Raw genomic sequence first — 72,089 nt, forward strand, 5'->3', positions numbered from 1 at the left:
AAAAAATATCAAAGGAATTAACAGTTGATGTCACCCCACAGAGATCTCCCATGATTGTCCCAGTATAGGAGAATATTTATTATTCCCTTATTGCTTCCTTATATGTACTGCTCACGTCACAGTCTAGCACAGTCCCATAATCTCATTGCACTGTCGAACTACCTAACATGCTGTCCTGGTTTCGGCTGGGATAGAGTTAATTTTCTTCCTAGCAGCAGGCATAGTGCTGTGTTTTGGATTTAGTAGGAGAAGAATGTTGATAACATGCTGATGTTTTTAGTTGTTGCTGAGTACTGCTTATGCTAGTCAAGGACTTTTTCAGCTTCCCATGCTCTGCCAGGCGCACAAGAAACTGGGAGGGGGCACAGCCAGAATAGTTGATCCAAACTGACCAAAGGGCTATTCCATACCATATGACGTCATGCTCAGTATAGAAACTGGGGGGGGTTGGCCGGGGAGCAGCGACCGCTGCTCGGGAACTGTCTGGGTATCGGTCGTCGGGTGGTGAGCAATTGCATTGTGCATCACTTGCTTTGTATATTATTATTACTATTATTATTATATTGTTATTATTATTATTTTACTTTATTTTATTTCAATTATTAAACTGTTCTTATCTCAACCCAGGAGTGTTTCTCACTCTTACTCCTCCGATTCTCTCCCCCATCCCATCAGGGTAGGGGGAGTCAGCGAGCGGCTGCATGGTACTGAGTTGCTGGCTGGGACTAAACCACGACACATGCAGAGGCACATTTCTTCTCTTAGCAGCTTTCAATTACAGCAACAACAGGTTCAATCTAAGCTAAAACTTTAGAGTATTAATCACATCAAATCACATCAAATGACAAAATTACTTAACAAGTAACTAGAGATTATAACTTTATGTAGCTTGTACTCTTGGCTGAAGGTAAGCTGGAAACTTTACATGTTTCCTGTTAGGAACAGATCTAGGATGTTAACAAAGTATTTCTTGCCATAAATACAGCCACGATATGTTTTCTCTATCTACTCAAACTGCTGCATGAACATGCCCATCCTGTATCACGATAAGAGTTTTTTTCTTAAAGAACATCAGTATTATCTCACTTGAACAGACATGAAAGTAGGTAACATAATCTAGATAGTCATATATTTTAGATAAAGCGTCTGGCAAACTTTGTCACACCAGTGCTTTATCACATATAAATTATCATACAAACACACACAAACCTCTTGAAAATTGACTGATAGCCAGTTAATTATTAAACATATGGGGATAATTGGAATAATACAATTGGAAATGCTATACTTGGTGATTTGGTGGATTTTACTATTGAAATCCAGAATTGTCTACATTGTTCCTGTCAAGTGTTGCATTCTGCCTTTTGTATTTATATGGCCTTAATTGAGGGCTAGCTAAATGCACACTTTGCTCTCTACTAAAGAGTAAATTTCCTGGTATTTCCTCCAGTAGTCAGCTCCTGCTGTGGGCTCACTCAGAGACACTTGCACCCCTGGCTCCCACGCCACCTCTGCTCACCACCTAGGCCAGTATGATCTTCACTAGTGCTCACACATTCGCTTGCACACCTGCACTCGCTCCAGCGGCTAGCAGCACGGATGCATGGTCCCCTGTAACGCATGGTCCCTGCTCTGGTTGCTGGCACTCAGACATCCATGCACACACATGCATACAGAGTAGAGAGTCCCTCACCCAGGAAATTGCTTAGAAATGGAGTTTAGTGAGAAGACAGGACAGACTATGATGAGCAGGCACAGGGCATGGTGAGACAAGCGTGCTGAGCAGCAGCATGTTTACATGTCACCACCCCTTTTATCCCCTTGTCCCTCTATCTCCCACACCTGTTCCTCCCCAAACCACCTTGATCCCTCACTTTCCCCACCTTTGGTTCCTCCACTAAACATCCTTCAATAAGTCGTAAACAATCCTCAAATGCTTTTCCCTGTATCCCATAAGTTGTGTAGCCATAGGCAGTAACCCCCCTCAGCCTGAAGGTGCCCCAGAGAGCCTATACTTTGACTCACAGTGATGGGTGTCATCCATCCCCGGCCCATGGGGCTGATGGTCCTCCTAAGACAACCCTGGGAGGAGATGGGGCAGGGGCCCCCTTTCTCTGACTGGGTTACTAGGATTCCCCTGCCTGGTGCTGTGCCTCTGTGCTCTGGTATGTGTGTGGAGATGTGCCTTTTATCATGTAACCTAACAATACATACAGTAAATATCAATCGAATAAAAGCTCTAGGAAAATAAAACTTTTTTTTTTTACACTTTATTGAGATATTGGGGGAGAAACCTATGGGTTCCGATCATGGGGTCACAGCCTCCTTTGGGCACATCCACCTGCTCCGGCATGGGGTCCTCCACAGGCTGCAGGTGGATATCTGCTCCACCATGGACCTCCATGGGCTGCAGGGGGACAGCTGCCTCACCATGGTCTTCACCACAGGCTGCAGGGGAATCTCTGCTCCAGCACCTGGAGCACCTCCTCCCCCTCCTTCTTCACTCACCTTGGTGTCTGCATAGTTGTTTCTCTCACATATTCTCACTCCTCTCTTCTGACTGCTGCTGGTGTTGCGCAGGTTTTTTCCTCCCTTCTTAAATATGTTATCACAGAGGCGCTACCACTGTTGCTGATTGGCTCAGCTTTGGCCAGCAGCGGGTCCGTCTTGGAGCTGGCTGGCATTGGCTCTATCAAACATAGGGGAAGCTTCTAGCAGCTTCTCACAGAAGCCATCCCTGTAGCCCCCCCGCTACCGAAACCTTGCCACGCAAATCCAATACAGCCTTCCTTCACAGAAGGAGACTTATTTTAAGGAAAAAAACCTTTAATTCCTTTGTCTGTAGATAAATTGAGGTTTAGGGTTCCTGATCACAAATGCTCCAAAGCAGAAGTTTCTTGCAGATCACTGCTCTCAGAAAGCTGAAAAATCCTCCTTGGCAGGAGGTGAGATCTGCCTGTTCCCAGGTGAAGAGGTTCTATTCAAAGGTTCCTTAAGAGCTTGTCCTTAAAAAACAAAGACCTGAATTAAAGTTACAGGGTTTATAGCATTTTAAGGTAAGATGTGTTCAGAGTCACTTACCCAGCAGTTTCATTTCATTCTATATTTACATTTGCTCATTCTCTTGAATGTTTGATTTTGAGGGGGTAAAAAAATCTCAGGCTGATATTTGGAAATCATAGAATCATAGAATCATAGAATCGTCTAGGTTGGAAAAGACCTTTAAGATCATCCAGTCCAACCATTAACCTACACTACCAAGCCCACCTAAACCAATCAAGGGTAGACTAGACTAAACCATATCCCGAAGTGCCACATCTACCTGTTTTTTGAACACTTCCAGGGATGGTGACTCCACCACCTCTCTGGGCAGCCTGTTCCAATGCTTGACAACCCAAATGTTGAGAAATGTCAAAGAATGTGTGTAATTTGAAGAGAACGGAACATGAAGATCAATTTGAGACTGGAATTCAAGTTGTCACCTTCGAGACTGGATCACTGAGCCCACAGCCCCTACCTACCTGTGAAGATATTCCTGCTTCTTGGGAAACTCCATAGGGTATCCCAGGCTGAAGTATCCCTCCATCGTTGTGCTTCAGACACTTCCAGAGCCTCTAAGCTGACTTAGCAAATGGCTTGCAAAGGTGTCACAAGTAACGTGGTGCCAAAAGCAGTTGCTCTGCAGTATGGGAGAAAGCTCTTAAAAACTGGTGAGTGATTCTTACAAGCAGAAGATATAGTAGCAACAGTGATCAGTGGACCTCAGAAAAAACAAATGTCAGCAAACTTAGGAAATGCAGAGAGGAACTCTTTGGGAGCAATGATAAGAGGAACAAACAGGTGAGGAGGACAAGGAAGAACATTTATTACAGGGCACAGTATTGCAAACACAACTGAAAATTACTCTTGGACACCTTCTGAGAGTCATCCTTCCCACTGACCTTGACCTTCTGTGTTGGGTCTGGCTGAGATGGAGTTAGTCTTCCCCATAGCAGCCATCATAGTGCTGTGCTCTGTATTGGTAGCTAGAAAGGTGTTGATAACACACCAGTGTTTTGGCTACCCCTGAGCAGTGCTCACACAGCATCAAGGCTGTCTCCCAACATTTCCCCCCCTCACCAGTAGGCTGGGGGTTGGGCAAGATCTTGGGAGGGGACATAGCCAGGACAGCTGACCCAAAGTGACCAAAGGGATATTCCATACCATATGACATCAGCTCAGCAATAAAAGCTAAGAGAAAGGAGGAGGAAGGCGGGGCATTCATTATTTACATTTGTCTTCCAGAGCAACCGCTACGCGTATTGAAGCCCTGCTTCCCGGGAAGTGGCTGGACATTGCCTGCTGATGGGAAGTAGAGAATAAAATCTTTGTTTCCTTTTTTTGCTTCCATGCACAGCCTTTGCTTTTGCTTTTTTTTTTTTTTTTTAATTAAACAGCCTTTATATTGACCCACGAGTTTTTTTGGGTTTTTTTCCATCTCATTTTCTCCTTGCCTGTCCTGCTGAGGAGGGGAGTGATAGAGCGGCTTGGTGGCACCTGGCATCCACCCAAGGTCAAACCCACCATACCTTCTTAGGGTGCTATCAAGATGGCCCTCGATGGTCTGGTCTACAGAATAGTGTAAGGCTATGGGGCTAATTATGACAAGAGGCAGAAGAGACCAAAATATTCAGTGCCTACTTTCTTCAGTCTTCATGAAACAGATAATTGTGATAAATTATCATGATTAAGTCTAACAAAAAGAATAGGAACAGAATAATTAAAGAGCAGACAATAATATTAAGGAAATTGGTTGTTTTCAAATTAGTGAGGCTGGCAAAAATTATTCTGGCATACTTTAAAAAATGTTTGAAGCAATCTCTGACCTGTCAGTGTTTATCTTCAAGGATGGAGAATGTGGTACATTCCAAAAAGAGCACCAGTTTTTAACAGAAACAAAAGGAAAGAGGTGGAAAGCTGTAAACCTGTCTGCCTAGCTTTGCTACCCAGACAATTATTGGAATAAAAACTTGTAAAATCTGTTACTAAACAGCAAGTGATAAAGAATAGCCCAGTAGGGATTTTTCAGGTACTACAAAGCTAATTCTTCTTTGACAGGATAACTGCCTAGCAGGTAAAGAGGAAACATCTGAAGTGATGTTTTTCCACTTCAGTGAGACTCACAAAATTGGTCTCACCTAATAATACTATAAGCAAGTGTGGAAACATGTTTTGGAACAAATCTGAACATACCATATCCATAACTGGTAGAAAAACTCCACTCAGAGAGTGTTTATCCAGAATCTGCTACCCAGCTTGAAAGGGACTTCAAATAGGGTTCTTGAGAGCGAGCTGCCTTACCTCCAGTTCTGTTTGATATTTTTGATGCTAACTCAGATGATGCAGTAGAGAGTATGCTTAGTGTATTTGTGGGTGACACTTATCTGGGAGGAAATGCAGGCATGGCCTATGAAGACAGGAATTCAAAGTGAGCTCGACAAATTGGAGAAGTTGCACTGAATTTCACTGGGCTTAAACAAAAAAAAGGGTACAAACACTGTATTGGAAAGGAGAAATCAAATGCACACCTATAACATAAGGACTAATAGGGCAGGTAGCAGTCCTTAGAAAAGGACCTGAATATTACAGTACATCACAAACTGACTATGGGTCAGCAATAGCATGTTACAGACAGGGAAGCAATTCTTTTCACAGGACCATAAGATAATTCATGTGGGACCTCAGGAGATCTCTAGTCCAGCTTCATGCTCAAAGCAAGGTCATTTAGGAGGTCAGACCAGGTTGCTCAGAGCCTTATCCAATCTAGTTGTGAAAACCTCCAAGCATGGAGAATACACAGCCTCCCTGGGCAACCTGTTCCAAAGCTTGACTGTCTTCTTCATGAAAAAGTTGTTCCTTATATCCTGTCAGAATCTCTTGTTTCAATTTTCCAGGATGTACTAACAGAAGTAATGATGACTATGGTAATTCTTTTGGTCTACTTGCACTGGTGGACTCACAGTTTTCCAGTTTGTAGTTTTTCTATATTTTTCCAGCTTGGTGTATTGCACTTAAAAAGTATACTGAAAAGTTGCAGTGTTGAGAGAAGAACAATAAAGGGTGAAAAGAGGATTGGAAACATGATCCTTGAGGCAAGCATGAAAGGATGGGGTGGTTAGTAAAGAACAGAAAAAACAATGTACAGCACTGCACATGAAAATGTTCTCTTAGGCTGTAAGGGGACTGTGATCAATCATGCTCATGGAAACAGTGACGAGGTGTCCTGGTTTTGGCTGGGATAGAGTTAATTTTCTTCCTAGTAGCAGGCATAGTGCTGTGTTGTGGATTTAGTATGAGAATAATGTTGATAACACACTGATGTTTTAGTTGTTGCTAAGTACTGCTTATACTAAGTCACGGACCTTTTCAGCTTCCCATGCTCTGCCAGGTGCAGAAGAAGCTGGGAGAGAGCATAGCCAGGACAGCTGACCCAAACTGACCAAAGGGGTATTCCATACCATATGACGTCATGCTCAGTATATAAACTGGGGGGAGTTGGCTGGGGGGCAGCGATTGCTGCTCAGGAACTGTCTGGGCATCGGTCAGCGGGTGGTGAGCAATTGCATTGTGCATCACTTGTTTTGTATATTCTTTTATCATTATTATTATTATTACTTGCTCTTCCTCTGCTGTCCTATTAAACTGCGTTTATCTCAACCCACGGGCTTTACTTTTTTTTTCCGATTCTCTGCCCGATCCCACCAGGTCGGGGGAGGGTGAGTGAGTGGCTGTGTGGTTCTTAGTTGCTGGCTGGGGTTAAACCATGACAGTCCTTTTTGGCACCCAACGTGGGGCTCGAAGGGTTGAGATAATGACAGATCTGATCAGTCCATGTTGAAACAAATTTGTTATAAGCATTTGTTATATTAGTTTAGTAATTGCTGGTCACAATGTTGATTTACTTGCTCTCAGAGTTGTTGCATTTTTCTCAGAGTTGTGTTATGTAACACCTTACTTCCCATATATACTGTTTATCAGTATTTATGTGCTGTTTATTACCTCGGAGAGATGGATTAAGGTTATTGCTTTGCTGTACTGTTTAACACTGGCTTATGGTATGATAAAAATATTGGTTATGAGATCAGTCTTGTATTTGTACTCAGCATTGCCATCACCTGTGTACTTCAGGAGCCATCTATCAGAAAATGTTAATAATTAAACTTTTTACTTTTTCTCCTCGGAGAGCCAACCTATGGGGGAGATACCTTCCTCCATCGTCCCCTTCTTCTCCAGCCTAATTACAATAGCTCTTGAGAATTTTGAATATCCTTGGGACGTACAAACCAGCATGTTACTACTGCTATGTCTCCTGAATGTGAGTCAGGTCCTGCTTAGGGTTAAACAATTATTTAAGAATGTTGCGGCTACTCAAACCCCGGCGACAGGCATTGCGGTTACTCCAACCCCTATGACAGGCACTGTGGCTACTCAAACCCCAGTGAAAGGCACTGCAGCTGAACCAGAGAACCAACCTGTGCTGGTATCAGTCGCCCCCATACACAAGAAGAAATCTTAGAAGTGAAAGTCAGCTCATTTAGAAAAGGATGATGAAAAACCAGGGCCATCACTAGGAGAGGAGGAGGAGGAGGAGGAAGAACTCATACATGAGACGGAAAGCACACGACCCTTATCCTTGAGTGAGCTGCGAGATATGCAAAAAGATTTTAGCCGTTGTCCAGGCGAGCACATCATCACCTGGCTGCTCCAATGCTGGGATAATGGGGCCAGTAGCCTGGAATTGGAGGGTAGGGAAGCCAAACAGCTGGGATCCCTTTCTAGGGAAGGGGGCATTGACAAAGCGATTGGAAAAGGGGCACAAACCCTCAGCCTCTGGAGGCAACTCCTGTCAGGCGTGAAGGAAAGGTATCCCTTCAAGGAAGATGTTATATACCGCCCAGGAAAATGGACCACTGCAGAGAAAGGTATCCAGTACCTGAGGGAGTTAGCCATGCTGGAGGTGATTTATAGTGACCTGAACAATGAGCGGTTACCCAAAGATCCAGATGAAGTCAGGTGCACACAACCCATGTGGCAGAGGCTGGTACGGAACGCACCAGCATTGCATGCCAACTCGTTGGCAATACTGGCCTGGAAGGATGACGAGGCACCAACGGTGGATGAAGTGGCTGGCCGACTCCGGGAATACAAAGAAAGTCTCTCTTCCTCCCTTGTCTCGCCTGTAGAGAAACTGACCCAAGAGTTCCAGCAACTCAGAGAGGATCTGTCCTACTCCCCATCTGTACGGACCAGTATCTCAGCCATTAGGAGTCAACGTCCTTCTGCTCAAGAGAGAGGATATAGAGGATACACACCACGGGGCACCCTGTGGTTTTACCTGCGTGACCACAGAGAGGACATGAGGAAGTGTGATGGAAAATCTACCTTGACCCTAGAGGCAGGGGTACGTGAGTTGCAAGGAAAAACAATCACACATGGGGGTTCTTCCAGAAAAACTGCTGCTCCAGTTTCCAGTGAGCAGTTCCCCAGACAGAGTAGAACGGCTGACCTTGCTCATGATCTTAATGAAGGGACTCCTGACTCGTATGTACAAGAAGCGAACAACGAATACTATGATCAGGATTAGAGGGGCCCTGCCTCCAGCCAGGTGGAGGAAAGGGACAATTGGGTTTACTGGACTGTGTGGATTCGACGGCCTGGCACATCAGGCCCACAGAAGTAGAAGGCTCTAGTGGACACCGGTGCACACTGTACCCTAATGCCATCAAGCTATAGAGGGGCAGAACCCATCTGTATTTCTGGAGTGACAGGGGGATCCCAACAGCTAACTGTACTGGAAGCTGAAGTGAGCCTAACCGGGAAGGAGTGGCAGAAGCACCCCATTGTGACTGGCCCAGACGCTCCGTGCATCCTTGGCATAGACTACCTCAGGAGAGGGTATTTCAAGTACCCAAAAGGGTACCGGTGGGCTTTTGGTATAGCTGCCTTGGAGACGGAGGAAATTAAACAGCTGTCCACCTTGCCCGTTCTCTCAGAGGACCCTTCGATTGTAGGGTTGCTGACGTTCAAAGAACAACAGGTGCCGATCGCTACCACAACAGTGCACCAGTGGCAATATCGCACCAACCGAGACTCCCTGATTCCCATCCATAACCTGATTCGTCAACTGGAGAGCCAGGGAGTGATCAGCAATACTCGCTCACCCTTTAACAGTCCCATATGGCCAGTGCGAAAGTCTAATGGGGAGTGGAGACTGACAGTGGACTATCGTGGCCTGAATGAAGTTACACCGCCACTGAGTGCTGCTGTGCCGGACGTGCTAGAACTTCAATACGAACTGGAGTCAAAGGCAGCCAAGTTGTATGCCACAATTGACATTGCTAATGCATTTTTCTCCATCGCTTTGGCAGCAGAGTGCAGGCCCCAGTTTGCTTTTACCTGGAGGGGTGTTCAGTACACCTGGAACCGACTGCCCCAGGGGTGGAAGCACAGCACCACCATTTGCCGTGGACTGATCCAGACAGCACTGGAACAGGGTGAAGCTCCAGAACATCTGCAGTATATTGATGACATCATTGTGTGGGGCAATACAGCAGAAGAAGTTTTTGAGAAGGGCAAGAAAATAGTCCAAATCCTTCTGAAGGCCGGGTTTGCCATAAAACAAAGAGAGGTCAAGGGACCTGCATAGGAGATCCATTTTTTAGGAATAAAATGGACATCGTCAGATCCCAATGGATGTGATCAACAAAATAACAGCTATGTCCCCACCAACTAGCAAAAAGGAAACACAAGCTTTCTTAGGCGTTGTGGGTTTTTGGAGAATGCATATTCCCAATTACAGTCAGATCATAAGCCCTCTCTATCAAGTGACCTGGAAGAAGAACGATTTCAAATGGGGTCCTGAGCAACAACAAGCCTTTGAACAAATTAAATGGGAGATAGTTCATGCAGCAGCCCTTGGGCCAGTCCGGGCAGGGCAGGATCTTACAAATGTGCTCTACACCGCAGCCGGGGAGAATGGCCCTACCTGGAGCCTCTGGCAGAAAGCACCAGGGGAGACTCGAGGTCGACCCCTAGGGTTCTGGAGTCGGGGATACAGAGGATCGGAAGCCCGCTACACTCCAACTGAGAAAGAGATGCTGGCAGCATATGAAGGGGTTCGAGCTGCTTCAGAAGTGGTTGGTACTGAAGCACAGCTCCTGCTGGCACCCCGACTGCCGGTGCTGGGCTGGATGTTCAAAGGGAGGGTCCCCTCTACACATCATGCCACTGATGCTATATGGAGTAAGTGGGTTGCACTAATCACACAACGGGCTCGAATAGGAAAGCCCAGTCGCCCAGGAATCTTGGAAGTGATCATGGACTGGCCAGAAGGCAAAAACTTCAGAATATCACCAGAGGAGGAGATGACACGTGCTGAGGAGGCCCCACTGTATAATAAATTGCCAGAAAATGAGAAGCAATATGCCCTGTTCACTGATGGGTCCTGTCGTCTTGTGGGAAAGCATCGGAGGTGGAAAGCTGCTGTATGGAGTCCTATACGACAAGTCGCAGAAACTGCTGAAGGAGAAGGGGAGTCGAGTCAGTTTGCAGAGGTGAAAGCCATTCAGGTGGCTTTAGATAGTGCTGAACGAGAAAAGTGGCCAGTCCTTTATCTCTATACTGACTCATGGGTGGTGGCAAATGCCCTGTGGGGGTGGTTGCAGCAATGGAAGCAGAGCAACTGGCAGCGTAGAGGCAAACCCATCTGGGCTGCTGCATTGTGGCAAGATACTGCTGCCCAGGTAGAGAACCTGGTTGTAAAAGTTCGTCACGTAGATGCTCATGTACCTAAGAGTCGGGCCACTGAAGAACATCAAAACAACCAGCAGGTGGATCAGGCTGCTAAGATTGAAGTGGCTCAGGTGGATCTGGACTGGCAACATAAGGGTGAATTATTTATAGCTAGGTGGGCCCATGACACCTCAGGCCATCAAGGAAGAGATGCAACATATAGATGGGCTCGTAATCGAGGGGTGGACTTAACTATGGACAGTATTGCACAGGTTATTCATGAGTGTGAAATATGTGCTGCAATCAAGCAAGCCAAGCGGTTCAAGCCCTCTCTGGTATGGTGAACGATGGCTGAAATATAAATATGGGGAGGCCTGTCAGGTTGATTGTATCACACTCCCACAGACCCGCCAAGGCAAGCACTATGTGCTCACCATGGTGGAAGCAACCACCGGATGGCTGGAAACATATCCCGTGCCCCATGCCACCGCCCGGATCACCATCCTAGGCCTTGAAAAGCAAGTCCTGTGGGAACATGGCACCCCAGAAAGAAGTCAGACAGACAGTGGGACTCATTTCCGAAACAACCTCATAGACACCTGGGCCAAAGAGCATGGCATTGAGTGGGTGTATCACATCCCTTACCATGCACCAGCCTCCGGGAAAATTGAACGCTACAATGGGCTGTTAAAGCCTACCCTGAGAGCAATGGGTGGTGGGACATTCAAACATTGGGATACACACTTAGCAAAGGCCACCTGGTTAGTCAACACCAGGGGATCTGCCAATCGAGCTGGCCCTGCCCAATCAAAACTTTTACGTACTGTAGAAGGAGATAAAGTCCCTGTAGTGCACATAAAAAATATGCTGGGGAAGACAGTCTGGGTTACTTCCCCCTATGGCAAAGGCAGACCCATTCGTGGGATTGCTTTTGCTCAAGGACCTGGGTGCACTTGGTGGGTGATGCAAAAGGATGGGGAAGTCCAATGTGTACCTCAAGGGAATTTGATTTTGGGTGAAAATAGCCAATGAACTGAATGGTATGATGTTAATTGCTATATAATACTGTATGTCATCACTTCTATGGTTCCAATATGCCACAACAATGGTATTACAGTATGAATCTCTCAGATTAATGAAGAATGAACTTTGATGAAACCATGCAAAATGCAGTAGAGTTGGAATGAGAACTGTCTTCAGCATGCAACAATCCAACACCACACACCACTTCTCCTTTGAAAGCCTGTGATGACAGATGGAACCCAAAGTTATGGACTAAATGAACTCAATGGACATTTTAGAGGGATGGCCCATAGATAAAAGGAATGATACATGTGTGTATATATCAAAAGACAGCAAAAGTGGTGGTGATTAATTGGGATGTATTGGAAAGGGTAGGACCTGTGCATGACGTAGATGGTATAGAATAAGGTGTGCATACTGTCCTGGTTTCGGCTGGGACAGAGTTAATTTTCTTCCTAGTAGCAGGCACAGTGCTGTGTTTTGGATTTAGTAGGAGAATAATGCTGATAACACACTGATGTTTTAGTTGTTGCTGAGTACTGCTTATGCTAGTCAAGGACTTTTCAGCTTCCCATGCTCTGCCAGGGGCACAAGAAACTGGGAGGGGGCACAGCCAGAATAGTTGATCCAAACTGACCAAAGGGATATTCCATACCATATGACGTCATGCTCAGTATATAAACTCGGGGGAGTTGGCCAGGGGGCAGTGATCGCTGCTTGGGAAACTGTCTGGGTATCGGTCGGCGGGTGGTGAGCAATTGCATTGTGCATCACTTGCTTTGTATATTATTATTATTATTGTTGTTGTTATATTGTTATTATTATCATTACTCTTTTACTTTATTTCAATTATTAAACTGTTCTTATCTCAACCCAGGAGTGTTTCTCACTCTTACTCCTCCGATTCTCTCCCCCATCCCACCAGGGCAGGGGGAGTGAGTGATCGGCTGCATGGTGCTTAGTTGCTGGCTGGGGTTAAACCACAACAGGCAGACAGCATTGCAAAGTCAGTGGAATGACTGCTGTCCCTCACATGGGGCAGTGACTCCATTTTGTGCTCAGTCTCCTCTTCCCAACGACATCACCACAGCTGTGAACCTAGTACTTCCCCAGCTCGGCGCAAAGGATCATACACTACAAAGCAAGCATATGTTGCATAGCTTAGGTCAAATGTGAGTTCTGTGCTCCCACAAGAACCTTTGTTTAATTTTCTTGCTCTTCAGTTCCCTGGCATACAGGTCTTCTTAGGGGTGGACACTGTGGTGCCATGGCTGTCTGTAGGCTGTTTTCTTTTGGAAAACATGCTCCTGCCAGTAATTCAGTTCAGTTGCCCCCCCAGTTTGGTGAATAGGAAGCAGTGGTGAGGCCTTGGGCTGGCCCACAGCGTGGGTGTCTGTCAGAGATGGGGAGGTAGCCCTTACTGGCCATGGCCACGGGGCCACCTTTCTTGCAGAGGGGATACTTCACCCCTAGAATCATGGTGACGTGCCCAGCACTAGGAGACCACGCATGGCCTTGTTCCTTCCTCCTCTGAGGCAGCCCCAGGCTCCCTTTGTGTGTCTGGGCCACGAGGCAGGTATCATCACCATGGCGGGCAATGGGCGTGGGTACCACCTCTACCACCGAGGCTGATTACGGAACAGATACCAGGGCTGCCGCCATGGCCGGCAATGGCGCAGGTAGCACCACCTCTGCCGCTGACGGCTGTGGTACCACAGGAGCCGCCATGGTGGGGGGGCGATGGCGTGGGGACCCCGGCAGCCGCCATGTCGGGGGGCGCGGGGCGAGCGACGGCGGCTCGAGGTGTAGCAGCGGGAATGCGTCAGCGGCGAGGGGCGGGAGGGGAGGCCGCGGGGGAGATGATATCAGGCGCCGGGCAGCAGGACTGGGGGAAGACGGAGGTGCGCCGGAGAGCGCCGTGAATGCTGCTCCTGCTCCTCTCCTGCTGCCGCCGCGGAAGGCTGCCTGGCCGGCTGAGGTGAGGTGGCGGCGGGGATGTGAGGGGTAACCTACCGGGGCATCCCGCTTCTCCGCGCAGCCCAGCCGGGCCTGGCTAGGCGAGTGGAAGGACTCAGCAGCTGCCTGCTGTGGCCGGGATAATGGAGGTAGGTCCGACCCGCCGCGCCGGTGGGTGCGGGGCGTGCTGCCCACCGGGAGGCAGGTGGGCGGGCCGGAGCGGCCGCCGCCCCGCTGCCCCTCGTTCGCGCCCGCTGCCGCGGCAGGCCCTGGCGCCACCTCCCGCGGGTGCTGCGCTCCCTCCCTGGGGGTAGCGCCCGGCCTCCGCCGCCCTCCGCGGCCATCGCAGCGCCGGGCAGGCTGGCGTGGCCGCGCCGAGCCTGCCGTCGTGGGGGCCGCCGAGGCCGCGGAGGGGGGCAGATGCGGCTCTGTCAGGGCTCGGGCGGGCGGTGGGGCCAGCTAGGCCCTCCTGCGGTGGAGGGCGGCCCGGCCCGGCCCGGCCCGGCCCGGCCCGGCCTCCCCTCCCCTCCCCTCGGCTGGGCCCGCTGTCCCTCGCCTCGTCTCGCTTCGCCTCGCTTCGCCTCCTCCCAATGCGGAGCCCGGGCGCCGTGGGGTGCGGGTCGGGGCTTGCGTGGTGCCAAGTTTTCTGTGAGTTTTCAGGAAAACGGCCACATTTTGGCCCAGGCCACTCCGTGTTGGGTCAGGCCAGTCATCTTTTGTGGAGGCATCTATTGTAGCATTGCAATTTATGTATTATAGCCACACGCATATATAAGATCTATTATATATACATATATCTTTATGCCTATATATGAAAATAAAAATTGCAATGCTGCAATAGATGCCTCCCACAAAAGATGGCTCTGTGTGTGCATTATGTGTGAAAATACATGTGGACACATACAGTCTCACGTACACACTCTCCTGTTTTCCTATATGATGTGTGGTTTTTTTTTTAAATTTTATTTTGAGGTAGGGTTGATTCTTTCCTCTTAAAACAAGGGGAAGCATTTTGCCTAAGATATCCATTGATGTAGCATTGCTATCTTGCTTATGGAGTGTTAAATCCAGCCTGAGAAAGTGGGTTACTTTGGGAGCTAGAGCAAAAGGTTTTACTAGCATTAATGGAAAACAAAATATACTAACTCACTGGGTTTAGATACATATTAATGTCCTATTTAGAGGAAACAATTAATGAGTGATCTTTAAGCTGTTTTGGGCTGTGGTGTTTTCAGTATTAATAATGAGAAATTTGGAAAACTACCCTTTGGTGTGGAGACACTGTCCAGCTGATACTTGGTTTTGTGTGTGTGTGTGCATGCAAGAGAGAGGAGGAAACTTTTTCCTGCTTAAGTTCAGATACTTTTTTTGTATGTTGGGCCATGCCATTGGTCATAGTCCGGTATATAACCCACCGGTTTTTAAGGGGAATAAGTACTGTGGCAGAGTGATCAGTATAATAAAATCGGTGCTGCTTCACTGGAGGACCTATAAAAGATTGCTGCAGATCAGAGTGATTGTGGTCTCTCCTCAAAACTTTTCCTGTGGGAACTGAATGCATCTTCTCTCTGTTTCCTTAACCACACCAGCACCTTTCTTGTTGTTTAATTGACCTCTGCTTGATTTAAATACTGAAGAACTACTCACTTCTTGTCTTAATGGTGGCTAGTAAGAAAACATTTTAGCACCTATTTCATAGAGGAAAACATCAGGGCAGAGAGATGTTTATACTATAAACGTTTAAATTCAGGTGTTATTAACCTCAGAGATCATCTCAATTTCAACACTATTTCATGAATGAAAAGCTGCTGGGGACTCTGATATAGCAGACTGGTGTTTAAGTTGCTTCCCCATTCCCCTTTCCCCAATCTGATCTTACTTAGTATCTGCTCTGTGTGGAAACAAATGTTTTACAGCACCTTTCTTTACTGTTGTGGAAGATGAGTAATTAAAATGGGATTCTACTGTACTTTTCCAATGGATTATCTCCAGCAATGCATGATCAAGACACACAGTACCAAGTCTTTTTGGAGTGTTTCATAACCTAGCTCCTTTACAAAGAGGCATTACTCTGACAAATGACTTGTAAAATACTCTTAATTTCTTCTGTATGCATATTAAGATAGATAACATCACTTTAATTATTAAAAATAGATTTTTTTTTTTTACTCTTATTAGTATTGCAAAAATAACACAACTCAGAACAAACTTAAAACTCTCCTTACTTATCCAAACATCCTATCTGTGCAGGTTGGTTTAAATAGTTGTAATTGCACACCTATTACAGTGCAGAATCTTTGCCAGTGAAAGATAAATGGAGTTCACTTCAGTGTTAAGGCTGATATTTAATAATGGGTTAGTTTTTATTTTTAAATGTGAAAAATGGAAATGTTTGATACAAAATCACTAAGAGAAGAACATGGAATTTGGTGGTATTAGAGAAACTCATCAGAGTAGAAGAGCCCTTTACTTGCTTATGTTCTTAGGTATAATAAGGCTTGGTTTATCAATATCTTGTACCAATCAATGAATATCAAGTAGTAGTAATCATTTAAAGGTGTTACCAATTACATTTATAAACTTAAAATACAAATAGTAGTATTAGAGCTGAAATGTACTTATGCTTATTTTCACATTGCTATTCCTTAAATATTTCTGTATCCAAGTTACTAGCTTCTCATTTCCTCACAGATAAATACCTTCCTCCAGCCCCATAAGGTTGTAACCTAGTCATCAAATTGTATCAGCTATACATTCCAGAAAGCCTTAGTCATCCTTTGATCTGTGAAATGTAAAGTTTGGGGCAGCTATGTTAGAGGTGCATGCTTTCCTTTGGAACTGTTTTCATCAGTGAATGACTCTTGGATAGTCATTTTGTAAACTGTTTAAAACCAACCAAACAAAAAACCTTTTTCATACAATAGAAATGGGTTTAAAAAAAAAAATCAAGCAAAATTCAGCCCTCCTCCCAAACTTCTGCTTCCATCTGTTTCAGTATGGATTAAACAAACCTGAGTGGAAAAGCCTGCTTTAACGTGCTTCCCCTACTGCATTGTTTTAAATATGACTGAAATGGCATATGCAGTGTCTTGATAGCTCTTCTCTGGCATTCTTGCAGTTTTGTTTGCTGTTGCTGACTTTTTTTGTTTTGAACAATGGGATGTGATAGCATGTATTTATTTAGTCGTTATAAATTTAGTTGGTGTTCTCCAGTGAGCCTGAGATTTCAAAGAAACTTTTAAATATCTCCCTAAAATATGTAAAAGGATCCTTCCTCAAAAGAGTGATGAGCTTTCATATCTTCCCTAAAATCTCACTAAAATTAGTGAGAATAGTCAGGACTAACATATCTCTTTCTTTGTTTTCCAAGTTAACTGGAAAAATCTACCAAATGTTCTAAATGATATATCTATATATACTTAAATGATTCCTTGAGTTGCAGGTCTAGTAAGATGGATTTGTCTGAGTTGTGTACTGAACTGTTTGTTGTACAGCTATTAAAAAATAGCATTTTAGATTTTTGATTTGTTTTCAAATATGGGTTGTTCCTCTCTTAGTCCTGTACTTTATTTTTGTAGTAAAATACTATCCTGTGATTTTATTATTACTGTAGAACAGGGGACCTGTGTATTCACAGTGGTAGTGTCTCTCTCCTGCTTATGGTTAGAGCTTGTTTATGGGCCACAGTGAATTGAATTTGCTGTTACCCTTTCTTCTAGGCTTCATCAAAACATGTAAAGTAAGGGTGGTTAAATAGGTTTCTTTAATTCTGTGGAATTGCTGAAGAGGAAGAATAATCGGTAAAGGTGTGCTCTTCATCAAATCAGTGCTTAGAGGAAGCACTGAGGCAGTGCTTAGAAGAATTGCTGTCCCCCAAGTGAACCAGCTAATTATAATATGAAAACCACACCTCTGTTGGAAGAGCTACCCACCTCCAAAGGGAGACCCTTGCCCACTGAGCATGCATAGCTATCACAAATTTGTGACAGTAGTGACTTTAAAGGGAGCTCTGCCTTTAAATCAAAGCAAAAGTAGAAATAACCAATGACTAACAAGTAGATGTTAACAGCAGGTGTAGTGACTTTGTTTAATTGTATAAATATGTGAAGCAAGGGGTGTGCTAGCTTTGTGGAATTGCCACCTAGCACCCATCTCTGTGCAGAAATGGAATAAAGCAACTATCTCGACTCACTGTGTGACTTGGTTCTTGCACACCAGGTGAAGAACCCATCTTTGGGACAGCAATGTGAGGGGTGGGGAACTTAGATTGTAAAGGTATAATTGCCCAGGGATTTCTTTATTTGGGGTCCCTCTTCGGAGGCACCTAGCTCAAGCTGCTCTGCATGTCAGATAAATAAACCATTTATTTACTCAGCGGATTGGCAAGTCATCTTCTTCAAGCATAAAACTAGGGCTGAGCCGTGCTGATGGTGGATTAATTCCCTAAAGATAGGCCAAGGGTGTTGATGGTGGCATAATTCCTGGCAGGTGGTGTAATTTCTTCAACAGTCTGTGCTAGAGCTGGAAATTGATCCTGATGCCTCTAAATCCTTGGCTAGCAGCCTAACCACTTAGGCTTCAGTTCCCCTAAGATAAAGGCACCCCAAGCTGTGTTTAAGCCCTGTGACGTGCTCTAAGAACCAATTTAGCTTTTGGTTTCTGTCGTGGTTTAGCCCCAGCCAGCAACTAAGCACCACGCAGCCGCTCGCTCACTCCCCCTACCCCGATGGGATGGGGGAGAGAATTGGAGGAGTAAGAGTGAGAAACACTCCTGGGCTGAGATAAGAACAGTTTAATAATTGAAATAAAGTAAAATAGTAATGCTAATAGTAACAGTATAATAATGATAATAATAATAATGATACACGAAGCAAGTGATGCACAATGCAATTGCTCACCACCCGCCGACCGATACCCAGACAGTTCCCGAGCAGCGATCGCCCCTCCCCGGCCAACCCCCCCAGTTTATATACTGAGCATGACGTCATATGGTATGGAATAGCCCTTTGGTCAGTTTGGATCAACTATTCTGGCTGTGCCCCCTCCCAGTTTCTTGTGCGCCTGGCAGAGCATGGGAAGCTGAAAAAGTCCTTGACTAGCATAAGCAGTACTCAGCAACAACTAAAAACATCAGCCTGTTATCAACATTCTTCTCCTACTAAATCCAAAACACAGCACTATGCCTGCTGTTAGGAAGAAAATTAACTCTATCCCAGCCGAAACCAGGACAGTATCCACCCCTTATTCTATACCATCTACGTCATGCACAGGCCCTCCCCTTTCCAATGTGTTCCAATTAATCACCACCCCTTTCCCTATCTTGATATACACACAGATATCATTCCCTTCGTGTATGGCCCATCCCTCTAAAATGTCCATTGAGTTCATTTAGCCCATGACTTTGGGTTCCATCTGTCATCACAGTCTTTCAGAGCAGGACAGGTGGTGTGCAGTGTTGGACTGTTGCATGCTGAAGTCAGTTCTCATTCCAACATGGTTTCATCAAAGTTCATTTTCCTTAGGCTGGGCAATTCTTACTGCAATACCATTGATGCGGCATATAGCAATCATAATATATAGTATTATATACTTAATATTAACCTACTATATTATTATATTAACATGCAGTTAAGAGATAACATATAGTTAAGAGATAACATACAGTATTATAAAGCAATTAATATCATACAATTCAGTTCATTGGCTATTTTCACCCAAAATCAAATTCCCTTGAGGTACACATTGGGCTTCCCCATCCTTTCGCATCACCCACCAAGTGCACCCAGGTCCTTGAGCAAAAGCAATCCCACGAATGGGTTTGCCTTTGCCAGAGGGGGAAGTAACCCAGACTGTCTTCCCCAGCATATTTTTCATGTGCACTACAGGAACTTTATCTCCTTCTACAGTACGTAAAAGTTTTGATTGGGCAGGGCCAGCTCGATTGGCAGATCCCCTGGTGTTCACTAACCAGGTGGCTTTTGCTAAATGCGTATCCCAATGTTTAAACGTCCCACCACCCATTGCTCTCAGGGTAGTCTTTAACAATCCATTGTATCGCTCAATTTTCCCGGAGGCTGGTGCATGGTAAGGGATGTGATACACCCACTCAATGCCGTGCTCTTTGGCCCAGGTGTCTATGAGGTTGTTTCGGAAATGAGTCCCGTTGTCTGACTCAATTCTTTCTGGGGTGCCATGTCGCCACAGGACTTGCTTTTCAAGGCCCAGGATGGTGTTCCAGGCGGTGGCATGGGGCACGGGATATGTTTCCAGCCATCCAGTGGTTGCTTCCACCATGGTGAGCACATAGCGCTTGCCCTGGCGGGTCTGTGGGAGCGTGATGTAATCAATCTGCCAGGCCTCCCCATATTTATATTTTAGCCATCGTTCACTATACCCAAGGGGCTTGAACTGCTTGGCTTGCTTGATTGCAGCGCATGTTTCACACTCATGAATAACCTGTGCAATACTGTCCATAGTTAAGTCCACCCCTCGATCACGAGCCCATTTATACGTTGCATCCCTTCCTTGATGGCCTGAGGCGTCATGGGCCCACCGAGCTATAAATAATTCACCCTTATGTTGCCAGTCCAAATCCACCTGAGCCACTTCAATCTTAGCAGCCTGATCTACTTGCTGGTTGTTTTGATGTTCTTCAGTGGCCCGACTCTTAGGTACATGAGCATCTACATGACGAACTTTTACAACCAGGTTCTCTACCCGGGCAGCAATATCTTGCCACAATGCGGCAGCCCAGATTGGTTTGCCTCTGCGCTGCCAGTTGCTCTGCTTCCATTGCTGCAGCCACCCCCACAGGGCATTTGCCACCATCCATGAGTCAGTATAGAGATAAAGGACTGGCCACTTTTCTCTTTCAGCAATATCTAAAGCCAGCTGGATGGCTTTCACCTCTGCAAACTGACTCGACTCCCCTTCTCCTTCAGCAGTTTCTGCGACTTGTCGTATAGGACTCCATACAGCAGCTTTCCACCTCCGATGCTTTCCCACGAGACGACAGGACCCATCAGTGAACAGGGCATATTGCTTTTCATTTTCTGGCAATTTATTATACAGTGGGGCCTCTTCAGCACGTGTCACCTCCTCCTCTGGTGATATTCTAATGTTTTTTCCTTCTGGCCAGTCCATGATCACTTCCAGGATTCCTGGGCGACTGGGGTTTCCTATTCGAGCCCGTTGTGTGATCAATGCAACCCACTTACTCCATGTAGCATCAGTTGCATGATGTGTAGAGGGGACCCTCCCTTTGAACATCCAGCCCAACACCGGCAGTCGGGGTGCCAGCAGGAGCTGTGCTTCAGTACCAACCACTTCTGAAGCAGCTCGAACCCCTTCATATGCTGCCAGTATCTCTTTCTCAGTTGGAGTGTAGCGGGCTTCGGATCCTCTGTATCCCCGACTCCAAAACCCTAGGGGTCGACCTCGAGTCTCCCCTGGTGCTTTCTGCCAGAGGCTCCAGGTAGGGCCATTCTCCCCGGCTGCGGTGTAGAGCACATTTTTAATATCCTGCCCTGCCCGGACTGGCCCAAGCGCTACTGCATGAACTATCTCACGTTTAATTTGTTCAAAGGCTTGTTGTTGCTCAGGGCCCCATTTGAAATCGTTCTTCTTCCGGGTCACTTGATAGAGAGGGCTTACGATCTGGCTGTAATTTGGAATATGCATTCTCCAAAACCCCACAACGCCTAAGAAAGCTTGTGTTTCCTTTTTGCTAGTTGGTGGGGACATAGCTGTTATTTTGTTGATCACATCCATTGGGATCTGACGACGTCCATCTTGCCATTTTATTCCTAAAAACTGGATCTCCTGTGCAGGCCCCTTGACCTTACTCTGTTTTATGGCAAAACCAGCCTTCAGAAGGATTTGGACTATTTTCTTTCCCTTCTCAAAAACTTCTTCTGCTGTATTTTCCCACACAATGATGTCATCAATGTACTGCAGATGTTCTGGAGCTTCACCCTGTTCCAGTGCTGTCTGGATCAGTCCATGGCAAATGGTGGGGCTGTGCTTCCACCCCTGGGGCAGTCGGTTCCAGGTGTACTGAACACCCCTCCAGGTAAAAGCAAACTGGGGTCTGCACTCTGCTGCCAAAGGGATGGAGAAAAATGCATTAGCAATATCAATTGTGGCATACCACTTAGCTGCCTTTGACTCCAGTTCATATTGAAGTTCTAGCATGTCTGGCACGGCAGCACTCAGCGGCGGTGTAACTTCGTTCAGGCCACGATAGTCCACTGTTAGTCTCCACTCCCCATTAGACTTTCGCACTGGCCATATGGGACTGTTAAAGGGTGAGCGAGTCTTGCTGATCACTCCCTGGCTCTCCAGTCGACGAATCAGGTTATGGATGGGAATCAGGGAGTCTCGGTTGGTGCGATATTGCCGCCTGTGCACAGTTGTGGTAGCAATCGGCACCTGTTGTTCCTCAACCTTCAGCAACCCTACAATCGAAGGGTCCTCTGAGAGACCGGGCAAGGTGGACAACTGTTTAATTTCCTCTGTCTCCAAAGCAGCTATACCAAAAGCCCACCGGTACCCTTTTGGGTCCTTGAAATACCCTCTCCTGAGGTAGTCTATGCCAAGGATGCACGGAGCATCTGGGCCAGTCACAATGGGGTGCTTTTGCCACTCATTCCCAGTTAGGCTCACTTCAGCTTCCAGTACAGTTAGCTGTTGGGATCCCCCTGTCACTCCAGAAATACAAATGGGTTCTGCCCCTCTATAGTTTGATGGCATTAGCGTGCACTGTGCACCAGTGTCCACTAGAGCCTTATACTCCTGTGGGTCTGACGTTCCAGGCCATCGAATCCACACAGTCCAGTAAACCCGGTTGTCCCTTTCCTCCACCTGGCTGGAGGCAGGGCCCCTCTAACACTGGTCACAGTATTCGTTGTTCACTTCCTGTAAATGTGAATCAAAAGTTCCCTGATCAAGGTCGGAAGTAAAATTAGCCCTCTTACTCTGTCTCGGGAACTGCTCACTGGAAACTGGAGCTGCAATTTTCCTGGGAGAACCGCCTTTTCTAATAGTTTTTCCTTGCAACTCACGCACCCGTGCCTCTAAGGTTGAGGTGGGTTTTCCATCCCACTTTCTCATGTCCTCTCCATAATCACGCAGGTAAAACCACAGGGTGCCCCGTGGTGTGTATCCTCTATATCCTCTCTCTTGAGCATAGGGACGTTGACTCCTAATGGCTGAGACGCTGGTCCGTGCAGGTGGGGAGTAGGACAGATCCTCTCTGAGTTGTTGGAACTCTTGGCATATTTTTTCAGACAGTTTTTCCACAGCCGAGACACAGGCCCGTAGGGAGGAAGAGAGCTTTTCTTCGTAGTCCCGGAGTTGTCTAGCCACTTCATCCACCGTTGGTGCCTCGTCGTCTTTCCAGGCTAGTATTGCCAACGAGTTGGAATACGATGCTGGTGCGCTCCGTACCACCTTCCGCCACATGGATTGTGTGCACCTGACTTCATCTGGGTCTTTGGTTAACCGCTCATCATTCAGGTCACTGTAAATCACCTCCAGCACGCCTAATTCCCTCAGGTACTGGATACCTTTCTCTACGGTGGTCCATTTGCTTGGGCGGTATAAAACATCCTCCTTGAAGGGATACCTTTCCTTCACGCTTGACAGAAGTCGCCTCCAGAGGCTGAGCGGTTTTGCCCCTTTTCCAATTGCTTTGTCAATGCCCCCCTTCCCTGGAAAGGGATCCCAGCTGCTTGGCTTCCCTACCCTCTAAATCCAGGCTACTGGCCCCGTTATCCCAGCATCGGAGCAGCCAGGTGATGATGTGCTCGCCTGGATGACGACCGAAATCTTTTCGCATATCTCGCAGCTCACTCAGGGATAGGGATCGGGTGGTCACCATCTCATTTATGGGTTCTTCCTCCTCTGGTTCTCGTGATGGCCCTGGTTCATCTTCATCCCTTACTAAACGAACTGATTTCCTCGTGTATTTTTTCTTCTGTATAGGGGCAACTGATACCGGCGCAGGTTGGTTCTCTGGTTTAGCCACAGTGTCTGTCACTGGGGTTTGAGTAGCCGCAGTGCTCATGGCTGTGGCTGGAGTAGCCACAGTGCCTGGGGCAGGGGTTTGAGTAGCTGCAAGGCCTGTAGTGGGGGTTGGAGTAGCCGCAGGGCCTGTAGTGGGGGTTTGAGTAGCCACAGTGCTTGTTGTTTTGTCATCAGATCCAGAGACCTTCTCTTTCTTTTGAGGGTACTGATTAGCGTTGACCACGGCTCGATAGGCATGGGCCAGTCCCCAGCATGTTGCAATGATTTGTGTCTCTCTGGAGCTACCAGGGTGACAACATACTTCTTCCAAATACTTTACTAATTCTTCAGGATTCTGCACTTGTTCAGGGGTGAAGTTCCAAAACACTGGAGGTCCCCACTGCCCTAGGTACTTGCGCATACGATCCCACACACCCTGCCACTCATAACTATCCAGCCTTGGGGTAGATCTCTGGATGGTATTTTTAAACTGCTTACTGACCTTTATCAAAATGGAAACAACATTCCCAAGAATTATCAATAGAAGTATCTTAACTGCCCAGGGGTGTTCAAGATACAGGAAAGTTGTTGTAATGAAGGAGGAAACATCATAGAAGAAAGCAGCAAAGGTGCCATTCTGTATTTCCTCCACAACAAGCCTCTCAGAGTAAGAAGTATAATTGCTAACTCTCTCTATGAGGTAGTACCCGAAGTACAGTAGTGACTTCTGTATGAAACCCAAATACCAAAGAATGCTCAAGGTCAGGGCTTTGATAAGGAGCCTCCCAAGCAAAAGATCATGAATCACTGCAGAGCATAGCACACTACACAAACTGACAGCAAGCTTTAACGCGTGCTGCAAAAAAAAGAACATGGTGCAGATCAGAAGAACTAATATCGTGACCGGCAACTGTTAACAGACTCCTTAATACACTCTGATTAATCTGTTGTTATCTCAAGCCCCACGTTGGGCGCCAAAAAGGACTGTCGTGGTTTAGCCCCAGCCAGCAACTAAGCACCACGCAGCCGCTCGCTCACTCCCCCTACCCCGATGGGATGGGGGAGAGAATTGGAGGAGTAAGAGTGAGAAACACTCCTGGGCTGAGATAAGAACAGTTTAATAATTGAAATAAAGTAAAATAGTAATGCTAATAGTAACAGTATAATAATGATAATAATAATAATGATACACGAAGCAAGTGATGCACAATGCAATTGCTCACCACCCGCCGACCGATACCCAGACAGTTCCCGAGCAGCGATCGCCCCTCCCCGGCCAACCCCCCCAGTTTATATACTGAGCATGACGTCATATGGTATGGAATAGCCCTTTGGTCAGTTTGGATCAACTATTCTGGCTGTGCCCCCTCCCAGTTTCTTGTGCGCCTGGCAGAGCATGGGAAGCTGAAAAAGTCCTTGACTAGCATAAGCAGTACTCAGCAACAACTAAAAACATCAGCCTGTTATCAACATTCTTCTCCTACTAAATCCAAAACACAGCACTATGCCTGCTGTTAGGAAGAAAATTAACTCTATCCCAGCCGAAACCAGGACAGTTTCTTATCTTTCTGTTACTTCATGGCACTCAGTATTGAAGGTCTGCAGGGGAGTGACCAGATCTCTTGATTCTAAGAGCCTGCCCAAATCCTTGTGTGGCCTGGAAGCTGCATGGACTGTGCATCTCTCCTTCATGCACTTCTAAGATGAAATAGGGGTTGCATCTATAATTTATAATTAAATCTGTCGTGGTTTAGCCCCAGCCAGCAACTAAGCACCACACAGCTGCTCGCTCACTCCCCCTGCCCCGGTGGGATGGGGGAGAGAATTGGAGGAGTAAGAGTGAGAAACACTCCTGGGTTGAGATAAGAACAGTTTAATAATTGAAATAAAGTAAAATAGTAATGATAATAATAACAATATAATAATATACAAAGCAAGTGATGCACAATGCAATTGCTCACCACCCGCCGACCGATACCCAGACAGTTCCCGAGCAGTGATCGCTGCTCCCTGGCTAACCCCCCCCCCCCCCCCCCCCCAGTTTATATACTGAGCATGATGTCATATGGTATGAAATAGCCCTTTGGTCAGTTTGGATCAACTATTCTGGCTGTGCCCCCTCCCAGCTTCTTGTGCCCCTGGCAGAGCATGGGAAGCTGAAAAGTCCTTGACTGGCATAAGCAGTACTCAGCAACAACATCAGGGTGTTATCAACATTCTTCTCCTACTAAATCCAAAACACAGCACTATGCCAGCTACTAGGAAGAAAATTAACTCTATCCCAGCCAAAACCAGGACAAAATCAATTTCTAACCTTGCCCATTTATTCTCTGTTTAAAAACAATATTTTTTTTCTATCGTAATGCTTACAGTAACGAAGATTTTGTGAATAAGGAACTGCCTCAGTTGCACAGGAATGTGTTCACTCATCCTGTTAAATGTGGGTTTTTCTGGAGTTCCTTGAATTGATCTCTCTCATCCTCTGGTGCTGCAGCTGTTCCTAAAAAGAGGATTTGCCATTTCTCGCATAGTAGCTTGCATAATCTTGAGAAGGGGGAAAGTGATACGATTCCACATTAAAGCAACTGTTGCTCATGTGAGTTTATTACATACAATCATCTTTAATCCTATTATGTGAAATGATATGGTTATGAAGAGTGTAAGATTTATTTTTTTTTCAGTTAAACCATGAAAAGCATAATTTGCCTCATTTGAAAAAAATAAAATAAATTTAATTTCCCTCCCTCCAAACACACGCACACTTCTAATATGTTTTTTGTACAAATGGTCATGATGAGCTTGGTCACTTAAGGCTACATTACGTGTGCTCAGTCAGCCTGACTATTAGCTAACCAATTGGAGTGGTACCCCATGAGCAGAGCACAGTCCTGCAGTGTGTGACAAGGATTTGATCTGACAGTTTTACAGTTGTGCAACGCATGGAGGCTTAGAGCAACAGAAAAGAGGCATGACAGACTGCATGGCAGAGACCTGTGTTGTTCCTGCTGCCTCTGTGGAGAAAAATGTGTAATGCTCTTGTCAAGGAAAACTGAAAAGCTATTTTCTCCCTCCCTCTTTCTCTGTCATGCATTACTCAAGAGACTGTCTAGATGTGGAACCATCTGTATTTTTAATTTTTTAAAGACACTGACAAACCAGTTGTGTTTTTTATGAGGGAAATGTATTAATTTATTACTGTTGGCAGCCATTTGATTTGTATTTGCTAGGTTACTCTGCCTTTCAGAATGAAGATGCTTGCATTTTGAACTGTTAGACTACTCTCTTATGCTCTGCTGTAGATCGGAATGGGACTTTTCCAACCTAAAGAGATCCCAGTGTTCTTTCAGAACAGATTAAACTCATGAACTTGTGGTAGCTCATGCTTATGAGAGTTTGGGCTGTAGCTTGAAAGGGGCTGAGGGGTCTGTATCTGTGTATAGTTCTATAGACCTTAGCTGAAGAGCACTCAGTAGATTCCAGGAGCTCTTGTTCATCTTAACTTGATGCTGCTTTGACAAGGAGAATTTGAATCAAAGAGCTTTCAAGGAGCTATGGCCAATATAGTTGGTTTTCAGTTCTTTAGTTTTTGTCTTGTCACCTCCTTAAAGTGTCTCTTTAGTCCCTTGTGGGCTCTTGTTTTTAACCAGCTTGTAGCATTTCCTGTTCACGGTTGAAATGCTTTTGGAAACAACAGCTGGTAGGCACACTAACTGGCCAGTTGTAGAGAGAAGTTCTGAACAACGCTTCTGTTTCTTCAGAGATGGATTTCAATGCAAAGTCTCCAAAATAAATGAACTTCGCCTTCCTGTTGTTATCTTTTGGGCTGTTTACTTTTTATTTGCTTAATCTGTGGCTTCAAAAACATCAGCTGGGAGGGAGATAACTGAGCCTGCCACCTCATAGAATCATAGAATCGTTTAGGTTGGAAAAGACCCTTAAGATCATCCAGTCCAACCATTAACCTAACATTACCAAGTCCACCAGTAAACCAATTAAGGGTAGAGTAATAATTTCATGTTTCCTGGCTTGGTGGCTGGATTATTTTTTAATGAAAGTAAAAACTAGGAATCATTAAGATTGGAAAGGACCTCTAAGACCATCAGTCCAACCATCAACCCAACACCACCATGCCCACTAAACCATGTCCCAAAGTGCCACGCCTACCTCAAGGCAGCATGTGGTCTATTGTAAATGTGCTGCAAACAGGGGGGTTGTGAATTGGAAATCTGCCATGTTTGGGTCTAGGGGGATCTATGGGCTAAACCCTTCCTTTTCTGCTTATAAATACAGATTGGGTTCATGTATCATTTTACAGACTGAGTGTTAATAGGCACCATCCTAATTAAATGCCTGGAGCATTTCTCATTTCTGGCTTGGACATAGAGGGTTCTAGAGAGCAGCAGAGAGGGGGGTGTTCAACAGTCTTAGTTACATGTTTAGTAGGAATATGTGATAAACTGTGCATCATCTCTCTCAAACTACCTGCAGTAATAATGTTGCTTATTTCTCAAGATGATGGCATTCCCTGTGGATATGTTGAACAGCTACAGTCATGAGGACTTGGAGAGCTCTGCAGAGGACTACTTGTCTGACCTTCGGTGTGGGGATCCAAATTGTCCTGAATTCTTGTCCCTGCCAGACCACGGCAAAGTAAGAACCAGCAAATACCTTAGTCCCAGTTTTCTTGATATACTTGTAGATTTAAAATATTTAAAATATCCAGTCCATAACTATTGAATTACATCATTATTTTAGCAAAGCTTTTATATTTTCCAAATTCCTGTTTGTGTGTTAAGCTCTACTTTTTTTTTCATTCTGTAATTGGGTTTAAATTTGGGCATCAGTGACTATTTGCTGCTTCTAGGCAATGGATCTGTATGTATTAAGTAATTTAAAAAAAAAACAAAAAACCTTAAAATCTCAACTGATGAGTCAAACTCTTTCCTAAAAACACTAACTCACATAGTCACAAAAATCTATCATCATAACTAAGGGGTTCATTATTTACTGAAGCTAACTGGCTCTCTTTATATCTCAGTCCTTCAGTGATCTTCATGGTTGGGTTCAATTCTTGATCAGCAAGTTTTACTAATTTTAGAAGTGATTCTTTTCTTTTTATCTGAAATATTCCCTGCTGTTGTTGGGAGTTCTAGTAGAGGCTGGCTGTGACACTTCATGTTTTAAACACTTATCCCTTGAGTGATAAGTTAGTCAATGTTGGTTCTGTCTAGATGAGCATTTCTAATAGAACTAGTACCAATAAAAGCAATGGTGTATAACCTTAATGAAAAATAAGTGAGCTGAGAGGATTCTCTGTGGGAACAAAAGATCAGTGCTGCAGATTCCTTGGCAGAAGCAGAGTCTTGAGTACTTTCCTGCATTTCTGCAGGTGCTATATACCTAAATATTTGTCTGTATTAACATCATTGCTTATGGCATAGCATATCATATCATAATCTTCTTAAATTGGGTAAGCAAGTCTATTTACCACACCATTAATGCCTGTCTAGTTTTTATGCATTAATTAAATATTGAAAACGTGCAAATTTAAATATCAAAATGCATTTTCACAAAGGTCCTCAACTCCTGAAAGGTGGATTGATTTGACCCTTCTCACATTGTTCCTGAGGGAAAGTCAAGCAGACAAATTTGGAATTTCTAAAATGTGTGCAATTTAAGGGAAGAAAACCCTTTTGAATCCAACCTTCCCAGCTTGACATGTTAGGGCTCATGTTAACAAACAGCAGTTTCGCTGTGCCAGTTTGTTTCTGTGTCTGACCGCCTGCCTCATTCTTCTGTCAGCTTTGACAGCTCGTGTAGCTGGGACAGTTGAAGTGATCATACTGCTGGCTCTTTGCACACCTTCCTTCAGTTGTGCACATAAATGCAAACTGCTGACAGCAGAGAGCTGTAACAGTATAAATTGCTGTAGCTAAATCTGCCAGAGCATGAGAGTCAGAGCTCTCTATAATGGAGTCTGTCTTTAGGAAGAAGTCTAAAGTAAGGGCCAAGGTCTGATACTTGTCTTTTACAGTTTACTGTTAAGCACTCAGTTTTCAACATTTGTCTTGCTTACCCTGCTAAACATTCTTTGTATATTTTACTAACGTTGTATTAACAAGAGTCTATTGAAGTATTGTACATTCTTGTTTCAGATTCCTATTAGCTTGTCAACTGTGGGCTTCGTTCCTCTTTATGGTGGAGAGCAGACACACAAAGTTCTTGCTTTGTTTGCACCAGAGGACTCGCTCACAGGTTTCATTTTAAGATTCTAATCTCTGTTTGTGTTGCTGTTTCTTTTTTTGTGACAAATACATGTAACCAGGCCCATTGCTCATTCCATGCTAGCGTAGCTCATAACTTTGCCACTTTTGGATTTGTTGTTTGCTGCCTTCTTGTTCTCATACTATTCTTCTTGTGGATTCATATACGCAAGTGATAAAACTTTGCTTGCTAATCAGAGTAGAACTGGACCCACTGAATTCAGAAGACATGTAGCAAAATAACATGGTGCTCATCTGAATCCAAGTACAACATGTGTCTCTTGATCGTTTTATGTACACCTCACCTCTCCAAAAGGAATTTATTGAGCATTCGTAGAATCTATTTATTTGCCCATGAATTTAGATGCTCTTTATTAGCAGTAACTGATCAGCATCAACTGTAAATTTGTCTTTACCCTCAGGTCCTAACATAGCTCTGGCCAAGGTGATATCTCACTGGTTTTTGGGTTTTTTTTTCCTCCCTTTCTACCTTCCTTTCCAGTCCTTCATGTTTCCTTCTCTTTCCATATAATGCCAGGATGAAAGGAAATGGCCTCAAGCTGCTTCAGGGGGAGTTTAGATTGGATATTAGGAAAAATTTCTTCACAGAAAGGGTAGTCAAGCATTGGAACAGGCTGCCCAGAGAGGTGGTTGATTCACCATCCCTGGAGGTTTTCAAAAAACGGGTAGACGTGGCACTTTGTGACATGGTTTAGTGGGCATGGTGGTGTTGGGTTGATGGTTGGACTGATGGTCTTAGAGGTCCTTTCCAATCTTAATGATTCCTAGTTTTTACTTTCATTAAAAAATAATCCAGCCACCAAGCCAGGAAACATGAAATTATTACTCTACCCTTAATTGGTTTACTGGTGGACTTGGTAATGTTAGGTTAATGGTTGGACTGGATGATCTTAAGGGTCTTTTCCAACCTAAACGATTCTGTGATTCTATGTATATGATTGCTAAGTTTGCCACAAATACCAGTGGATCAAACTCTTCCTGATTGTTAATCACATGGCCATCAGCCTTTTTACATTCATCTGGCTCCCTAAAACTTGCACAGTTTCAATATCAATATACATTAACAACCCAAAGCTAAAATACATTTAAGAATGAGACTCTTCTTGGCAGGCCCAGTTTTTAGTGGAAGGAGGTGTTAGAGCACAGTGACACAGTTCCTGTATGTCATGGTGCACAAAAACTGTATGTGGTTTTATTGTTCTCAGTTTTCAAAAAAAGTTTTGGACCAGGGAGTGTTTGTGGTGGGTTGACCTTTGCTGACCGCCACGTGCCCACCAAGCTGCTCTACAACTCCCCCTCCTCAACTGGACAAGGGGAGAAAAATATGATGAAAGGCTTGTGGGTCGAGATAAGGACAGAGAGATCACTCGCTGATTACTGTCACGGGCAAAAAACACACTCGACATGGGGAAATTAATTTAAATTATTACAAATCAAATCAGAGTAGGATAATGAGAAATAAAACCAAATCTCAAAACACCTTCCCCCCACTCCTCCCTTCTTTCCGGGCTCAACTTCACTCCTGATTTTCTCTACCTTCTCCCCTCTAGCAGCGCAGGGGGACAGGGAATGGGGGCTGCAGTCAATTCATCACACGTTGTCTTTGCCACTCCTTCCTCCTCACACTCTTCCCCTGCTCCAGCATGGGGTCCCTCCCATGGGAGACAGTCCTTCACGACCTTCTCCAACGTAGGTCTTTCCCATGGGCTGCAGTTCTTCACAGACTGCTCCAGCGTGGGTCCCCCGCAGGGTCACAAGTCCTGCCAGCAAAACCTGCTCCAGCGTGGGCTTCTCTCTCTCCACAGGTCCACAGGTCCTGCCAGGAGCCTGCTCCAGCGCAGGCTTCCCACGGGGTCACAGCCTCCTTCGGGCACATCCCCCTGCTCTGGCGTGGGGACCTCCATGGGCTGCAGGTGGATATCTGCTCCACTGTTAACCTCCATGGGCTTCAGGGGGGCAGCCTGCCTCACCATGGTCTTCACCATGGGCTGCAGGGGAATCTCTGCTCCGGTGCCTGGAGCACCTCCTCCCCCTCCTTCTTCACTCACCTTGGTGTCTGCATAGTTGTTTCTCTCACATATTCTCACTCCTCTCTTCTGACTGCTGCTGGTGTTGCGCAGCTTTTTTTCCCCCTTGTTACATATGTTATCACAGAGGCGCTACCACTGTCGCTGATTGGCTGAGCTTTGTCCAGCGGTGGGTCCGTCTTGGAGCTGGCTGGCATTGGCCCTATCAGACACAGGGGAAGCATCTAGCATCTTCTCACAGAAGCCACCCCTGTAGCCCCCCCGCTACCAAAACCTTGCAACGCAAACCCAATGCAGCGTTGCATATGGGGGGGTAGTGGTGTGTATAGCCCCATATATGTTGTGCTAAGATAGTAAGAGCTGCATTAATATAGTTCCAAATAGAAGATGCTTAACTTGGTTACTACAGTGTTATTCCTAATTGTTTAGCAGCTTTAATGAATATGTTTCTTTTTGGAATGGTAAGAATCACTAACTCTGTATTTCCCTTTGTTTCTTTCAAGCTGTAGCCCTGTATCTTGCTGACCAGTGGTGGTCAATTGATGACATTCTGAGAACATCTGTCCCTTCTAGAGAGGGGCTTCAGCAGGTAAAGTGCTTCAACATTCTCCTAGCAATTATTCTTATCCTTCAAGATAACAGCAAGTAATGGCAAATAGCTAGTGTGCGAGATGTTACATGTTTTCATTTCATTCAGAAATGAGTTAGCTATCTCATGTCAAGAGCAAGGGCAATGGGAATAGAGGAAATAGGTACTAGGGGGAAGGGTTGTGAAGATATTGTCTAGAGAAAGAGGTACTCTTGTACAGTAGCTTCATATGCAAGCTATTTAGATGTTAATGATGTTAAGATTTTTTTCCTTACTCTTTAGAACACTGTATGTCTGATTGTATTGAAATATCTTAGTAGAGTGGTGCATTCTATCATAGCAATATCTATTGGTCTTGTCAGGAGACTAGTAAGCTAAAAATATTCAAAGGAACTGGTTTGATAGAGGCAAGTTGGAGCTGTTGGCCTGCAGTGGCGATACATGAGGTTTGGGAAAGTAAGTTGCCTGGTATCTGCTTTATTGCTCATCATTGAGCTGTGTTACCATTATTGACACCTATGTAGTATGGAGTTTTGGCTTCTTCCAAAACTGGAAACCTATATTTTTCCAGGAGTGTAATTCATATCTGGGCACTCATCTTTGATTTTTGTATTTAAATTTACTCTAGAGAATTTGGCATGTAACCTTGTTTTCTGTATGCTTCATAATGGTAGGATGGTGAGTAAATCAGGAAAGCCAAATCTTTTACAGGTAGGGTAGCTGAGACTTTGGGCATTGGGAAGGGAACATGGTTTCTCCATTCTTCCTTCACAGTGGGTAGGATAGTGGTGAACTTAAATTTCATATGTAAAAGGAACCCTGCAGAACAGAGAAAAGAATATTGAATTCCTTGTTTCATGCCACAGAAACTGTTGTAACTAGTTCTTCCACTGCATCATGTCCTGTTGTCTTGCCACTCTATCAGCAGTGATTGAGTGTGCCAAGTCCTGCTACCCCGTGAAGCTCATCATTTCTTCTTCATAGGATTCCAGTTACCTGCTAGCCTGAGAAATCTGAGGCTGGCATACTGCTATTGTATGTGGTGAATGTTTCTTAAATCCAAAAATAGTTTTGAGTTAAAATCAAAACATTCCCCCTGCTACCCCACTCCCAGCACTTCTCTCAGCTTTTACCCATTGGATTGGGAGTGACATTGAAGTCGTGAAATATCCTCTGTCTATGGTAGTGCTTTATACTTAAACCTATTACTATGGCTTCAGAGCATCTCCTAGGCCTCAAACAAACCCCAGAGCTTCATCCTGCTTTATCACTTACAGCTTCTCTTGACTCCGTCTGCAGCTGTGTTAGCTGGCGACTTTGAAAAATAAGGTCCCTGATGTGTGAGTATCAACTAAACTGACCACTCTTCTAAAATGTTTTTTTGTATTCCTTAGGTGAAGTCTGTTGGAGAGAGGGTAGTTCTCTATGTTCTGAATCGAATTATCTATCGAAAACAAGAAATAGAAAGAAATGAGGTCCCATTTCTCTGTCACGGTAGCAGCGACTATGCTAAGATCATGTGGAAAAAAGGAGAGGCTATTGGGTTCTATTCTGTTAAGCCTACAGGTAAAACACTTGTGTACTGTGGGATTTAAGGGGGGGTAGAAGGGGGGAGATAAGGAGCTTATTTGAAGAATATTGTTTAATAGACTTTACAAGCCTTGCAGGCCTAGTGAGTTGGTGTTTTCTTGAATTCATAAGAAGTCAGATTGCAGTTAAAATTTCTGGCTTAAATGCTTATGTCCTTTAGTAATCTAAGAAAGTTTTTAGATTTCTTCATATTCTACAAAATAGATTTAAAATTGTAGAAATGAGGTATACCTGAAAGCTTTTTTTTTCTTTTTTTTTTTTTTTTTTCTGTAGAACAATTGTTTGCTGTTAAATTGGGCTATGCTTGGGTTTTGGGTTTGTTTTGTTTTTTTTTTTTTTCTGACCTAGCTCCAGTATGCAGAGCTCCTGTTTATGAAATGATTGTAGAATCAGATGTCATTATCACTTAAACATTTTACAGCATTACAACATAGAAACTTTGCTCACAGGCACAAGATTCAGCTATACTTGATGGTAACAAAAAGAGATTCCCTTTCCTTACACACATGCATTCCCTCAGAGATTACAGTTTAGCTAGCAGGTTTATGTCATTAATGGTACAGATTTTCTGTTGTTTTTCTAAAACATTATAATTTTCCTTTAGTTATTTTGGACTTAATTATGTTTTTCAATTTTTGCTGAATAAAATTTGGTATTTGAGTAGGCTGTTCAGCACGTTGATAGCACTTTGTAGAATATCAACTTTTGGATCAAGAAGAAACAATGCGTCATTTTTTTTTTATCTCTAGAGGGGGTTAATGAATTCAGGATTCATGATGGTACTGGAGGCTCACTGTAGACTTCCCCCATCTGACATACATATATGCTTTTGCAAACTGTTAAAAATGCAGTAGTAAACTGTCTGGATCACTGACCTATTTCTGGTCTGGCAATCAAGATAGGAAAGCAAACAGCTAATTTGTTCTGATTGTCTTTGTTATATTTTTGTGGATTTTTTTTTTTTAAAGAAATGATGCATTGTATAATTTGTATAATTCTTAGTATTATTTTGAATGTAAAGAAATGCTGTAGCATGGTGGTCACAATCATAGAATCATTTAAGTTGGAAAAGACCTTTAAGATCATTGAGTCCAATCGTTAACCTAACACTGCCAAGTCCACCACTAAACCATGTCACTAGGTGCCACATCTACACGTCTTTTAAATATCTCCAGGGATGGTGACTCAACCACCTCTCTGGGCAGCCTGTTCCAATGCTTGACTACCCTTTCCGTGAAGAAATTTTTCCTAATATCCAATGTAAACCTCCCCTGGCGCAGCTTGAGCCCATTTCCTCTTGTCCTATCGTTAACTACTTGGGAGAAGAGACCAACACCCACCTCACTACAACCTCCTTTCAGGTAGTTGTAGAGAGCGATAAGGTCTCCCCTCAGCCTCCTCTTCTCCAGACTAAACAACCCCAGTTCCCTCAGCCACTCCTCATAAGGCCTGTTCTCTAGACCCTTCATCAGCTTCGTTGCTCTTCTTTGGACATGCTCCAGCACGTCAATGTCTTTCTTGTATTGAGGGGCCCAAAACTGGACACAGTATTCCAGGTGCAGCCTCACCAGTGCCGAGTACAGGGGCACAATCACCTCCCTGCTCCTGCTGGCCACACTATTCCTGACACAAGCCAGGATGCTGTTGGCCTTCTTGGCCACCTGGGCACGCTGCTGGCTCATGTTCAGCCGGCTGTCTACCAACACCCCCAGGTCCTTTTCGGCCAGGCAGCTTTCCAGACACTCTTCCCCAAGCCTGTAGTGTTGCATGGGGTTGTTGTGACCCAAGTGCAGGACCCGGCACTTGGCCTTGTTGAACCTCATCCAGTTGGCCTCGGCCCATCAGTCCAGCCTGTCCAGGTCCCTCTGCAGGGCCATCCTACCCTCCAGCAGATCGACACTCCCACCCAATTTGGTGTCATCTGCAAACTTACTGAGGGTGCACTCGATCCCCTCATCCAGATCATCCATAAAGATATTAAACAAGACTGGCCCAAATACTGAGCCCTGGGGAACGCCACTTGTGGCTGGCCGCCAACTGGATTTAACTCCATTCACCACAACTCTTTGGCCCGGCCATCCAGCCATTTTTCTCCCAGCGAAGAGTATGCCCATCCAAGCCATGAGCAGCCAGTTTCTCCAGGAGAATGCTGTGGGAAACAGTGTCAAAGGCTTTACTAAAGTCCAGGTAAACAACATCCACAGCCTTTCCCTTGTCCACTAAGCGGGTCACCTTGTCATAGAAGGGGATCAGGTTAGTCAAACAGGACCTGCCTTTCATAAACCCATGCTGACTAGGCTCAATCACCTGGTTGTCCTGTACATGCCATGTGATAGCGCTCAAGATGATCTGCTCCATAACCTTCTCCAATACTGAGGTCAAGTATTATTTGCATTGCAGTGGGTTTTTTGTGGCCTTATAAAGCTGGAAATTAGAGTAGTGGTTCTATTTTTAGCCTAGAATGGGTACGCTTCTTTATGTGACACTGAAGTTTTGCTATACTCATGCTCATTTGTTATAGTTTTCATGATGCTCTCCCATTTACTTTTCCTGAGTTAGCAGATGCTGAAGGCATTATCAATATTTTACCCATGTTTGATTGTGCGATGTATTCTCCAAATGAGTAGCCCATGTGGAGAAAAACAGCTCTGGATATAGATGGTTAGGAAAGAGTGGTGGAGCTTGACTGGTATCCCAAAGTGTACCCAAGTAATCTAACCTCTCTGCCTGCATTTTGAAAAATGAAGATAAGTATGGTCATTGATCTCAAAAGTACAAGGTTGTGAAGACAAACTGTTGTATAGATGACTGTATGCTTCTCTTTGGCCTCATTAGAGGAAAGGGCTTTGCTTTTTTTTTTTTTTTTTTACATTATTCACACTGACTGCCAAAATGAGGGCCTGAAAATGGATTAGATAGTTGACATGCTATCTTAATGCCATTATATGGCATCACTTTATCACCACTGAGGCCATAGCTACCCTTTGAATCCTCTGATGCTGAAGTACATGTGTTGTGACAGTCTGTTTCATCTTCATTTAATTATGGATAATGTATTATTTATGGGACAATTTCAATGTAAAGCATCCTGGGATTTTTTTGTGGTTTCATTTAAAAAATTTGAATTATTGTTTCAGTCCTTAAACAAGAGCTGAATTGTAGTATTCATATTTGTCCTGAGGAGTTATATAATTTATATAAAAGTGCAATTCAAGAATTTTATTGTCTCCTTTTCCGTCCTCCCTTTTTCAGCTTCATTTTTAGTGTGGTTTTCCTATGGAATTGTATAGCGAGATTTCAAAGTGAGCCTTTCCTCTCTATCTCTGCTATTCTTTTCTGGTACTACCGGACTGCTTTAGCAGACTCTCTTTCTAACATATTAAGCTACAGGCTTGGGGAAGAGTGTCTGGAAAGCTGCCTGGCCGAAAAGGACCTGGGGGTGTTGGTAGACAGCCAGCTGAACATGAGCCAGCAGTGTGCCCAGGTGGCCAAGAAGGCCAACAGCATCCTGGCTTGTATCAGGAATAGTGTGGCCAGCAGGAGCAGGGAGGTGATTGTTCCCCTGTACTCGGCACTGGTGAGGCCGCACCTGTAATACTGTGTCCAGTTTTGGGCCCCTCAATACAAGAAAGACATTGAGGTGCTGGAGCATGTTCAGAAAAGGGCAACAAGGCTGGTGAAGGGTCTAGAGAACAGGCCTTATGAGGAGTGGCTGAGGGAACTGGGACTGTTTAGCTTAGAGAAGAGGAGGCTGAGGGGAGACCTTATCGCTCTCTACAACTACCTGAAAGGAGGTTGTAGTGAGGTGGGTGTTGGTCTCTTCTCCCATGTAGTTAGCAATAGGACGAGAGGAAATGGGCTCAAGCTGTGCCAGGGGAGGTTTAGGCTGGAAATTAGGAAAAATTTCTTCACGGAAAGGGTGGTCAAGCATTGGAACAGGCTGCCCAGAGAGGTGGTGGAGTCACCATCCCTGGAAGTGTTCAAAAAGCGGGTAGATGTGGCACTTTGGGACATGGTTTAGTCTAGTCTACCCTTGATTGGTTTAGAGTAGACTTGGTAGTGTAGGTTAATGGTTGGACTGGATGATCTTAAAGGTCTTTTCCAACCTAAACGATTCTATGATTCTATCTATGATATATCTGGGCAACATTATGAAGCCTGCCCAAAGAGCCAATAAATGTCTGATAGCAATTATTTATTTTTAATGAATATTATAAAATTATTTTTATAACTTTAATATAACTTTATATATTTATATGACTTATTATATCGTTTGATATAACTTATAAAAATTATAAAGGTCTTTTTTTGAATATGCTAAAATCCATGCAGCAACATGTCAATGCTGAAGTACTGATGGATTCCTCCCCCTATTATTTCAGGAAGTATTTGTAGCTCTTCTCTTACTCAGAGTTATCAGCTGCCAGTGCTAGACACAATGTTTGTAAGAAAGAAACATCGTGGGAAAGACTTTGGGCTAATCATGTTGGAAGACTTTGTGGATTCCTTTAGTGAAGACACTCTTGGCCTACGATACCCGCTGTCATCCTTCGTGTACATAGGCAAGCTCTTTGATTTATTCTTCTGATCTTCTTTGTGCTTTCTTTATATGTCCAAATGAGTGCTGTTGTTCAAGCTCCATGTTTGTGGCTGCATCCTCAGTTTTTGTATGAAATGTCCTGCTCTTCACTGAAGGTTAAAAATCCTGATTTGTTGAAGATGGTGAAGTATTTCCTGATTAGATTTTAATCCTCTGTGTGAGGTTAGATTATTGGATCCCTGTTAGCTTTCTGCTACTGTGCAGTTTACCACTATATTTCCCCCCGCTCCAAGCCTCCAGAGTGGGCTGAGGTGTTTCTGTGTATGATCTCCTAACATATATCTTCTTTGTATCACCTTTTTCTTGCTCACTCCTAAGCCTCACAAGGTCATTTAATTCATGCTTTCTCAGAATTTCTGGTTAAGTGGACATACTAGGCTATGTTTTAACTTGGGTATAAGAAAGCACAGTTCTAATGTACAAAGAAAACACGGCTCTTCCATTAACAACCCAAGAGGGTTATGTCAGCTAGGAAATGACACACATTTTGCAAATGATGTTGCTTGGGACTGTGTTCAGGCAAGAAGCATTTCCTTTGTCCAGTTTCTCAAGGCCTACTCTCAGTCCAACTGTCAGGCTTCCTTCTATTAACATTTTCACCTGGCCTTCTTACTTAGGCACTGGTAATTTTCTGCTTTTCCATGTACCACTGTGTGCTGTTGGATCTGTCTAGACCTGGTTTGTTAGGCTTCAACCAGCAAACTGTCTTGAGCGGAATTTAATGACTAATCCTTTTCCCTGGCCAAGGAATGATATGTCAGGGATCTTGTCCACTGAGATTATGCATCAGTAGTGAATCAGATGAAAAATGGTAGTTTTCCTGGTAGCTACTACAGAATAATGTCAAAAAATTCCTCTTCACGTGGATGTTTAGTATATGTATTGAGAGGAAAGAGGTGGAGGGACAGCAGAGAAGAAAACATTCCAAAAGTGAACAGTGAGTGGATGATAAACCATGCAATGGCAACATGTTTGTGTTCCCAAAGAGTGCTTTTCACAAGTGCCTATAATAACACGAGGTGACAAAAATCACTTGACTACATCCTCTGTCTAAGAGCCCTTCCATCCTGGTTGGGTCTTGTGATTGGCAGGGACAGTGACCAGTGAAGTTGTAAAACTCCAAAGTGGGTGCCTAGAGAAGAAGAAAAAAAAAAAACCCCATCTATCTTTGTTTGCAGTTTAAGATAACAATGGAAAGTGCTTAAACCTGAAGAAAGGCTGTATTGAGAAGGATGACTAGGTAGGGTAAAGCAATATTATGTTTATTTCAGACTGGACTGTTTTGTTGAACAGTTCTTTCTGTGGTGGTTCATGTGTATGATGGAAGACTGCAAATTAATTTGATTTCAGATAAACTTTAAAAACTGAGGTACAGACGAGTATATAGTAAATATAGTAGTGTGTTTTTTCTTATGTTCGTTCAGCTTGTAAGCACTATTTTGAGAAGTACCCTGGGGATCATGACCTTTTGTGGGAAGTGGAGGGAGCAGGACATTGGTTCCAGAGAACATCTATTACCACTGTACTGCAAAGGGAAAAGATCAAAATTGCAGGTATGGATGCTTTGTTTTGTTTTCTGACACTTTGTAAAAGTTGTACTGTAGAGTGTTTGTTCAACAGTGACTTCTGTGAACATTGCCCATGGAAACTAGCAGAAAGATTTTTATTTGTCCTGAGATCAGTGAGATCATATTTGGAATGGTTAATTGTTATATAAAGGTACTATAATTTTCCTTTTCCCTGTTTTCTCTTTTAAATCTTAACAGCAGAGATGTCTCAGAAAGAAAATACAAGTTTCCAAGCAGAGGAGTATTTTCGACAGTCTGCAGCAGAATCTGAAGCAAGTGGACAAAAGACTGAGCTAGAAACACAGCTAAGTGTAGGTACACAGACTATTTTCCATATGTTAAAAAGGCTTGAGAGCTTTTAAGAGTTTTCTATAATCATATAACATATCTTGTCCTATTCTGCTGACTTTAATTACCCGTTCTTTATATTCAGTAAATATTTTTAATTTCTACAAAAGAATACATTTCTGAAAATAAAAAATGTAGGTTTTCAGCAGATTAGTATGTTTGATCAACTGTATGTTATGCTTGCTTGATATTTCTATTTCAAGTTCTCAAAGAACAGTCTTGGGTAATACAGAGAGCTCGTACTTTTTGTATCTCTTCACTTTGTCTAAGTGGCAGCCAGTCTGACAGAACCCATGTGTCGTGAATATGATTTTTTGCACAGCTTTGGTTAGCAGCAATTTAGGATTTATTAATATTTTTGAGATAGATCACAGTATTAGGTTGTATAATTCTTAACAACGCTTAAGCATCAGCCAATTTGAAACAGCGATTTGATGGAATTTGTTATAATCAAGACAGCGACTTAGTTAAAGATTCGAGAATGGCAAGGTTCACTCTATTATTTACATGGAAGAAGTACACAAAGGAGAATTCAGCTACACAGAGGGATCGTGGGTGCAGGGGATAAGGGGGACCCTCCCGTTGAGTCACGAGATTCAGAATAGACCCCCTTGCTTTCTAAACTCCTTTCAGAGAGGAGTCTAGGTGCGGCTAGGTCCAATCTTAGTCTCAGACTTGGTCAACGGTTTATGTGAGTAGGGATAGTATATATGGACATATATGTAGCCAAGTTGCACACACACGCACACACCGAGGTTAACCTGTGATCAAAATTTCCCTTTTCATGAGTTTCGTGAATTACTCACTTTTATGTGCGGGCATTCATCAACGGACGGTCGGTGAACCTCACAAAGTCAGTCCTTTGAGTCCTTGCAAAATCAATGCACAATCCTTCAATCCTCACGAAATCTACGGACAATCCTTTAATCCTTGCGGAATCTATGGACAATCCTTCAATCCTCGCGAAATCTACCCTGAGAGGTGTCCCAGCTCAGGGGGAGATACTGGGTCACACAGCCCGCTGTGGTCCTGGAGAGCTCAAAGAGGTCTCCTTCTTGGATTGTTATTTATAGGATCTCGAGATGATTGGCTTTGGTCAGTAGTTTACATTCTGGCTACAACTTGTGCTGAGTTATTCTGATGTACCATTCAGGCAGCAGATAGCCCAGGTGTGGACAGAGATTGCCTGACACCCAAGTTGTTAGGACCAAGATAATAGCACAATAGGGCTTTTCCTGGGATGTCAGAGTGACCCGGGGGACTGTACCACCACTCCAGGGTTCTATCAGAGGTATCACCAGAAAGTGATACCTCTTTTTTTGATTGCTTTGTTACTAAAAAACCATAAAATATAAGAAAAGCTTTTTGTCTATCTCATTATAATTAAGTTGGCTCAAGTCTGCACTATATATGAGAGAAATGCTTTTGTTACTTTTTGGGTGGATGTTATTCTTCCCACTGATGTAACACCGATGACTAAGCTGGAGTTAAAAATACACTTTTTTTTTTGGGGGGGGGGGGGGGGTCCCATGAATGTAGAGGGGTCTGTCACACCTGTCAGGGTCTAGTAATTTGAGCTGTTTGGTAGCAGCTTAGAGAAGGAGAGTATTTCAACTGGCTCTGAGATGAAACTGTCTAGAAAGGCTGTTGAACAGTAGAGTCGTCATAAGAGTGGAGAGAATGAGGAAAAGTGTTTATAGAAGTGCACATTCACATCACAGTTCAATACAATGGAAGTCAATGCTTTAATTAAAAATAGGAAACAGTGGTTGAATTGGTACTCTCAGCTCTTCCTATCTAAACTTTAGATTTGAAATGTAAATCACATGTCCCTTTTCCCAGTTGAGAAAATTAGCATTTCCCAAAGCAAAACTGACAGCAAAGTAGTGATGTTTTTAGTCTCTAAATGATCAGAAGCAACAACTCTTAGTTGTCTTTAATTTGTAACAGTGTCCTGAGCATCATCACCGAGTTCTAGATTCAGATTCCAATAATGATAATATCAGCAAAACGATCTCAAAAATATATGTTGTGGTTGTAGAGCTACATGGATATACTTGGAGAAAATAGCAGAGGGATATTAGTAGTTCTTACGACTTTTGTGGCTGTGAGTTAAGAACTCAAGCCCTGTCTCTTGCCTTCTTCCAGAAGAGGAAGATGATAGATACCAAAGTGCTCCAACTCCTCATAGCTTGGTAGAATTGCTGGCAGCTCTCTTCTTGGCACCTGCACTATCTGTAACGAGTTCTGCAATGCTTTGAAAATTGTTGGACCACTAAACAAAATAAAACACCTCACCTTCCCCCAAACCAGAAAAAAACATTCCACAAATTACATTTTCACCTTTCACTTAGTGCTCCCTATTTTTGTGTGTTTTGATGCTAGAATGATTTATCATTAGCCTACAAATTCTTATGTATTTAAAGCTTACTTGAAACTATTTCAGGCACCAGAATGTAGATATGGCCACTTTTTTCTGGCCTTCTTGGGTAGGACTGGAAGTGAGGCTGAAAAGGTGGCAGAACACCTGGATGCTGGTTATTGCCAGTTCTAGGTTACTTACAGCAGCTAAGAGCGAGCGATGTGTATACTTTTATTTTAATGTGTATAGCTTGCACCTACTTCAGAGTATCAAGTGCTTGACCACTGAGTCGTCAGCTAACTTGCAGAAAAAATGGAAATAATGGAGTGGTGGGGAAGAACAAGAGGCAAAAGAGCTCTAGGGAGAGGGAGCTCTGACATAAGCAGCCTCTTGTGCTGACTGTGCATGTAACCTGCATTACTGCTGAATCACTGTTTTTTTTTCATAACCTATGGGCTGCCATATTTTATTGCATGCCACAATAAAAATAAGACTACAAAATAGAATACAAGTATAAAAATAAAACTGTCCTGATAAATTTTGTCAACTACTGTAGTACAGTCCCTTGGGTTTATACAAAAAGGAAAAAAAAATAAAAAAAAATGACTTGTAGCATTTAATTCTGTGGACACCTGTTATAAACTGAATGGTTAGGAAAAAACTTGGTAGTGTTGTTTATAATGTCAGGTTACTTTCAAGTCTTATCTTCTATGTTGAGGCCAGAAGTAAAATGCAGGAAAAAATATTCATGCTTGTAGTAAAGATGATAAAAAATATTTAATATTTTGAGAGATAAGATATATAAATATCTTAAATTAAGAATGGTTATAGCTGCTCTTCCATAGGATCATTACTATGAAATAGCGCTTTAGAAAGATGCAACCACAGGTAGGGAGATGAAGGTATTTCAATCAATTCAGAAGCTTTTGGAATAACATTAGCCTTGCTTTTGCTTCACAGGCTGACTCTCAGAAAGGTAAAGAATCAATAGATGTCCATGCAAGCACATCTGAAGGTAAAAATAACCTTGATTATCAGTATTGTGATTACTGTGGATTAGTAGACTAGCAGGCTCTTTTACTGCTTTCAAGCTCAGCATATTCTTCTGCAAAGTGTATAAAAACATGCCCTCCTCTAAGGTGCTGAGGCTCAACTCATAAACATTTTGAGGTCTTCGGATAGCATTGTTATGAGTCTTGGTAAAGAGACTGCATGTATATTCAGAAAATAAGTACCACAGTGAAATGTTTTACTTGCACTCAGTCGCTTTAATGAAACTTGGGGGGGGGGAAATATGTGCAGATCTTACAGACTGCATTTGTTCACTTGCATTTATTTTGTTTTTTTCCTAAGACCCTGACATAACTCCTGTTTCCATTTGGACACGAAGCAGTCATTTAAAACGTCCCAGGATAAGAGAAAATAGCCAGGAATCTGAACCTGAAACTTCCCAAGGAAATGAGGAAAATGTTCTTCGTGTGTCAGAAAGCAGGTAAAGGAGCCCATATTTCATTGATTATTTCTTATTTTGTTGCTTGAGCAGTCACAAACTGCAGCAGTGTCTCCCAGTGTGCTAATTGGTATTTATTCTCCTTTTTTCCTACTCTGTTTGAGTGTTTGATTTTAAAATTACTGAAAATAAAGCCTGGTGTGAGAAAGGAAATTGAGACATCACCTGAAGAGAGACTGCACCAAAATGTCTGGTGTCTCTGAAAGCTCAGTAGATATTGGAAATAACAATAAGAAAACAGTGAGGACTGAGGGTGTATGTACAAGGGGATGTGTTCTGTTATAACTGAGTCTGCATCAAGGTAAAACCATCTGTATTCATACAGCGTAGTTTCTTGCAATAATATAACTGGATATGTATCCATAAATACTATGTGTGATCTTTGGAGAGAGGTCCCTTCCTGACCTCTTGTTATGGTGGCATATTGCAGTAAAATAAAGCCTGACTGTTTAGTTCGGGAGCTGGTTACTGCTTGGCACTTAATAACAAAAGTTACAGGGAGCCACCTGTCTTCAAAGTAAAACCCTTTGTTTAGATAAATTCTGATTTAAAACCATCATATCTAAACTTACATCCTTAAATAAAAAAGTCATCTCCAGTTTAAAGAATGTTATCCTGTATAATAACTGTCAAGTGGGGATGTGAAGAATTGTACCATTTGTGTTCTATAACAGTTCATACAGGACAGGGCCTGAAGTACTAATTTGCACTGGCTTCCATCCAGAAAGCAGAGCTGTGCCTATTTAAAATAAAAAAATAAATAGCTCCTTCCTCCCCCTTCCTGTGTGTGCGTATATGTACACTCATAGACACATACTGCTTCTCTCTCTCTGTGTCTCATTCTCTTAAACAAACAAACCAACCAACCCAAAATAACCCTCACCCCCAATAAATAAACAAAAAACCAGAAACCCTCTTTTTGGGAACTGAAGATGACATGAATATTTTCTAGGAAATCCCTCAAACTTGTTCCATTAGTTTTCTTTAAACAGATAAAATTAGTTTTGGGTTTGTTTTTTTCCTGTGAGGCTGAGTTCTTCAGATAGCTACAGCCTAATTTTTGCATTTAAATCGCTCTGTGGAACTACAGAGATACAGCACTGCTGTCCTGTACTGTCAGTGTGCTGCACTAAGCTGGTTCAGAACAGGCCAAATGACATGGTTTGACTCTGCCACAGGTTGAGAAATTCTTTGCTGTTACTACTAATTGCAATGGGACAGGACTACCATGTTTTTGAACATTGGTATTTTGGGCCTTGCAGGGTGAGTCAACAAGGTGCCACTACTCCCCTGAATAAGATGTGTAACATGGTGCTCATGAGCAGAATGTCGTGGTTTAACCCCAGCCAGCAACTAAGCACCACGCAGCTGCTCGCTCACTCCCCCTACCCCGATGGGATGGGGGAGAGAATCGGAGGAGTAAGAGTGAGAAACACTCCTGGGTTGAGATAAGAACAGTTTAATAATTGAAATAAAGTAAAAGAGTAATGATAATAACAACAATACAATAATGATGATAATAATAATATACAAAGCAAGTGATGCACAATGCAATTGCTCACCACCCACCGACTGATACCCAGACAGTTTCCTGAGCAGCGATTGCTCCCCCCGGCCAACCCCCCCCCAGTTTCTATACTGAGCATGATGTCATGTGGTATGGAATAGCCCTTTGGTCAGTTTGGGTCAACTATTCTGGCTGTGCCCCCTCCCAGTTTCTTGTGTACCTGGCAGAGCATGGGAAGCTGAAAAGTCCTTGACTAGCATAAGCAGTACTCAGCAACAACTAAAAACATCAGCCTGTTATCAGCATTCTTCTCCTACTAAATCCAAAACACAGCACTATGCCTGCTACTAGGAAGAAAATTAACTCTATCCCAGCCGAAACCAGGACAGTATCCACCCCTTATTCTATACCATCTACGTCATGCACAGGGCCTCCCCTATCCAATGTGTTCTAATTAATCACCACCACTTTCCCTATCTTGATATATACACACAGATATCATTCCCTTCGTCTATGGGCCATCCCTCTAAAATGTCCATTGAGTTCATTTAGTCCATGACTTTGGGTTCCATCTGTCATCACACTCTTTCAGAGAAGGAGAGGTGGTGTGCAGTGTTGGATTATTGCATGCTGAAGCCAGTTCTCATTCCAACACGGTTTCATCAAAGTTCAGTTTCATTAAGCTGGGCAATTCTCACTGTAATACCATTGATGTGGCATATAGGAACCATAACATACAGTATTATATACTTAACATTAACATACTATGTTATTATATTAACATTATACTATATTATTGGATTAACAAACAGTTAAGAGATAACATACAGTTAAGAGATAACATACAGTATTATAAAGCAATTAACATATTATCATTCAGTTCATTGACTATTTTCACCCAAAATCAAATTCCCTTGAGGTACACATTGGACTTGCCGATCCTTTCGCATCACCCACCAAGTGCACCCAGGTCCTCGAGCAAAAGCAATCCCACGAATGGGTTTGCCTTTGCCAGAGGGGGAAGTAACCCAGACTGTCTTCCCCAGCATATTTTTTATGTGCACTACAGGGACTTTATCTCCTTCTACAGTACGTAAAAGTTTTGATCGGGCAGGGCCAGCTCGATTGGCAGATCCCCTGGTGTTGACTAACCAGGTGGCTTTTGCTAAATGTGTATCCCAATGTTTGAATGTCCCACCATCCATTGCTCTCAGGGTAGTCTTTAACAATCCATGGTATCGTTCAATTTTCCCGGAGGCTGGTGCATGGTAGGGGATGTGATACACCCACTCAATGCCATGCTCTTTGGCCCAGGTGTCTATGAGGTTGTTTCGGAAATGAGTCCCATTGTCTGACTCGATTCTTTCTGGGGTGCTGTGTCACCACAGGACTTGCTTTTCAAGGCCTAGGATGGTGTTCCGGGCGGTGGCATGGGGCACAGGATATGTTTCCAGCCATCCGATGGTTGCTTCCACCATGGTGAGCACATAGTGCTTGCCTTGGCGGGTTTGTGGGAGTGTGATAGAATCAATCTGCCAGGCCTCCCCATATTTATATTTCAGCCATCGTTCACTATACCAGAGAGGGCTTGAACCGCTTGGCTTGCTTGATTGCAGCGCATGTTTCACACTCATGAATAACCTGTGCAATACTGTCCATAGTTAAGTCCACCCCTCGATTACGAGCCCATCTATATGTTGCATCTCTTCCTTGATGGCCTGAGGAATCATGGGCCCACCTAGTTATAAATAATTCACCCTTATGTTGCCAGTCCAGATCCACCTGAGCCACTTCAATCTTAGCAGCCTGATCCACCTGCTGGTTGTTTTGATGTTCTTCAGTGGCCCGACTCTTAGGTACATGAGCATCTACGTGACGAACTTTTCCAACCAGGTTCTCTACCTGGGCAGCAGTATCTTGCCACAGTGCAGCAGCCCAGATGGGTTTGCCTCTATGCTGCCAGTTGCTTTGCTTCCATTGCTGCAACCACCCCCACAGGGCATTTGCCACTATCCATGAGTCAGTATAGAGATAAAGGCCTGGCCACTTTTCTCGTTCAGCAATATCTAAAGCCAGCTGGATGGCTTTCACCTCTGCAAACTGACTCGACTCCCCTTCTCCTTCAGCACTTTCTGCGACTTGTCGTATAGGACTCCCTCCATACAGCAGCTTTCCACCTCCGATGCTTTCCCACAAGACGACAGGACCCATCAGTGAACAGGGCATATTGCTTCTCATTTTCTGGCAATTTATTATACAGTGGGGCCTCTTCAGCACGTGTCACCTCCTCCTCTGGTGATATTCTGAAGGTTTTGCCTTCTGAGCAGTCCATGATCACTTCCAAGATTCCTGGGCGACTGGGGTTTCCTATTCGAGCCCATTGTGTGATCAATGCAACCCGCTTACTCCATGTAGCATCAGTTGCATGGTGTGTAGAGAGGACCCTCCCTTTGAACATCCAGCCCAGCACCGGCAGTCGGGGTGCCAGCAGGAGCTGTGCTTCAGTACCAACCACTTCCAAAGCAGCTCGAACCCCTTCATATGCTGCCAGTATCTCTTTCTCAGTTGGAGTATAGCGGGCTTCGGATCCTCTGTATCCCCGACTCCAAAACCCTAGGGGTCGACCTCGAGTCTCCCCTGGTGCTTTCTGCCAGAGGCTCCAGGTAGGGCCATTCTCCCCGGCTGCAGTGTAGAGCACATTTGTAAGATCCTGCTACCATCGGGGTAGGCGGAGTGAGCGAGCGGCTGCATGGTGCTTAGTTGCTGGCTGGGGCTAAACCACGACACAGTAGTAATAATAACAATATAATAATAACAATAATAATAATATACAAAGCAGGTGATGCACAATGCAATTGCTCACCACCCGCCAACTGATACCCAGACAGTTCCTGAGCAGCGATCGCTGCCCCCTGGCCAACCCCCCCCAGTTTATATACTGAGCATGACGTCATGTGGTATGGAATAGCCCTTTGGTCAGTTTGGATCAGCTGTCCTGGCTGTGCCCCCTCCCAGTTTCTTGTCCACCTGGCAGAGCATGGGAAGCTGAAAAGTCCTTGACTGGCATAAGCAGTACTTAGCAACAACTAAAACATCAGCATGTTATCAGCATTCTTCTCCTACTAAATCCAAAACACAGCACTATGCCAGCTACTAGGAAGAAAATTAACTCTATCCCAGCCGAAACCAGGACAAGGAGTTAGCTTTTTTCAGATGTATTTAGTTTTCTGGATTCGTATTTCCTATTGCAAGTGTGTGATATAGCAGTTTAAAATTGGTCGTGAAAGTATTTCCCTGCTGCTGAGATCACCAAAATTATGTATTAATCCAAAAGACTTAAAGGATATATCTTAATACCTGCTGCAGGCTTGAACTTCCTGCCCACACATTTGAAAGCTCTGAAGACTTAGTAGAACCTGAGGAGAATGCTGTTGAGAATGATGAGGAAATGATTGTTGGAAATGAGGACCGATCTGTATCAGAAATGGAGTTACATGCATCACCCCCTGAGAAATGGCATGGGAAGGAGGTGAGCTGGATGTGATAGCGATAGCAGATAAGAAGTTTGGAATATAACTACAGTTTGTTAAGTATGGTCCTTGCTGCCTTGATCCATGTGACTATCAACTCTCTGATTTTTGCACTTATGCTTTGTTGAGAAGTATATCTGAGAAGCTAAAGCTAGTACAGAATTAGTATCAGGGAATATTTCTTTACTTATTTTGAATGATAGAGTTCATAGGATCTTCAGTAATATGAATTTCTAGCTTGTCTATCAACCTAACTTTCTTAATTGATTTGTCCTACTCAGATATTGTGGAGAACTGAAGTAGGGTCAAGATCTGATCCAGTATCTCTAATTTAAAAAAAAAAAAAATATTTGAAGAAGCTAATAGCTGGTATGTTTCAGTGAGTACTGTTGACTCTTTATTTCTCCCCTTAAAGCTTGCCTGCTTTGATTTTTTTAAATCCAGCTTTTATCTACATATACTTGTTACCAGCTTGAATTAAAATCTGGGAGCACCCTCTGTGCCTAGCAATACCTCCAGAGTTTTATGTTCTTACTGATTGGTGAGAAAGTGGATCTTACACTATGTTGGGTTCATTAACGTATGGTTTCAAGGAAGGACTGCAGCATGTATGCTTGTGAGATGCATAAAAACTACTCGGCTTGGCTCTTAACAGTGTAAACCGTGGTCAGAAACTTAGTGTAGGTGACAACACCAAGCTAATATGCCGGTTAAGTAGTTGGATAGCTATTCTATGCTAAGCTATACCTTCTTAGTACCTTCTTAGTAATTTCTAGGTACCTGAGCTAGCTGCTTCTCAGATTAAGCTGCAAATTTAGATCACAGATACACCCACTAGTGTTTGGGAACAATAGTTGGGCATAATCTTGACTTAGAAATGTGATTTTTAGGAAACTCCATCTGAACCTCTTAATGGTGAGATAACAAAAGAAATTGGTAAGACCTCACTTATGGCTGAAGAGGAAACAGCAAATGAAGTTCTAGGTGGTGAATCAAAATTGCAGTCTGAGAGTCAAGGAGAAGAACCCTTAACGCTGTTTGTTCCATTAATCCTTGAGTCCCCTGCAAAGCCTTCAGAAGACACTGTATCAGAGGTGAGAGAATTGAAACAAAATGTTAAGTTGTATTTCCTTCAGAGTGTACATACCTTGCTGTTTTTTCTTTTGTTAAGTAACAGATAGAAAGTAGCCCCTACCATCATATGAAATTCTTGGGAGAAGCAATTATTAGGCCAGATTATGTAAATCCATAAACAGAATATACTAATGTTTCTGTTTTAATATGCAGAAGTGGGGTATATAAGTATGTGATACTGAAAAGAAAGATACGTTGCTCCAGTTTGCCTTGGCAATAATGAAACAGCTATTTCTCACTAAAAATATTAGTTGGATATGAGTGAAAAGCCACATCCTTACTTTTTCTAGTAATTCTGCCCTGGTGAAGTGTACAAGCAATTAATTAATGGTAAAATACCCTTCTAGAACACAGATTTTGCTGTTTTTTTGTTTATAGTGCAAAAGCAGATTGTTATATGCTAGCAAAATGATAATTGTATCTGTCTAAAATAAAACACCTTTTTTTTCCCCCCAGGATTAATTTCAGAATGTTTTTACTGTACCTGAATAATCCATTGAATAATTTGAATTTGAAAATAGGAGAGCAACTCTGGATAGCAAATGCAGTTCACAAAATAGTCTTGTGCAAAAAGGAGGAGAGGACTGGTTTGTTGACTGTGCGTGTAGTCATGCTGAATGCCAAAATAGCCAATAGAGATTGCTAGCTAGGGGCAGTAGTTGTTCAGCCTCTTGTATCTTTAATTAATTGTCCCTTTGATTGTTTTGGCACCCTTCCCCTCCCCCTGCAGGTTTTAAATGCAAATGATTCAGAAGTGCTGACTGAAGAAAGCACATCAGTAGAGGAGGAGGGAACTGAAGACCACCACCAAGAATCTGAAAAGAAGTTGTCATCTACTGAAAATGCAGCTGCTTCAGCACGGAAGGAAGAACCCTCTGACAATGGCCTGCCCAACTCTATGGTAATTGAAGCAGCAGAAGAATCTGTTTCTGAAAACATATTGCCCAAAACAGCTGCTTCAGTGGAAGATCAAAATGAGGAAGCAGGGCACAACTCACAGGAGGCCCCTGTTGCTCTGAGTCGGAGCTCTTTGATAGTGGTTGAACTTGAGGGCGTTTCTTTTCAGCAGCCTTCTGGACAGGAAGTACAGAAGAACCAGTTGGAAGAACACTCAGAAGAGTCTGCTGAGCAGATCGATCAGTTCACGCAGACAGTGGCAGAGCGGGCTGCTGACAGCAGCTCTGAGGAAGCAGAAATTGAGGTACCCATTGTAGATCGGAGAAACTTGCGAAGAAAGGCCAAAGGTTACAAAGGTCCACCCAAGAAAAAAGGAAAGCCGGCTTAAAAATGAAATATTGATTGTTAATTCATCTATTTGTAAGGAAGTTATTATTTTGTGTAAAACACTAGGGTAACTAAACCATATGGGACATGGGACACACATGTCCTTTTGGGATTCATCACCTTTCTTCAAGTTTTCTTGAATTTTTAACCACTAGACATTGAGCTTCATCAGAGTATGAAAGTAAACAGCCAGTCTCCTCCTTTTGTAAAGGATACATGCTGAATAAATACACTTGTGCTAGCAAAGGGAACAGTTTGTATATTTGAGGTGGCAGTCTTGGAAGAAAAATGAAGTGTGAAATCCTGGCGCTGCTAAGATCCCTTAAATTACCATAGACTTCCACGAGGCCAGACATCACTCCAGCATTTAATAACTTTGCCTTCTCTACTGTGGGGAGAAGCAGAACAAGAAAAATCCTTCCTTGTTTCTTGTTCCCTCCCCATAGACTTTCTCAGATGAGATTAAAAGAAAGTAAGATTCTGTAATTCTAGGTCTCAAAATATATAAGAAGGTATAACTCAGTAGATCAAAACAACATAAGCAGCATCTGTCTTTCACAAGAAGCAGACTGGAGAGAATTGACTCCATTTCTGATTCCCAACTACTATTTGCTAATCACTTGAAACAGCTGAGTCAGCAGAAACACCATCAATGCAGTATCTACCATAGCACACTCTGATAATTAAGTTCTTTATGTGAAGATTAAGAGATGTCTACACAGTATTGTAGCTTCCAAAGTGAGTGTCTCACTAAGCATAAGTTTTCCCAGAATGTATGGAGTGTAGACTCCAGTACATGTATGGAATTGTTTGAACTGCCTTCCTAACTACTTGCATGTGTTGAGTGGATACTTGATTACTTGTTACATTACAGGAAAAGGATAATGACAACTTTTGATCTAATTTTGGTCTGAATGGAAGTGGTGCTTTGTGTTTTCCAAGTACTCAGTTGGTGCTGTGGGGTAACTATTAGAATGTTGTATATGCCAGGTGTATGACTCCTGTGAGCTCTGGCCTTTCAGGTGGTTGAGACATTCATTAGTGTGAATATTAGTGGGTGTTTCAGCAAATACTTGGTTGCCAAACTTCTATGCCTTTAGGAGTTAGCAGGTGATTGCTGCAAATACTTGTGATTCCCACTTTCTTTTTCTAACTTGGGTGTAATTCCTGGGATAGTAGTTTCCCAGTTCATAGCTTTTCTTAAAAGTAGCAACCAAACTTTGCTGTATGCAAACAGAAATAAACAGGCTCTTCATGCATGTTTCCCTTCAGAGGTTCTCCTGGCAAACCATATATTGTATGTATGACAAATTAAGTTAAATAAGTTACTCCTTAGTTTGCTATGTGTTTCTTTTGATAAATGAAGCTCCTCTCGTAATGGGTTAAAAACTCAGGAATAAGAAAGAACAATTGTTCTAAGAACAGGAAATCACACAACTATTTGTCCTGCTATATGCTTTTTCTAAGATGAATGAACTAGTCTCCAGTGTCTCAAAAATAGAGGTATCTAGAAATTGCTGTTCAGGACTTCCGAGTACAAGGTTCACTTGAATAGTTGCAGTGCTGTCTTAATTTTTATCCCTCTATGAAGCTAATGTAAGAATCTGGTTTTGGATTTTATGCCTATATAGTTTAACTGTATTTATAAGATATTTTAACTGTATAAGATATATTCTTACTATTTATTTCAGCTGATGAAGTACCATGCTCCTTTTAAATCTGTTAAGAGAAGCTTATGGAAAAAAGGCAGTTTTTAAGAAACATGTATTACCTAAACTTTAGATTTAGGGTGCATGGGATTAACTAGTTAAATCTGGGTTTCTTGCACATAGCTGTAACTTCCTATCAATGTACATACAGGTACTCCTTATGAACCCTATAACTGATAAATGTTCACTAACCCTTGAATCATAGAATACTTTGGGTTGGAAGGGACCTTGAGAGAGCATCTAGCCCAACCCCCCTGCAGTGAGCAGGGATTGAACCTGTGACCTTGGCATTATTAGCACCATGCTCTAACCAACTGAGCTAACCTAGCTGGTCAAACTCTAATGATTGTTTGTAAACATATTCAAGTGAACTGTAAGCATTTCTAAAACTAATCAAACATTTTCTGTGAAGCACATGAGAAAACTTCTGTTATCTTCTGTATGGCTTCTCTTTTAGTGCTAAGATTTATTGTGTTAAAAAAAATAGCGGCTAGAAAACACATCTATTGCATTGCTAAGAATTTGGGATTTGTGAGGGCTGATGGCTTAAAAAAGGGTGGTTGTATGCAGTATATTGTGACTCATCTATTTGTTAGAGCAAGCTTTACTAAACATTAATCTGCTGAATACTTCAATTGAAACAATTGAATCCACTTTCAATAAGTTAAGGATTCTTTTGTTTATGAAAAGTGAGTCCCAGTTATTTCAATTACTTCTAAGTGGGTTTTTGATACATATGTTTATCGCTTGTATTCCCTGTGAGATTGGAAAATTGTTTGTGAGAAGGTAATTTCACTCATCTGGCTTTTACTTTTCATGGTTAAGTTGGAACTGATTTCATTAGTATTGTACTTTTAAGACATTTGTATGTTGAATGTATAAATATTACAACAAGATTATTAGATTAGGTCAATCTTGATTTCTGCTGAGAACGATCAGATTTCTGATCTAATTTCAGTGAGTCAGTTTTAAATACTGAACTTAAGAGTACACTTAAAAATATGAATTTGAGTAGATACCTCTGTAAATCTGGGGTACCTGAGATAATACCTGATGGCCAGATTGTTACGTACAGAATGTGGGCAGTCGGGGTGCGATTAGCAATTCTTATAACCAGTATGGTCTTGAAAACTGGACATAGTTTTAATTGTGATCACAGAAGTACTTTGAACTAAAGGGCACAGTTTATTTCTGTAACAACTTCTTTGGCATCAATCATCTTGCAGTAAATACAGAGTAGCAAAATCAAAATACTGACTGTAATAGTTTTTATTGCTGTACTGATTGTCCCATTGGAACAGTAGTTTAATAGTCTGTACCTTCTGTTACATTAATGCAAGGGAACACATCTGACAGCTGTACTGACTGGAGTGTTTGACCTTGGGAAAACTAGTGTTTTTTAGGCTTGGATGATTTTTTTTTTTTCCTCTGTTAACTGTCTTATTGCCATTGAACTCTTAAAGAATTGTTAAGATCTTATTGCACCAGCAACCAATGATTAAAACATCAACTTTATACAAGTTTGTACCAAATGCTATTACAACATGCTCTGGAATACATGTGTACAGTGAAAGCAAGCAGTATTATTTTTGAGCTTTATTTAATCTAGGAATAGAGTTTAAAGAACATTGATTTGTGACTTCAGCCTTGGACTTAAACGGTAAAAGGTTTTGTATTTGAATCCAACATTTATTCAAACATCTCTCTTGTACTGATTGTTAACTTTTAACAGGATTTGCTTTGCTTCTCCCACATTCTCTTTTGGTCTCTTTTCATTTCACGCAGAATTCTTGTTTGCTGTTCTCATGTTTCATAGCCCTTTACATGAAAATGTATACATGTCTTATTTCAAAAGTGCTTTTAACTTATTTTAAATGATGTCTGACCTTGGTTTGTTGCTTTTTTTTTATAGCATTTCATTTGTAGATGTCAGTAATCAAATTGATCATTTACAATGTCATCAACACTAAGTTAAACATAGCAATAAATAAGCCTAAGTTTCAGCTTCTCTGCCCTGTGACCGTTCTAAAATTTTATTTCTAAGAGGATACTCTTCTAAATTTATTTTCATAAATGTGGTGTTAGATGTTTTCTAAATTAGTGATACCCTGTTTATAAATCTTATGAAAGATGTGTTGCTAGAGTACTGTACTTAAGTCTTGTTACAGTGTGTTTTTAGTTTTTTCCTTTTTTTAGTATTGTCTTGACTGCTTTTGAAATGTTTTGAAGTAGTAATTAAACTTATATTTTGTGATTTTTTTTTTCTTGGTTTTTAGTATTTGAGTCCTTTCTGCTATCCAGGAGGCATGTTTTAAAGTGGTTCAGTTCACTAGAACTAGCATCATTTCACAATCTGTCTGCTACCAAGGAGCTTTAAAAGCTCAGAGATTATTAATTGAAAAATCTTTTGCCTATTAAAACGATTTCCTGTACTTAATTAGCTTATGCATCAGACTTTTTAAAAAAAGCTGTAGAATAGGCTGTTCTGAATGTTACAATATGTATTCTGCTGTTTACATCATCTTGCATAGTTGGTATAAACTTAGCAGTTATTAATTTAGTTAACTAGAAATGGTGTAACATACTCCCTATAGTGTGATACATTAAAATGTCTTAAGTGCAACAATCTTTATTCAACCAAGAAGTCATGTATTTTATAACACAAAATGTAGTAATTGTTCTTAAGACAGCTGTACTTTACAAGGGGAGGGCACTGTGTAATAGAAAATTAAAGCATTCTGTTCATGTTATTTGTTAACATGCAGTAAGGGGTAAAGCAACAAGGACTTAAATGGAGGCTTATCTGTTTTGACAAAATGCCTTCTCTCCAAGCAAATGACTTACTGGCTTGGCTACTTGACCCTCTCTTAGTTTCAAATCACTTATCGCTACACAAATAAGTAAAAATCATAGTAAGTTACTAAGTCTAGACTAGGGCAATGTGTTGAACTAAAAATAGCCTGTAAGAGGAGAAAACTTTGGTGTCATTAAAGTACTGTCTCTATCAGATAGTGTAAGAGAAGTTACAAAGCTGATACAAAAGCAGCTAGCTTGACTTCCTGGCCAGAGTTCCAGATCTGGAAATACTGTTACAGTCATGAAGATGATTAAGGGATTGGAGCATCTGCCACACAAGAGGCTGAGAGAGTTGCAGTTGTTCAACCTGGAGAAGAGAAGGCTCAGGGGAGATCTTACCCTTGTGTACAAATACCTAGTGGGAGGGTATAAAGATGGAGCAAGCCTCTTCTCAGTAGTGCCCAGTGACAGGACACAAGAGGCAGTGGGCACAAACTGGAATATAGGAAATTCTATTTAAACATAAAACATTTTAAACTGTAAGAGTGGTCAAACACTGGATCAGGTTGCCCAGAGAGGTGGTAGAATCTCCATCCTTGGAGATATTCAAAATCTGACTGGACATGGCCCTCAAACATCTACCGTAGTTGATTCTGCTTTAAAGTAGGGGGCTTGGACTAGACAATCTCAAAAGGTCCCTTCCAACCTTAAATACTCTGTGATTCTATAATCACCTGCCTATATAACCTGCCTGTCCCTGTGGCTTACTGCATGTGTGACCACCTCTAGTCTTAAACTTTAATCTATGTTAATGCAAAAAAAACCCAAAACCTATTCACATTCTGGCTTCTGAAATATCTTAAAGTTTTGTTTGAAAGTTTCCCTTTTACAATGTTGAGGGGTAAGAGTGCCTTCATAAACTGGATTTGACTTGGAATTTGTGTTAAAAGTTCCTTGGCTTGAAGTGAAGTACTGTTTAAGAGTAGGAATATAAAATGGTGAGCGTGTGTATTTGTAGTGGTAGATTGTGCTGTTTGTTTACCACCAAATTTTCAACTGGAAGATTACTGATGCAGTTATACAACATCACTGAAAGCTTCCAGTTTAGAATCAGCTTTTGTTTCTTGCATTTTGAGGATGTAAGCTAAGTATACACTGATCAGTTGATGTTTGAACTTCAGTTTTTCTTGAATGTTTCTTAAAGCAACTAAGATAGCTACAAGTACTTGTAGCTATCAGAGTTGTCATGCCATTCTCAAATTTCACATTGTAGAACCCCTACAACTTCAAAAACTTAAACTTCTGAAACTTCTTCTCTTGCGTGGAACCTCAGTGCTACACCCCCCAGCCCTTATTCTTTCCATTAATGCAATCATGGAGGCAAAGGGGAGAAAGAAAGGAGGTAAAAGGAAAAAAGAAATAGCTGCCCTTCTAGCTGCACCCCCATGCTGCTGATATGATCTCAAGCCTGTGCTTGAGGCAGGTACTTGGGGCAAGTACCAAATTGAGTGTTTAATTTCTGATGTAAGTCTGCAGTAAGATTATAGCTGCATTCTTCCAACTCTACTGCTTTCCCAGAAGCAGAATGCAAGTTAATATATTCCTCTGTACCTTTAGCTATTACAGTAGGCCATCATGGGAGATAATGGCTGAATTTCCCATCACTAGGAATGTGAGCCGAATAAGTATTTATACAATATATCTACTGTAAAAACACCAAGAAGGTTTAGACCAAATCCATACCACATTAGCAAAACATGAAAATTGAATCACCTTATTTGCACAGTGTTCAGCTGAGCAAACATAATAAATATAAAAATCTGAGCAGTCGTTTCTGGCACGTTTAAGTTCCTCACCAGCTTGTGGGGTCAGTGTTCTTGAATGGTTGATGGTTCAACAAGTTTGCAAGATCTCTGGAAACCGCACTGATTTTGCAGGAGCCCACATCCAATGTTTAAACACAACTTAGACAAGTAGAACTGCATTAATACAGCCATCATTTTCTGGACTGTTCGTTACTTGTACATATTTCCCTAAAGAGAAAAGGGAATTAAATGTCTACAAAAGCTTGAAGTAGTTTATATAATGAATTAGAATTTTCTATGTTTGCAAGTTCAATCCACAAGTTGCTTTAGAAGTGTAGGAAATTCCTGTTCCAAAACTGAAATGCATTTTGAAATCTAAATGTGCTTGCTGCTGAGCTGCAAACTTAGGTTCTCAAAATATTTTATTCAGGCTGTTTTTATAAATGTATCATTTAGAGTTATGGGTGCATTTAAAAAAAAAATCATAAAATTATAGAATGCTTTGGGTTGGAAGGGACCTTTAAAGGTCATCTAGTCCAACCCCCCTGCAGTGAGCAGGGACATCTTCAACTAGATCAGGTTGCTCAGAGCCCCGTCCAACCTGGCCTTGAATGTTGCCAGGGATGGGGCATCTACCACCTCTCTGGGCAACCTGTTCCAGTGCTTCACTACCCTCATCATAAAATATTTCTTCCTTATAGCTAGTCATAGGTTCTGCTATAGTTCAAGTCAACCTCACTTGAAAAAAGTCCATCTCATCCTATGAAGATACTTCTATACAGAACTTCCACTGAAAACATAATACAATTGTTCATAGTTCACATAGTTAGGTCTTTATAGGCTTGTAGCACTGCTTAATGCGAGACATAGGCAAGCAAGTTAAGTCTTTTTTTCTGAACTTCACATAATTTGATGCTAAAAGTGTGAACTGAAAGCCTAAAATTAAAACTTAAAACTTGCATTTATAGAGCTGCCTAGGAGTTGCTTCTGCTACAGCCCAAACCTAACATTTTACAATGGTTCAATTATGACAAGTTATAGGATGTGGTCTTAACAATACATCAGACAATGAAGAATTAAAACTTTTAAAAGTAGTTCTGCAGTAGAGCTAGTTTAACTACTTACCCCAGATAACTTTGCCCCCTTCTGTCACAAGGCCAAGCTTGCTCACGTTCACCTCAATGATGGTACCTTTGGTAATTACACCCAGTGTTGTATACAAAGGAGAAGAAGGATTCTTTTTTACACCAAGGATATGTAGGCAAAAAGTAGCTTTCAGTTCAGGATGCGTCACATGTGCCTTCTTGAAACGTAAGCCCTGTTGCATAAGGAGTGTTAGAACGAGTTAATATTTGCTTTAAGCCCTCACGACTAATCTAGCTTAAAACTTTTAGCACTGTGTCCTCAGCTTTATATGTTTTAAGAGACTGGGAAGAATGAAACAACCTAGAATACAGAATGCTATCTGCTGCACTGGGTTTGCGTGGAAAGGTTTCGGTAGCAGGGGGGCTACAGGGGTGGCTTCTGTGAGAAGCTGCTAGAAGCTTCCCCCATGTCCGATAGAGCCAATTCCAGCCAGCTCCAAGACGGACCCGCTGATGGCCAAGGCCGAGCCAATCAGCGACGGTGGTAGCACCTTTGTGCTAACATATTTAAGAAGGGGAAACAAAAAAAAAAAACCAAACAATGGGACACAAACTGCAGCTGGAGTGAGGAGTGAGAACACGAGAGAGGAAAGACTATGCAGACACCAAGGTGAGTGAAGAAGGAGGGGGAGGAGGTGCTTCAGGCATTGGAGCAGAGATGCCCCTGCAGCCCCTGGTGAAGACCATGGTGAGGCAGGCTGTCCCCCTGCAGCCCATGGAGGTCCACAGTGGAGCAGATATCCACGTGCAGCCCATGGAGGACCCCATGCCAGAGCAGGAGGATGTGCCCAAAGGAGGCTGTGACCCCGTGGGAAGCCCGCGCTGGAGCAGGCTCCTGGCAGGACCTGTGGACCCGTGGAAAGAGACAAGCCCATGCTGGAGCAGGTTTGCTGGCAGGACTTGTGTCCCCATGGGGGACCCACACTGGGGCAGTCTGCTCCTGAAGGACTGCACCCCATGGAAGGGACCCATGCTGGAGCAGTTTGTGAAGAACTGTAGCCTGTGGGAAGGACCCACTTTGGAGAAGTTCGTGGAGGACTGTCTCCCATGGGTGGGACCCCACGCTGGAGCAGGGGAAGAGTGTGAGGAGTACTCCCCTTGAGGAGGAAGGAGTGGCAGAAACAACGTGTGATGAACTGACTGCAACCCCCATTCCCCATCCCCCTGCGCTGCTCAAGGGGAGGAGGTAGAGAAAATTGGGAGTGAAGTTGTGCCCAGGAAGAAGGGAGGGGTGGGGGGAAGGTGTTTTTAAGATTTAGTTTTTATTTCTCATTATCCTACTCTGATTTGATTGGTACTAAATTAAACTGATTTTCCCCAAGTCGAGTCTGTTTTGCCCGTGACGGTAATTGCTGAGTGATCTCCCTGTCCTTATCTTGACCCACGAGCTTTTCATTATATTTTCTCTCCCCTGTCCAGTTGAGAAGGGGAGTAATAGTGCGGCTTTGATGGGCACTTGGCATCCAGCCAGGGTCAACCCACCACACTGCCTACTACAGAATGCCAGATTTGTTTAAAAACCTGATTAATGACAAGATAAAGCTTTCTACGTATATTTTCAGGATGCCAATTTTTAATAGTAGTACAAGAAGAATACTTGCTACCTCAGATGGCTTCTGTTCCATGAAGAAATTAGGCGTTTATGGTAAAGCATTTAACAGTGCTACTGTTTTTTAAGACTAGAAATTTTTCCTTTATTCTTGTAAAACTGAAAAACCTCTCACATACTGTAAAATATTATATACCTATCTCTTATAACACTTTCTATTTAGTGACCTGTACTTTGTAAAGGGGACTTTACCACTAAGTACCATAATCTTTTCTGTGTCAATAAAAATCTATCCAAGGCTTCTGTGTAAGATTACTGTCAAAATAGTAATGAGGTATGATCCAACAGGCAGCCTTTATAGTGATTCTGTTGATTCCTGTAAGGAAACAGGAACAGGTATTTATAGGAAAACTACACTTTCTTAATGAATTTAATTTTTCCTCCTGTGCACTGCCAGGCAGCTAGAGCCCACATGCTGATCCTGCAGCTGTGTAAGAAAAGGCCAGGCTGGAGGCATAGCATTTCCCTTGCATACGGTCACCTCTGTGCTTCAAGTTTACTTAACAAGCCACAAGGAGGGAGTCCTAGAACAGAGTTGGCTTCTGCAGCTGACAGAATCACAGTAGCCCAAAAAAGAAGTTATTCAAAGTGCCCTTATTAAAGGCCTTCCCATGCTAATTTGACAGCTTGTAGCTTTAACTTACCGGCATCATCTGAGTTATGGGAGTAAGAGCTGAGATATTTCAATGCAGACTGTGACTGCAGGGGCATCTCCCCACCCTCAGCCTATTCTAAGTTTAGATTTCTACAAAGAAACTAATAAGAATGTTCTACATCAGTAGTAATCAAGTGCATTATCATAGAAAAAAGTTTCCTTACTGTGGTGGGTTGACCTTGGCTGGATGCCAGGTGCCACCAAGTCGCTCTATCACTCCCCTCCTCAACAGGACAGGTGGGGAGAAAATGAGATGGAAAAAAACCTTGTGGGTCAAAATAAAGGCCGTTTAATAAAAAAAGCAAAAGGAAAACAAAGATTTTATTCTCTATTTCCCATCAGCAGGCAATGTCCAGCCACTTCCCGGGAAGCAGGGCTTCAGTACGCATAGCGGTTGCTCCGGAAGACAAATGTAAATAACGAATGCCCCGCCTTCCTCCTCCTTTCTCTTAGCTTTTATTGCTGAGCCAATGTCATATGGTATGGAATATCCCTTTAGTCACTTTGGGTCAGCTGTCCTGGCTATGTCCCCTCCCAAGATCTTGCCCATCCCCAGCCTGCTGGTGAGGGGGGGGAAATGTTGGGGAGACAGCCTTGATGCTGTGTGAGCACTGCTCAGCAGTAGCCAAAACACTGGTGTGTTATCAACACCTTTCTAGCTACCAATACAAAGCACAGCACTATGATGGCTGCTATGGGGAAGACTAACTCCATCTCAGCCAGACCCAATACACTTACCACAGGAACTCAAAGCAGTAAATCAAAAGAATTATTACTTAAATGTTCTTTAAGTCTCAAGAACATTACCATTGGTCAAATGAATTACTTGTGTTTAGGAGGCTTCCTAATAAACCCATCTCCAATAAAAGAAACTTTTGTAACCATTCTCTTCCAGGCCTTCTTTCTCTTTCCTGTATGAATCACTTTTAAATCTTCTGTTTCTCCTTGTGCATGGACCTTTGACACAGGAACCTCCCATTTCCCCTGGGGGGGGGGGAATAAGAAAAAGTCAATAGTCTTACATGCAACACTGCTACATGAAAGGGGACAACCAAAGCATAAAATAAAATTTCCCTAAAGAGTAGCGGTAGACCATACTTTTTATACAACTCATAGCTACTTATTTTAACTAGCATTTAAAGTTATGAAAGATCAAGATATTGCATAAGCTTACTTTGTCCTAGATTGTTCAATTATTCAATGTTTCAGGTTTTGTACAATATCAATATTTAGACTTTGCTTGTAGGCTATAGTCACCTGAGCATCAACAACACAAAGTGGTCATTGTCACAAGTAATAGTAAGTATCTAAATTTTATTACAGTTACTTACAGCTTTTTCTTTTCTGTTTGGTCATGTTAGAGAGAACCTTAGCCTGGGACTGGCCCCCTCTGTCCAGCAGGTATGCTGGTACAGCTCCTTTAGGTGTTTTTTCATCATTCTTTTCCTTTGTATTTCTCTTTTCATGCATTTTAATGCTGCAAGGAAAGAAAAACAGTATTTTTTTTTAAAACCCACTCAGTATTAAGAGTAGAAAAAAAAACATTTTTAGATATGATATCCTTTTAACTTAGCTTGTGCCTGCTCAAAATTTTCTTTTAAAAGAGATATTTGTAAACAAGTACATATTTATACTTAAGAAATAATCCTAAATACTTTTCAAGGTAAACAAGTAATTTCACTTAATATAAAAATTGACAGACTACACAGTGCATAAAATCTTGTCAATTCCCGTCAAGATAGGGACACAAGACATTCATCTTACTAAGGAATTTCTGAATGGCTTAAAACAAGCAGCCTAACTCTCAAAGCCAAGCACTTTGAGAGACAGTAGCCTTCCTCTCTGAAAAAAAAAAACCACCCCACACTACTACTCTTCTGAGATTTGATGGCCATGCTTACAAATCTGAGGCGTGCTCCTTCTTCCTTTCCCCACTGGCCCCACCACCTAACCGCCCCGGGTTCTGTCCTCCTGCCCCAACCTGACAGACCCAGGCAGCAAAAAGCTCCGTCCTGGCCTCTCCCATTCCGTTTTTCCCCTCTTCTGTCTGTAACTGTCCCGGCTGGGTCCGGGCCTGGGTCCGGGCATGGGCCTGGGCCAGGGCCTGGGCTTGCTCTTGTCACAGTCCTCGAGTGTCGTTCTGCTCTGTAAGCCGAGGTTTGGCCTTTTTAAAGTTCATCTAGAGGCAGAAGATAGCATAGGGGCCAGCTGAGTAACGCATAAGTGGTTCGTAACACGTTAGGCAGGGGAATGTTGGTTTGCAAGGTGCCGGTTGTGTAACCGGGGAACCAGCCAGGACAGTTGCGGACAGAAGAGGGGAAAAACGGCTCATGGAGCTCGGTGAGGTGGACTTATAATTGATAGTATGAAGGCAATACTTCTTTTCCTGCTTTCCTGTTTAGCAAACTATAGCAGTGACTATAGAAAATGGATATTTGGCTCATAAGATGAGGGGGTGGAAGTGAGCTGTATGCAAGTTTCCTTTATCGTGAAACTCTACCACGAATCATAAAATCAGTAGAGCTGTATGTTGATGGCTCCTTAAATAAGTAGTAATCAGCTAGGAATATTTTTGAAGCTTCTGCACTTGGGCATTGTGTTGCAGTGGTTTTGGTGATGCTTAGAAGCTCGTAGTATTTAATATTTTCTTTTAGTTCTGTTCCAAAAATGTACTTTTCCCTGACCCATCTCCTTTAAGATCAGAAGAGCTATTTATGCTTCACTGACTGGTAATCAGGACTCTAGAGCTTATTTGAGTGTGAGTGTAAACTCTGATGTTAATTTTTCTGCTTTGCTGATTGTAAATTTCTTTGAGAAATATATTTAGTGTTTTGTGAGCATACAGTTATGCTGCATTTTTAAGGCTTAATAACATTATTTTTACAGATCTGACACTGATTTAACCTGCAAAGCAGTAAACTGAAATACAGTAACCTGATCTAACTTGAAAAACAATTAAGTTTCATGATTGATTTATGTAGAAGTAGTATAGTTACCTGCTTTCTGTCATAAACATTTTGTACAATGTTTACTTATCTTGGCAGGGAACAGCTTTAGAGACAGGAGCCAGAATGTTGAGAATTATGAGGAAATCTTCAGTGAATGTATTGAAGTTATCAAGTTTGTGCAGTGAGGTAAAATTTTTCCCAAATTTTGGTACTTTATCTGTGAGTAAAAGAAATATTCAGGTTACTCTGAGTAAACTTTTTTTTTTTTGGCTTTAGTTTAAAAATTGGTATCCAAACAGGACGCATAATTTCATGTTGGAATTGGGCTTCACGTAAGTCAGAACGTGGAAGTTGGGTTTGTAATTTTTCTGTAAACTTTTTTAGTTACCTGTGATTTTGATTGCCTAACATTTTTCATTGTTAAATTTATATTATTTACACAAATATTTAGATGTATTTAAAATATTGAGGTTACTGACAACTTGTTTTGACGCTATCATAGATTTTTACTGGACTTCCCAAATAATATTGGGGTTGGACTTAGTTTAAACCTTGATGCTACCATCGTCATGCTTCTGCTTCCAAATATCTGGTATTTTGAGCTTATATAAATATCTAACAACAGTATCAGTTCCTGCAGATATTTTTTGAGTTTATTTTTCTGTAACGGGCAAAAATATACCAACGAAGTAATTATTTATAATGATAACTTTTCTATATGATTTTTTTTCCCCCTTTTAAGCATGTGTATTTCAGGAAGACAAAAATGAGAGTCATAAGTGTGACACAGCAAAACTGCAGTCTAAGAAACTATAGTTCTCCACCAGGTATAAGTTTAAATTATTTTCTTAATAGTAGGGATTACTCTCAAAATGAGTAAGAATACTTTCTGAATTGTGTTTTACTATATTCTTTTGGTCATTATTTATAGAATTTGGTGTATGAAGCACAAACAGAGCAGTTAAAAGGTTCAAGGACTGAAAAGAAGTGTTCTGTATTGCTGCTGTTTTCTCAGTAGACATATGGTATAAAGCCTTTAGGAAATAAGAAAAAGAAAAGATATAGATGTATAAGAAGTCAGGTCAGCTGTGAAGTGTGCTGGAACCCCTGTCCAGTTGCCTGAAGTATTAATTGGTTATCAAGTAACTGACAATAGCCAGCATGTTGGACAAGGGGAAAAAGACAGGAATCTGATTAAATAGAAAGAAGTTCTAAGTTATCATTAGTGTATTTTCTTTTCAAACTCAGGATAAAAGAGAATAATAAGAATAAGATACTTGGAAAACAAAGTTTCAATTAAAAGCTGCACTGAGATTAAATGGAAATCGATTGACATAAGGTAGTGATGGGAGTCAGGGCTGCTTTTTCCATGATGTTTTCTATCAAGATGGAGATAGGAAGAAAATATTGGTAACTGGTTGGTAACAAACTTCCTTTCAAAAAAAAAAATCATTAATGGGATTCAGCACTATGTATGTTAGCAAAAGTCTTTAACCTGCAGTCATGTACCTGAGAAGACTTACTCTTCTTAGTTGCTAATGTCAACACAGTCTCTGTTGCTACGTATTACTGTTTCTATGTAGTTGTCTATGCAATGTCCCTGCTGCCTACTGTATTTATCCCTAGTTTTGCTGTGCTGAATACCTCAGTGTGTCACGTGGAGGTAGAGGTTCATTCCATGCACAAGAAAATATTGGGACTTAGACGAGCAAGAAATCTCAAACATACTAATGTGTTATTTTGTGGGTTATTTTAGAAACTGGAGGGGAAAAGGCAGTGTTAGTTGGAGTTTTTATTGGGGAGGGTGGTGGTGGTGGTGGGTGGAGTGGGTAGGGGGTGTTGGTGAATTTCCAGCCTGCTACCTTGCTTCTCGTAAGATCAGTCTTTTTCCTTATCGAGATGCTAACCTATGAGATGCCTCTTTAATGTCTCTCTGATGAAAGAGATGATCTGTAGATGGTGAAGGAATTTTAGTTTATTGTTGAATTCTGTTTGGACTATCAAAGATAAACTAAAGTACTAGGAAAGTGAGTTCCTGAAACACAACTTAAATGGCTTGAGTAACTGAATTATAGATTAATTTCATAAAAATTTAGCTTGGCAGCTTATTTTCCAACTAAATAGGGTATGAGAGAGGAAATATCTTTCAAGAAAATAAGAATTTAAAACTCCTCAGTCCCATGTTTTCTTAACCTAGGTCAGTTTACATTTTCTCCCCAAGAATTATGCTGTCTAGCTTCAGTACTTAAAGGAGAAATGACTTTTGAAATTTGTTATTTAATAGCCAGTTAAGATGAATGTCAGCATCACAGTTGTCTTGAACTGTAGCATGTTTTGTTATTGCTTCCGCAGAGTAAGATTTTAGTGTGCTGATGATACTTTTCTGTGTTGGCTTTTTCCTATTGTTTCTAAATAACAGCTGTTTTGAAGAGTTTCTCTTTATTTAAGAGAGAGAGATATTTGTTGAAAATTAAGTACGTATCTTTAGAAATTTGAGGTGATAGGGATTACGGATTGTCATGAGTTGTGGCTCTGAATCTTTTTTTGGATAAGCTTTTTAGGAGTTTTCTTAAATATATTTAATTTTGTTAAAATCCATAATTTCTACATTGGGATCAGTCTGACAAATTGTTGTTTTGTTTTGTTTTGTTTGTCTCCAGGAGATATTAAGTCTCTATGTTCTGTCATTAATCCTTGTATATCCGGGTATGTCATGCTAGCTTATTTTTTGGATGTAACTGCCAGTCAGAGCAGTTGATGTGATAAAAAGTCATGGGTTGTTACTATGCCCGTCATGTGCATAGTTTATGTGCATGTTCTAAATTAAAGTTAGTACTTCCTTACTTTTACCCTTCTGACATTTCAATATAGAACAGTTGTTGGTGTCTTGGACTGATAAAACGTGAGTCTCTCGTTTACATCATCAGAACCAAAATTGGCCTCTTGGGGAAGCTCCAAATTCATGGTGGTTGCTGGGAGCTGAACGAGGGGGAAGGAATGTCTTGGCAACTAGACCACCACCATGGGCAGTGCTCTCAGCCATGTTAGATGAGGGCCTTAGTAATGAGGGCAAGGTGATTAGGGGCTGAGCTGCCAAAGGAATGGCATGGGGGTGAAGCTCCTTTGGAAGACTACTTCTGTCCTGAGGGCGAATTCAGCTAGCATTTATGGTGAATATGGGGGCTGATCACAAGCCAGTGATGCGTAGAGCCAGTGAAGCAGTTTTGGAAGCCTCTGGGCAAGGTACTTCAGAAAGGAAGATTTGGCTGAACAGAATCAAGGACAACTTCATGGGAACTTGGATGCTAGATTTGGGGCATAAAGGGTATATGTGCAATGGATTGTTTCAGGCACCAGGGGTTAGGGATTGGGATGGACGAGAGGGTGGAGGGGCCGTTTTTGTCTGTGGGGAGGGAAGATGGGTGCAGAATGAGGCCAAGAAGTGGCCTTCCCCAGAAGTGAAGCATGGAAACCTCTTCCAAAACTTTTGAATACTACTGTTCTGAAGAAAATCCACCATTTCAGTACTAACATAATTCAGTATCAGAATGTACACTATATCAGTTATGCATCAGAGGAAAAATGTTATTCATCTGGTGTGCTATTCTCAGTGAATATTAATTGTTTACATCACTGAATAAAAAAATTACCACAGTAAAGGCAATGTTTTTGCTTTATGCAGAATCCGTAACAGTGGCATTATGGCCCACATTGATGTAGGGAAAACTATGATGACAGAGAGAATGCTGTATTATTCTGGATACATAAGAGCACTTGGCAGTTAGAAATACTTTTTGTATTTCAGTAGCTTTGAGAGATTTAATAGTATACAATAACATGCAGTGCAGTTAGAGTTTGCTGGTAGAATACTTAGCATAGAAGCCAGTTGTTTCAAAGTTGTGCTGCAATATAATGAAATTCTGATGCACTTTATATTCTAAGGCAGTTGTACTTTGAGAGATCATAGATTAATATTTTTCTTTTAGGGCATTATGATTTATTTAACATTAATTAGAGGTTCTCCTTGTTTTACATATTGTTCATTGGCTGTTCTGGTAAAGCTGTTTCTTCAGTTCTCTTTTGACCTGTAAAGAAACCAGATTAACAAAAGGTAACCATTTCTTTTGAAAACCATAACACAGGAAGAATTCCTTGCTTCAACAACTCTCACAAAAATCTTCAAGATTGAAAGGGTCACAGCAGCCTCCATTTGTGCTACCTTTTGACCTTTTAAATTTAATCCCCCGTTCTCTGCTGTGTATGAGAATGTTAGAAGATATTAGGTTTGTGGAGCAGTTGAATTTGGTGGCCTGTTTGTTTGAAAATGTGGAACTGCTTCTCTTTTTATTAAAAACTAAAAAAAAAACCCCACAAACAAAACCAAACTTCTTACTCATTTGGGTTTGTTTTTTTTTAACTTAAGTTTAGTTTTAACTTAATTAACTTTTTTAATTACTAAATTTTAAAGTGTCAGTCAGATTCCATACAATGAGTGCAGCCGGGTTTTTTAAAACTGTAGTTTGTCATGATTTTAGACTTTGCTTTAGTTTTTAAGTTTCTTGCAGTGTTACCTAGGATTAAGAACAACAAAAAAGGTTGTTGGAATTGCTTGTCTTTGACTTACAGAGCATTTGTTCCCTAGAAAGGGAGCCTGAGTAAATTAGCTGACATTATAATTTTCTGAAAAAGGCTAGTTTTCATAGCATATACGTATACAAAAGGGACAGTATTTCCAAATCTCTCTCAGCATCTTTATTCCAAGACAACTTCAGCTTTTTAATTATATACATACCCAACTGTAATCCTGCTTCCTGTTCATAGATGTTGATGATGGGGACACAGTGACAGATTTTATGGTATGAGAGCGAGAACATGGTATTACCATTCAGTCTGCTGCTGTTATGTTTGACTGGAAAGACTGCAGAATCAATCTGATTGACATCCCAGTACTACGCTTTAGCAGTACTCACGTTATTAGGAGAGAGCAGATGAGGTGGGGTGTCATAGAACATAAGTCTTAGTTTTAAATATGATGCTATATTTAATTGGTTGAATTGTTGCAGTAAAAAGGCCTATATTGAGCTCTGTTCAGCTTTGGCCAATTATTGTTTGCTGGTGCCTAATCCAGCTTGTTTAAAGTGAGCTCAGATATTTCCACACTAAATTGCTCTCAGTTCTGGGATTGCAATGTAACAATCTTGTGTGTTTCAAGGACTGATGGGTGTATTTCTCTGAAAGTGAAGACAGGGTTGTTTTGACACAATTTAAAAAGAAATGAAAAAAAAAATTGTAATGACCTGTTGATGTTGCCTGTTTGATTTATGACTGTATAAAAGGAAGGTTGTTTTTTAGATCATGTGGACTTTACAGTGGAAGTTGAGCATTACTTGAGAGTCCTGGCTGATGACTACTGATGACCTTCTTGTCCTTCTTTTGCCTGGAAATGGTTCCTAGGACTAGCTGCTCCATCACCTTCCCAGGGAGGGAGGTTGACCGGCTTGTAGTTCCCTGGGTCCTCCTTCTTGCCCTTCTTGAAGATAGGAGTGACATTTGCTTTCCTTCAGTCCTTGGGCACCTCTCCCAGTGTTGCGGATGAGTGGAATGCACCTCACTCAAAAGAGAGAAGCAGCAATATGTTTTATTGAGGTAAAATAATAATTTGACAGAGTTCAATAAATTTGATGGGATTTAACAAAGTTTAACAGTGGTTTGACAAGGTTCAATAAGTTTGATGGCAAGGTTCACCTTATTAATTACTGCATGGAAGAAACATACAAAGGAAAATTGAGTTAGAATCAAGTTAGAATGATTCACACAAAGACTGGAGATGCAAAGAGTAAGGAAGACCCTCCTGTTGAGTCACGAGGTTCAGAGTGGATCCCCTTGCTTTCTAAACTCCTTATGGAGCCTAGGTGTGGCTAGGTCCAATCTTAGTTTCAGACTTGGACAATGGTTTATGCGTAATGGAATTATCTATACAATGTTTATAATAATATTGAGTAGCTACATGGATTAGTAATGTTTCATTAGTATTAATTCAGCATGCTATCAGTCACTTACCAAGGATCTGTTGTGGGTAAGGGATCTCTCTGCCTTGGGTAAGGAAGGATCTCCTAGTCTCAGGTAAGGAATCTCAAACCTTGAGAGGTGTCCATGCTCAAGGGGAGAGTCACCTGGTGTGCAGTCGAGCTGCAATTCAGGGAGAGCTCCAATTGGGCCCATCCTGATGGTAATATTTATAGAGTGAAGTAGTTGGCTGCTAGTCAATAGTATAGACAAGATAGATGTTCTCATTTTAGCTCTGGTATCTTGTTCTGTACTTTGGCTATCTTGCATTCTTGGGTTTCGAAACCACCTTTCAAAATATTTTTCCGAGGCACCTTCACTCCCTTGTACGTGAGCCAGGAGCTTTCCAGCTCGCAGGTTCACCACCGGGCGTGAGGCCTGTTGCTCCTTAGTTAGCCTGAACCAAAGTATGGCTGGGGTCAAGTGTATCTGTCACACTCAGTCACCATGATCATTCAAAGATTATCAAGAATGGCCTCACATTGACATTAAGCAGCTCCTTCAGCACTCATGGGTGCATCCCATCAGGGCCCATGGACTTATGTATGTCCAGTTTGCTTAAGTATTCCCTGACCTGATTCTCTTCCACCAAGGGTACATTTTCATTGCTCTAGACTGTCCCTCTGGTCTCAGGGGCCTGGGATTCCTGAAGGCTGGTCTTGTTAGTAAAGACTGAGGCAAAGGTGGCATTCAACCCAAAAGCATTCTATGATTCTATGATTCTCCCAAAGCAGAATCCAAAGAGTGCTGTGCAAACTGCACCATCTGTTGGCTTCCTCTGTTAGCTACACTCTGAAGAAGAAAACCGTTAGCTGTGTTCATCCAGTAGAAAACCTGAAGTGTGATATACTTGTGCTTCTTTGAAGGAGAGAGGTTACTGAGAACCAGAATATGGTCATGTCCTCCTTAATTTTCTTAATGAAGATCAGTATGAATAAATTTAATATAAAAATTTCACAGGAGAGCTAAAACCAGAGCTCCAGAGAACAATATATTCAATATAAATTATTATATTCCCTTAATGACAATTTATAAAGGAAATCATCTGCTTAGAGAGGCAAAATAATCTGTTTTCATGGAAGAATACCCTGCTATTATCCATGTGTGATGTGTAAAGTTGTAATATTTTATTCTGATTTGTGAAATGTAATTCTGGCCTCCATTTAGTTTTTGCTGCCTTAGTGACAGCCTTGGTTAGGGTAAGGTCTTGATCTTACACTTCAGTAATGTTTCAGTGAGTTATCTGATGAGAAAGGCTCAATTTAAAAT

The 72,089-nt window shown here is 42.3% G+C and overlaps 2 protein-coding genes across 2 annotated transcripts; one reads left to right on the plus strand and one right to left on the minus strand.

The window, feature by feature from the left end:
- The first annotated feature begins 13,559 nt into the window (after positions 1-13,559).
- Positions 13,560-52,088, plus strand: LOC142596525 (soluble lamin-associated protein of 75 kDa-like). Its single transcript, XM_075725674.1, has 14 exons — positions 13,560-13,694; positions 28,267-28,404; positions 29,910-30,009; positions 32,569-32,654; positions 34,049-34,220; positions 38,627-38,806; positions 40,269-40,397; positions 40,614-40,723; positions 44,083-44,137; positions 44,476-44,614; positions 49,506-49,668; positions 50,560-50,763; positions 50,851-50,853; positions 51,534-52,088. The coding sequence occupies exons 1-14, from the start codon at positions 13,560-13,562 to the stop codon at positions 52,086-52,088; spliced, it is 2,169 nt and encodes a 722-aa protein (XP_075581789.1).
- Positions 52,089-58,557: 6,469 nt separating this feature from the next.
- On the minus strand, positions 58,558-63,832 carry LOC142596417 (ribosome biogenesis protein NSA2 homolog). The gene is given in 5 exon segments (XM_075725519.1): positions 58,558-58,625; positions 59,523-59,715; positions 62,614-62,795; positions 63,138-63,283; positions 63,708-63,832. Coding segments are annotated over 5 exon segments (714 nt in total).
- Positions 63,833-72,089: the final 8,257 nt, after the last annotated feature.

The sequence above is a fragment of the Pelecanus crispus genome, chromosome W, assembly GCF_030463565.1.
Source record: "Pelecanus crispus isolate bPelCri1 chromosome W, bPelCri1.pri, whole genome shotgun sequence".
NCBI lineage: Eukaryota > Metazoa > Chordata > Aves > Pelecaniformes > Pelecanidae > Pelecanus > Pelecanus crispus.

Excerpts from the sequence above, each read along its gene's own strand:
- LOC142596525 (XM_075725674.1), top strand. The coding sequence starts at position 13,560 with ATGTCGGGGGGCGCGGGGCGAGCGACGGCGGCTCGAGGTGTAGCAGCG. Across the intron at positions 30,010-32,568 it reads ACCAGAGGACTCGCTCACAG|CTGTAGCCCTGTATCTTGCT; the intron begins GTTTCATTTTAA and ends GTTTCTTTCAAG. Across the intron at positions 49,669-50,559 it reads AGAAATGGCATGGGAAGGAG|GAAACTCCATCTGAACCTCT; the intron begins GTGAGCTGGATG and ends TGTGATTTTTAG.